Source organism: Alnus glutinosa, chromosome 12 (assembly GCF_958979055.1).
Source record: "Alnus glutinosa chromosome 12, dhAlnGlut1.1, whole genome shotgun sequence".
NCBI lineage: Eukaryota > Viridiplantae > Streptophyta > Magnoliopsida > Fagales > Betulaceae > Alnus > Alnus glutinosa.
Genome location: NC_084897.1, coordinates 12,098,759 through 12,170,847, shown reverse-complemented (window position 1 = coordinate 12,170,847; position 72,089 = coordinate 12,098,759). Strand labels below are relative to the sequence as shown.

Here is a 72,089-nt window from a genome sequence, read left to right as displayed (position 1 = left end):
CATTGGAATTGATCAAATAATGAGACGTGCCAAAAAAGACGATATATTCTTGTTTTGTAATTTTTCATTTTTTTATTAAAAAAAAAAAAAAAATCTTCTTAAGAAAGATGCATCCAAATTATATTGCCTTACGTATGATTTTTTTTTTTTTTTATTGTTATTTTTTTATATTGGTCATAGGGTGCTTTATTGAGTCTAATGTCATTTATCATTTGCCTGGGAACAATGGCTTCCTTGGAGTTATCCTATAACATATTGGATATTTAAAAATAATAAGTTTTAATTTTTATTTGCGTTAAATAACTTTTTGACCCCTGTGGTTTGACACTTTAATTTTTTGCCCCCTTAGTTTTCCTTTTTTTCATAGGTGGTACCTGCGTTATGGGAAAAGACGGAGATGGTACCTTCGTTTATTTTTTTGTCCAAAACTAAGGGATTTTCACGTCAACGACACGTGGCACCATTAAAATTGCGACACGTGGTTGCCATATTTTTTTTTATTTTTTTTTTTTATTTTAAGGCTTTTTGAAAAAATATAAAAAAATTAGAAAGAAATATGGTAGCCACATGTCGCAATTTTAATGGTGCCACATGCCGCTGACGTGGAAATCCGTCAGTTTCAGATGGAAAAATGGACAGAGGTACCATCTCCGTCTTTTCCCATAGCACATGTACCACCTATGAAAATAATGAAAACTTAGAACGCAAAAAATAAAGGTTTTAAACCACAGGGGGGTGTAAGGTATTTAACCCTTATTTTTATAGAAAATAACGAAGTTAAATTAATAAATTTCCCTCTTTGTTCACAACTACCCACCTACAATTACAACACGCACAACTTGATAATTTATATAAAGGTTAAGTACCTTTTTTGCCCCCTGTGGTTTCAAATTTTTATTTTTTGCCCCCTCCTTCATTTTTTGTCACAAATGGTACCTGGGTTATGGGAAAAGACGGAGATGGTACCTCCATCTAAAACTAACGGTTTTCGACGTCAACGACACCTGTCCCCACTTCAGAACTGACGTGGCCGCCACATTTTTTTTTTAAGGCTTTAAAAAAAAAAAACAAAACAAAACCTGCGGCGACTCAGTTTTGGGGGTGGCCGAACCACCCACATTGGCCCTCGGGGGTGGTTCAGCCACCCCCAAGATCCTTGGGATAGCTCGACCACCCCTCTTTGGCCTGGGGGTGGCCAAACCACCCTCGTGGTCCATGGGGGTGGTTTGGCCAACCCCAAGGGTCAAACCACCCTCATGAGAAATTGGACGGAGGTACCATCTTCGTGTTTTCTTATAGCACAGGTATCATCTGTGATAAAAAATGAAGCACAGAGGGCAAAAAATAAAAATTTGAAACCACAAGGAGTTGTACCGTATTTAACCCTTTATATAAAATACCAACCATTCTATATAAAACACAGGCTTCATTATTAACACCTAGTGCCTTCCAGTTGTTTCACGCAAGCTCCCAACTTTCATCATAATTTGCCACATTTGCATCGAGACACACTTGATTTCACTCCTTTAGCCGCTTCAAATATTTCATTTCTCAACATGCTGCCAACCTCTCATTACTCCCTTGACTGCCACACTCCTCTTCTACATTTTCTACATTTTCATATGCTCTTTGAACTTCTCCCTTATCAAAGGTCTCTTCCTCATCATTGAACCTCTCTCTTTATGTCAAACCCAAACCTTTGTACATGCCATTCATAGTTGGCAAGCAAGGCTGCGTCGAACTCCTCCATTCCCACAATCCTCTAGTAACCTTTCCAGGTCGTCCTTTAGCTTTTGGAGCAACACTGCCTCCACCGAAGCAGGAGCAGAAGATCGTGGACGTTCATCATTGTCCATGTATTAGGATTTCTCACGGACATTGAGACCATAAGAGATGTTGGAATCGGGATCATGAAAGGAGTACTCGAGCTCGAGCTCGAACTCGAGAAAAATTCAAACAAGCTGAGCTCAAGCAAGTACTACTCACTCAAGCTCGACTCGTTTACATCCCTAGGTCCAACACAAAGAATCTATATCCTAAGAGTAGTTTATAAGATAAAAATGAAAAATAAATTTTTTTGGTCTAAGTTTTTAATCCAAATTTAGCAATCAAGCAAAGCTCCACTATTTTTGTAAGAGAACCATAAGAACAGTAAACATGACCTTGAGTTTTTAATCCAAATGTTACAGCTTGTAGAGGTTGTAGGAGATGAACGAGTAGGTACCGAAGCTTAGATAGAGTACAACCACACCTTGTTGTCCATCACTAAAATGTTTCTATTTCAACTTCCCCTTTAATTAATTGGGTAGAGTCAAGGGTGGAGCCAAGGGGGGTCGAGAGGGGGCACTTGCCCCCTCTCAACCCTCAAAATTTTCCCTTAACCCCAATAAATTTTTCTTGAATACAGTGGTTGCCCACCCTCAGCCACTCATCAAGAGGCATCTACATTACAATGGCAAAGCATTTCCAAGACTGGGACTTTCACCATTTCATATTTTTCAAGTTGCATACATTTTTAGGTTAACGTCTTCACTCTTAAGAAAGGAGGAAGATGAAAAAAACGGAGCGTTAATGTTTTTGACAAAACACTCCGTTTTAATCAAATTTTGTAATGAAACACTCTTTAGTTTTTGTTGTGTTGGTGTTTTGTGATTTAAAATTTTCAGATACCACGTGTTGCGATTTAGTTGGTGTGTTGGAGTTTTTTTTTATTCTAAGTGTGTTGGCGTGTTGCGGGCTCCAAAACTCTAATGCGCCCGTGATTATAGTGAAAAAAGAAAAAAGTAAAAAGTAAAGCCCCAAAGCAGCTCTGATGCTAATGAAGCTTGCTAAATGAAAATTAAGACAAGTATTTAAGAACTTTCACGTGTTATTATTTTAAAATTTTATTTTAGACCTTATTTCAAAATTTGGTAAATTTAATATCCGAATTTATAAAAAATTTAAATGTAATACGTCTAACTAATAATAATGATTCCATTAAGCTTCAATCAAATTCTAAACGAGTTCGCATCGAAATAAGTTTAGAAAATCTATCAGTAGACCATTGCTTAAGAAAAAAAAAATATTGATTACCATCCTAATGATAGAGACCAATCCAAAGAGAATTTGAATGTTACATTTCATGTTTGGCATGACAAAATAAATTTTAATTTGCATTTATAGTTTTAAACAGTAATTAAATTTTGTTAGATATTATTTTAAATTTTTATTAACTTTCGTTTAACTTTATTTTTTAATCTTGACCCCTCTGAACCAAAATCCTGGCTCCGCCACTGGGTAGAGTCATCCCCAAAAGACTCTTTTTGCGGCCACAACTTGATTCAATGTCCTTCAGGATCATACAACCTTCACACATGGGTTTAGGCGTTGGTTAGGATTTAATGTCTTTCGAGATTCAATGTCCTTCGGGATCACTTGTGCAAGGCCACCAAAAAAAAAAAGAAGATAAAGTTAAACAAATACGTTTTAAACAAATATTCTCGAAATTTTTTTTAAAGAGAGAGAGAAAAGTGTTTAGAAAATTCAAATTCTTTTGTTCAAATTAAAGAAAATTCTCTCAAAAATTTCTTTACACACATTTGAGAAAAATTAAATTTTTATTTGGGAAAACTTCACTTACCACCCTGATCTTTCATCACTTTTGCTATCAAACCTTTAAACTTTAAAAGTGTCAATTTAATATATCAATATTTCAATGTTTCTCAATTTCAAACCTCCATTATAATTTTTCGTTAAATCTTAACGGATGGATGTTAAAATTCCTAAAATACCCTCTCTTTTTTAGGAAAGAATAAAGAAAAAAAATTGCTAGGATTTAGGCGTTGGTCAGGATTTATTGAAATTTGTAAAAATATTAAAATGTCCATGCATGAATCTTTGAAAGCTTTTTTGAGAAAAAAAAAAAAAAAAAAAAAAAAAAAAAAAAAAAAAAAACTGGAGTATTTTGAAAATTTTGAAAGGATTTAACATAAAATCCTAACAGAATGGTGAAATTGAAAAAAGTTGAAGCTAGATACACTATATTGACACGTTTTAAAGTTTAATTGTATGATTGTAAAAATAATGAAATATTAGAGATAGTAAGTAAAATTTTTCCTTTTTATTTTCTTATTTAACTGTAGTCATTTACTAAGTTTTCAAAATTGATTCAGTGTTGGTGAACGGACAACCTTTCGAGAAGATCCTCCCCTTTCAGGGTTTGAGGCAAGGTGACCCTTTGTCACCCTACCTCTTCTTGATTGTGGCAGAGGGACTGAGCGCATTGTTGACCAAGGCAAAAGCTGAACAGCGTATATCAGGGGTTCCCATTGCATTGGGTGGTTCTCACCTAAGCCACTTATTCTTTGCAGATGACTCACTCCTTTTTTGCAGGGCGAATTTTACGATGTGGATGAATCTCTCTCAGGTGTTGCAGACCTATGAGAAAGCCTTAGGAAAACAATTGAACACTGCCAAAACAACTATATTCTTTAGCAGGAATACAGGGGCAACTTTTCGAGATTTCATCCGTGATTATGCAGGGGTATCTATTTCTACAGGCTTTGAGAGGTACCTTGGTCTCCCTACTTTGGTGGGTCGTTCAAAGAGGCAAACTTTTGCTAGCATTTGTGGGAGGGTGAGGCCTAAGCTGGATGGATGGAATGAGACTTTCTTATCCCATGCGAGGAAGGAAATTTTATTAAAAGCAGTTGTTCAAGCGCTGCCTACCTATTGCATGAGCATTTTCAGCCTCCCTCAATCCTTATGCAAGTCACTCAATTCTCTTATGAGTAGATTTTGGTGGGGGCATAACTCAAACCACGGACGGGTCCATTGGATGAGTTGGAAGAGGTTGGGTGCAACTAAAAGCAGGGGCGGTATGGGCTTCAGGGATTTGGAGGTGTTCAATATGACTTTACTTGCAAAACAAGGGTGGCAGCTTCTTTCAAACCCGAATTCGCTAGTGGCTCGTATTATAAAAGAGAAGTACTATCCGCAAGAGGGATTTCTTGATGCTCAATTGGGGAGATGACCATCCTTTGTGTGGAGAAGTATCTTAAAGGTAAAGCCACTGTTGCAGAATGGTGTGGGGCGGAGGGTTGGAAATGGGGAAAACATTAGAATCTGGGAGGATGCCTGGTTGACGCCCCCACAGAGCCGATTACTTCTCCCTAACAGATCGGGTTGGCCTACTGATTCTCGGGTAAGTAGCCTTATTGATCCTACATCTGGTTGGTGGAACCTAGACCTCATTCAGAGGATTTTTTATCCTGGGGAGGCTGCACAGATTGGCAGTGTTCTGATCAACCCCTTACAACAGTCTAATAAGCTTATATGGAGAGGAAATCCTGCGGGATTTTTTACAGTACGAAGTGCTTATCACATGGAAATGAGGAAAAGGGCCCATGAAAGAGGTGAAGGTTCAAATGCTGACAATGCTGAAGAGGTTTGGAAGGTTATTTGGAATCTTCCAGCACCTCCTGTGCTACGTAATTTCTATTGGAATTTTTGCAATAATCTACTTCCTACTAAGAGCAACCTGTATTCCAAAAAGGTTGTGGCTGACCAAACCTACCCCTTGTGCAAATGTGAACCCGAAACAATTTATCATTGTCTCTGGGGTTGTCCTGTGGCTATGGCGGTCTAGCAAGAAGGGAGGAGAAAGCTACAAAAAATGTCGTGAAGTCACAGATGGCAGGGGATTGTTTAGTTCTTTCTTGGAGAGATTAAAGACTGAAGAATTGTTAGAAGCTTTGACCATGACCAGATTTATTTGGCACAGAAGAAACACTTTTGTTTTTCAAGGGGTTTTCACACCTCCAGCATAGGTCATGGCACCAGTGCACTTGTCTTGGATGCTTTCTCCCAAGCTATGAAGGAGAAAGATAATCCCTCTAGAATAGTGCCTATGCCTCCCCCTGTATGGAACAAACCGCCACAAGGCAGTTGGAAAATTAATTGGAACGCTGCCATTTCAAAGGAGTTGGAAAGAATGGGGGTTGGTGTGGTGATCAGGGATGAAGATGGAAGGGTGGTGGTAGCATGATCGAAGGTTGTCCCCTACATCACTGATCCTGCTGCAGCCGAATCAGTTGCGGCTTGGCTTGCAGTAGTTCTTGGCAAAGAAATGGGGGGTAGTCAAATTATTTTGGAAGGTGATTCACTAGTGGTGGTTTCGGCTTTGCGTGCGAGAGACTCATGCAATCATGCTTATAGTCGGGTGCTAGATGATATCAAAGCCAGTTTCTCCTACTTCTTTTCGGTGGACGTGTTACATGTTTGTAGAGATGCGAATCGGGCGGCTCATGTATTGGCTAAATTTGCACTTTCTCAACTATTGGACAACACCTAGATCTCGGAGTGCCCCTCTCTTATCCAACGTGTTGTAGCAGCAGATTTTGAATGTAATTGATTGAGCTTTTATAATATTTTCTTATTTCTCAAAAAAATATATATATATATATTGACCCCTTTTTTCTTCCCCATTTGAGATGATATCGAGTAGGGCATAGACAGCTGGAGTAGAGATTAAGAAGGTTGGGAGAGACTCAATTGTGAAACCCCAACCCAAAAAAGGACTAATGTAGGGATCTTGGGTTCTCAAGTACTGCACAGTTAAAGACTCAAGAATTCCAGTTTAATCCATAACAATTAAAATAAAGCATACTTAATAATTAAAACAATCTTAACCATAGTTTAGTACGTAGCTAGCCGATTCCTATCAGTCCAAATAAAACTTTTGTTTTTAAACACCTACCAAAGCAAAATATAGTCTATGTGCCCTCACCACAATTGTTCTACCACGCATAACTCCCAAAGCAATCCATTTCTCCATTTTCTCTTCATTTTCTTTGAATATCAAGCCATAAAAACCTCGAATTCCTATCAATCAAGTCAGGTTTGAGGTTGGGACTGGATTAGACAAATTGTTGATGATGATTTTCATCCCGGTGACGTGGCAGCCTCAGATTCACCCCTTTGCCTGTAACCTGCAACAAAACAAAGACCCGCCGGGGGTTAGCCGGCGGTGCCTCCTCCGACGCCCAAATCAGTTGGAGTGTGAGAGGGAGAGAGTATGATGCTTAATGTTAGATTCCATCCATACCTTTTAGATGATAGGTATATATATATACTCCACTTTACTGTTGATGAATAGCAAAAAGTCTTGTTATTGTACAATGTGAACAGTGACCGGTAAGGTGTGAAGATGCTAGGCATGGTGCTACCTGCTGATTTCTGACCTGATTTGACATGTACTAAAATCCTAATAAGTTCTAAGGATCCTGATGACTCCGACCAACCATATGTTCCCGAGACCTTGGTCACTCCCGACCAAGAATATTATTCGAGTGGTCGTTACCGACATGGCACATAATCTCGACCAACCATATATCCGAGTCCTTGGTCATTCCTGACCAAGCATACATCCGACTCCTTGGTCATTCCCGACCAAGCGTATAACCCGAGTAGTCATTCCCGACAGAGCATATAATCCGACACGTGCACTACCCGAGTGGGGAATAATAATTCCCCAACAGTTACCCCCCAATTCTTTTATCTCTATTTTGAGATAAAGAGAATTAAGCAAGGGAATTGTGGAAATCGATGCTTCGAAATTCTAGAATCTCAAATTTTCGCACTTCTTGACCCTCCCGTGATAAGGTGACTTTTCTTGAGCTTTGGCCGGGTTCCAAGTTTTTTGTAATTTTCCAAGACTTCTCATAATAACTCCATAGATTCATGGATGCCAAACTTATAATGCTTATTGCAGTCTTCATGAAAACTTGAAAAGTTTATATTAACTAACTCTCATTAGACAAGGGTCGTGATGGGTCGTCAACAAAGGCTTTGGTGAGTTGAAATCCGAGGAAGGGGCTGACCCGCCTATCCGAGCTGCCCCTCATCCGAGGAGGTAAGTAGGTGGAATCAATCCCGGCTGTAGTGGTTTTGGATAGGGAGCATCATGTCATCCGTGTTGCTAAGAAACCAAAGTGTTGTCGTGTTCTTGGAACGCCATGTAGGGATTCTCCATTAGAATCATGAGGTCGGGCCATCAATTCGTCTTCGTGTCCGAGAAAGAGCTCTGCACCTAGTATGGTGGTTTCGAACTTGCTTTACCCCCCAAACTCCTGAGCACACGCCTGGTGCTGCTACGGACAATGCGGTTGTAATAAAGATCAAGGTCTCGGGGGTGATATCCCTTAAGCCTTTATATTTTAATAGGTGCGCCCATTGTCTTAAGAGTTGCAATAGAACGAGGTATCTAGTCTGATAATTCTGTCATCCCCATCCTCTGGTTAGTCGCCTATTTGAGCTATTGTTTCGGTGTCAGAGGCGCCCGGGCAATTCGCTTTAGTAAGTAGGGATGTCCAAACCCCGGTGGGGTATCTAGATGCACAACTGGGAGCCCATTTACTCAAACCAACAAGATTCATGCGGATCTCCTTTCTACCCCTCACATCCAAGGGGGGAAGGTATTAAAAATTATTTCCTTATCCAGAAGGGAATTACTATCCAAATCCAAAGTTACCCCACTTCCTATCCTTGAGGTTACCTTTCTATCCGAGAGAGGATAATCATTCAAACCCAAGGATACCCTCCTTTACCCAGAGGACGTTAGTCACCAAGGTTACCTCCCTATCTGAGAGGGGAGAACCATAGTACCAAAGTGAGGTCACCGGTTCTCAAGGACGAACAAATCCATTAGTCACCTCATTTGGTGTCTTCCGGGAATCTTGTCAATTTTCTTATCCAATAGAGATCTCCTTACCCGAGGAGGGGTTTTTGTGCTTCCCTATCTAAGGAAGACCTCCTTATCCAAGGAGGGATTTTCCATGAGTGGCTTCATCCTCTCTGTTGCATTATTCCTTAACAAAAGCCCGAATGTCAATGGTGCTATGTTTCCAAATTTTGTCCCAGAGAACGTCTTCTCATGATGATTTTTACCGAGGTTATGCTCCTCATTGATTTTTTACCTAGGTGATAATCTTCATGCCACATCCTATCCGAGGAGGACCCCCTTATCGAAGGAGGAATTTTACGACTACCCCAATGCACGGGATAGACGCTCTTTATGCCACCTCCTAGCCACATAAGATGGTGGGTGGTGCTCTCGAGTGGAGCTTTACCTCTCGAGCAAATTTGCTTCGGCACTGGAGAAGTCGAAACATCAGCACGTAAATCTTCGTAGAATCTGCATATTGCTAATAATGCACGTATAGATGTGTACCCTTTCAAAAAGGGAAATAACAAGTTAGCATGAGATAAGCAGGTCTTTAGTTAATATTTCCCCCTAAATAACTGTGGCAATTTATACAAAATTGCCTAAGTTATTTATCAAGGGTGCATCAATAAATCTGAATTACTTGTTTCAGACAACCGAATTTTGCTTCAAAGATGACTTAACACATCCTAGAGATTGCTAAGAACAAGGAAGACTATAACAAGCCTCACAAGTCTTTATCTGCAATGTTCATGCTAAACCGAGTTACCCCCCTTACCCGAAGGAGGATAATCTAAATGTAAAAACCGAGTTATCCCCCTTATCCAAAGGAGGATAACTTAAATGTAAAAACCGAGTTACCCCCCTTATCCGAAGGAGGATAACTTAGAGGAAAATATTTTATGCCGAGTTACTCCCCTATCCGAGCGAGCGTAACCGAAAAAAGTTTTATGCCGAATTACCCCCCTATCCGAGTGAGGGTAACCGAAAATGCTTTAACTTACCCCCCTTAACCGAAGGAGGATAAGAAATTTTTTGCCGAGTTACCCCCCTATCCGAGTGAGGGTAACCGAAAAAGTTTTATGCCGAGTTACCCCCCTATCCGAGTGAGGGTAACCAAAAGTGCTTTAACTTACCCCCCTTAACCAAAGGAGGATAAGAAATTTTTTGCCGAGCTACCCCCCTATCCGAGTGAGGGTAACCAAAAGTGCTTTAACTTACCCCCCTTAACCGAAGGAGGATAAGAAATTTTTTGCCGAGTTACCCCCCTATCCGAGTAAGGGTAACCGAAAAAGTTTTATGCCGAGTTAACCCCCCTATCCGAGTGAGGGTAACGGAAAATGCTTTAACTTACCCCCTTAACCGAAGGAGGATAAGAAATTTTTTGCCGAGTTACCCCCCTATCCGAGTGAGGGTAACCGAAAAAGTTTTATGCCGAGTTACCCCCCTATCCAAGTGAGGGTAACCGAAAAAGTTTTATGCCGAGTTACCCCCCTTATTCGAGTGAGGGTAACCGAAAATGCTTTCACTTACCCCCCTTAACCGAAGGAGGATAAGAAATTTTTTGCCGAGTTACCCCCCTATCCGAGTGAGGGTAACCGAAAATGCTTTAACTTACCCCCTTAACCGAAGGAGGATAAGAAATTTTTTGCTGAGTTACCCCCCTATCCGAGTGAGGGTAACCGAAAAAGTTTTATGCCGAGTTACCCCCCTATCCGAGTGAGGGTAACCAAAAGTGCTTTAACTTACCCCCTTTAACCGAAGGAGGATAAGAAATTTTTTGCCGAGTTACCCCCCTATCCGAGTGAGGGTAACCGAAAATGCTTTAACTTACCCCCCTTAACCGAAGGAGGATAAGAAATTTTTTGCCGAGTTACCCCCCTATCCGAGTGAGGGTAATCGAAAAAGTTTTATGCCGAGTTACCCCCCCTATTCGAGTGAGGGTAACCGAAAATGCTTTAACTTACCCCCCTTAACGGAAGGAGGATAAGAAATTTTTTTGCCGAGTTACCCCCCTATCCGAGTGAGGGTAACTGAAAAAGTTTTATGCCGAGTTACCCCCGTATCCGAGTGAGGGTAACCGAAAATGCTTTAACTTACCCCCCTTAACCGAAGGAGGATAAGAAATTTTTTGCCGAGTTACCCCCCTATCCGAGTGAGGGTAACCGAAAAAGTTTTATGCCGAGTTACCCCCCTATTCGAGTGAGGGTAACCGAAAATGCTTTAACTTACCCCCTTAACCGAAGGAGGATAAGAAATTTTTTGCCGAGTTACCCCTCTATCCGAGTGAGGGTAACTGAAAATGCTTTAACTTGCCCCCCTTAACCGAAGGAGGAAAAGAAATTTTTTATTGTAACCTAGAATACAAGGGCAAGTGGTAATGCACCGTCATCTTATAGAATTCAAGCATTGCAAGAAATCATTTTCCATAAATTATCATATATTGTGAATAGGCTATTCATGAAATAAAATGCCAAGAATAGACTTATCTCGTTGCTTGCTAGGAATGCTTGCTTGGTATACTTTCTCGGGATGCTTGCTCGGAGTGCTTTGCTCGGGATGCTTTGCTCGGGATGCTTGCTCGGGATGCTTTGCTCGGAGTGCTTTGCTCGGGATGCTTGCTCGGAGTGCTTTGCTCGGGATGCTTGCTCGGAGTGCTTTGCTCGGGATGCTTGCTCGGGATGCTTTGCTCAGCACATAGCCAAGTCGGCATGTGCAGCGAACTCGGCATGTAGAGCGAAGAACTCGGTACGTAGAGCCAAGAACTCGGTGAATGCCGAACTCGGGTGTGGATAAATGTAGGATGTCCAAGCGATGTGAGCATAAAAGACCGCATCATGGTCCTCGGGCCTATAACAATAAATCTCGGTTGGCTCCCAATGCCTTGACACTGACCCATATTGAAATTAAAAGAGCTTTTGCATGTACACAAAAATATTTACGCGCCGAACCCATTGTCCCAGGTGGCATTCATGTAACTAACCGAGTTATCGCAAGCTGTTCAGAAGAGTTCTTCTCTTTTAGACACAGTGGACCCTGCCGACGCTGAGCCTGTCTCAATCTGGCGGAGATGGACGCAAATTTCAGACGTACCGTCATAGGTCTGTTCCTTTTTTTGTAGGGGGTGTTCATTGTCTGGGCATCGAACGACTATCAAAATTATTCCCCTCCTAACTCCTGCCCAGATACTCTAAAGCCTCGGCTCTGAGTAACCGAAGAGGACGGTCGATTTTTTGCTGATGTTGATCTCCCGAAAGACGGAGTTATTGCCGGAAGAACTGATTGTGGGAGCTCCTTCGGTGGATTTCTAGAAGGCACGCACTTTCTTCTACCGATCAAATTCCCTTTTTCTTTTTCTCTTTTTTTTTTTTTACACTGCTTGCTCTTCTTGACAATTAAGTCTTCTTTACTAAATTTCCAACAACCCGAAATTTTTGCTTACCGAGAAGGTCAGTTTATTGAAATAGCATGGGTTGGCCGATGCTCTCGATTCAGCCCAACACGCACCTAAGGAATGACGATGGGAGCTGAGCCACCCACTCATCTTCGACAAACTTTAAGCGGGAAGTCCAGGGTCTTTTCATAGTGATCAAGGTTCAACCCTTTTTACAAATCAAGTTTTCTTGCCTCTTCTTAGAAACTTGCACCAGCTTTCTTCCAAGAGAAAGTTACAGAGTAGCGGTAATGGAGATTCAAGGGAACCAACGCGATTCATTATCCGAGTAGGAAAGCACAGGGAGATCCTAGCTCACGCTATGCGCCGAAATCCTGACTCGGCCGAAACCCACATCTACGTGCTGATACCGACTTGGCTAGTAATTTCGGGTCTGCCACTGTACTTCCCGGGAAACACGCGTTGGACTTGTGATTTGCTAAGAAATATTCCTTCTATAGGAGAGAAACACGGGTTCGACACGTGTGTCCACAGTTTTAAGACTGTCAAACAACAAAAAACCATGGTCTTCCTTTTTGCTGTGCTCGCTTCTCCTTGCAACAAAATCAAAAGTATTGGTCACCGACTCCACCGTCCTTTGATCGGTGATTCAGTGGTTAGTCAGATTAAGGCATCGTCTCTATGGGTCTTAAAGGAGTACTGAACAATTTCAGGAAAGTAAGTGCACTCTCTTCAGGGCGGAGCTCCGGAACTCACTATAGTTGAGAATAGATGGGTTGGCCTTCCTACTACTCGGCAGCTGCTGCAACAGAGGAGCTTTGTGATGTGTTAACGGTGTTGAGAGTCCAGTGTGCTTTATATTCTGACTTTTACAACTTCAATGAAAGCACCATGAGAGTCAAGGTCCCTGGACTATGCTTGAGATCGAAGGTCGAGAAAATGGCTTCACTTGGTTGGTGGCCGGTACTCGATGTGTTTTGGTACCCATGATTTGTAAGGCAATGACAACCGAGCTCTGATCTCATGGCTATCTTTGCTTGCCGGCAAGCTTCTGCGAAGTGTTTTTAAGGGAACCAGCCGGTGCAATTAGTAGAGCAAAGACGGTTTAGGCCTTAAAACCACTCTACACATGGCCGAGCGGGACATAGAGCTGGCTGGAGCTCATTGGTGCGGTTGCAAGTCGGGTATCAATCCTGGTCCCACAATTGAGCTTCTCATCCTAATAACTCCCGTTGGAGGCTTGGAGCAGTTCTGCATTCCTGCCCCATAGCTTTGCCCATTGTACTTCCTATGTGATCGCCGCTTCTTTGCCGAGCCCTTGCTCGGCTCGCTAATGAATCCTCAAGCCATTGTCATGAGATGTCAGGAAGAAGTAAGCCGTTGACATGTTGAGCCCAATAGGACAGCTATAGGTAAACGAACTGTATGCTCCAGTGTAGCCACAAACTCCATAACTTCTCTCGCATTGAGAACACGAGATCGGATATTCATTATTCATGTTGAAGTTACATTCGAATGCTATCCCATAGTTCCAGTTTTTGGGGTTTGCTTCCAACTATCGTGGACAGCCCGAGAACTTGTTCTGCATTTTAGGGTGCAAACTTCTACATGACGCTCGGGTAGGGCTCATTCGCTCGGACCCAAAAGAGTTTGAGATCTTGGCCCATTGTTTGTAAGACTTGCAAATGAAGACATAGGAAATCGAAGAGGGACGGACCAAGAGGGAGAGCCCGTGACTGAACCACTGGTCGGGTCTGTCGAGAAGCACCAAGATCGAGTCAGGAATGCAAGCTTGGTGTACAAGCTCGGGATTGAGCTTGGAATGTGAGCTTTTCCTTCTTGTCGGAGTTCCAGGAGCCTTTCATGTTCCTGCATTCCCTTTTTTTTTTACCAAAGGACCGAGATGGAAACACTACTAACCGAATACCGAGAATTTTTTGTCTACGCAGGTCTGGCGTCAAATTCGCTATCTGCACCGAGACCCCATTCCTCTGTGTCTTCATTGCGGTGGGTTACCGAATGGTGAAGAGATTAGTGACTGGATGAAAAAAAGGAAAGCAATGCTTTATGAATTGTATGCTGTCACGGGTCAGTGACTAGTACTGGGAGCGTCTTGGTATCCTTGAGTTGTAAGGAAGATAACAACTGAGTTCAAGATCTAACACAACACCTGTCCAAATGCATGATAGCTTTCTCCCTACGAAGTGAAACCCCATCTTAAAGAAGATCCGGTCATAGGCTGTAGGACCCGCTATTTCAGGGCACACTCTTGGGGATTACAGTGTGGGAGGCAGGCAGGCGCAGTCGGGATACCTCTGCTAGGCTAAGACCTTAGGCCCCTTTCACACACAGCAGTGATAGAAGCACAGGCCGCTTAATATATCGCATGCACGTGAAGACATTCGTAGGTAAAGCAATGAGTTCGTCTTCCGGCTCGGCTAACCGAACCCGTCAACTGTAGCCCCCACACCTAGGCACCATTAAATATAGCGCCAGGAAAGTGTCGTTCAAGATCCGCACAACAAAGCTATAAAATGCAAATGAACAATATTCACGCCTTCCTGAATCTTTTGCTTTTTGTTTCGTGCAAAGTCGGTCAAACCTAGTATGTCTCTTATACAAAACTTACTCAGCATCAATTACACCCTATCTCACACATGCAAAATCAAATTTTTTTTTTTATTCCGTGAGATATCCAAGGAGATAAATCTTTTATCAAGACTAGAAATACCATTTCTAACATCAAGGCTCAAAGTATGAAAATAATAAGACTAAGGGCAATTAGGGAAATTATGCCTCCCCTGCTTTTTAGGCAAGGTTGCTGGCCTTGTCAAGAAAACCTGACTTGACTGTAAGGTGCGCAGCCACATTTTCTTTAGGTTGAGACGTGGCCATCCTTTCTATCTTTCATTTACTGACAAAATCATGGCTTTTGTCAAAACTAACTTAAAGACTAAGTACTTTTCTCTTTGCACAAGCAAGGTTGAGCACCAACTGTGCTCGTAATATCCAAGAGAGCCTCTGCTCTCTTTGTCAAGGGATTATCATCTACGGAGATTACTGAAAAGCGCAGGTGTAAGAATAAGATTTTATAATATGAAAAACTCATCTCGCATGCCGAGCTCATCTTAATTACTCATTGAGGCGATTCCCAGCCTAGGCGCGACACTGGTGACTCCGGAATCCAGGATTCACAGCTGTTCATCAAGATATGCGTTATTCTCCCTCTGATGATAAGAGGTGTCTCCAACCGCCGGTCACCCTTCTAGATTTTTATTTTTGCAAGAACGATCATGCCGTTCCTACAGACGGCGCCAAACTGTTGATAATGATTTTCATCCCGGTGACGTGGCAGCCTCAGATTCACCCCTTTGCCTGTAACCTGCAACAAAACAAAGACCCGCCGGGGCTTAGCCGGCGGTTCCTCCTCCGACGCCCCAATCAGTTGGAGTGTGAGAGGGAGAGAGTATGATGCTTAATGTTAGATTCCATCCATACCTTTTAGATGATAGGTATATATATATATACTCCACTTTACTGTTGATGAATAGCAAAAAGTCTTGTTATTGTACAGTGTGAACAGTGGCCGGTAAGGTGTGAAGATGCTAGGCATGGTGCTACCTATTGATTTCAGACCTGATTTGACAAGTACTAAAATCCTAATAAGTTCTAAGGATCCTGATGACTCCCGACCAACCATATGTTCCCGAGACCTTGGTCACTCCCGACCAAGCATATTATTCGAGTGGTCGTTACCGACATGGCACATAATCCCGACCAACCATATATCCGAGTCCTTGGTCATTTCCGACCAAGCATACATCCGACTCCTTGGTCATTCCCGACCAAGCGTATAACCCGAGTAGTCATTCCCGACAGAGCATATAATCCGACACGTGCACTACCCGAGTGGGGAATAATAATTCCCCAACACAAAATGTTAACTGTCCATATTTTTATAATATTCTAAAAGTACTCTCAATACATGCTAAAATACATATATAAAAATGTGGTAAAAGACTACAAGTAGATTTTTTGTTTTTTTTCTTTTGGAAATTTTCTTGTGTTAAATGATACAAAATGAAATCATCTTTTTATTTGATGTCCCTTTCCACTCCTGTTTTTCTATTTTAATCTCTAAGACCGCTTCGTCCCACTAAGCCAATTTTCTCCAAGAAACGGGTATGTTTGGTAAACGATTTTGTATTGAAATTTTTGTTTGAAAAGTAGTAAAAAGTAATTATGTGATATAACGTAAAAAAAAAATAAAATAAAATAAAATAAAATAAAATAAAATTAATTAATTAATTAATTAATTAATTTTTTTTTTTTGTAAAGAAAAATGAAAAAAAGTTATATTTTTTAATATATTTTTTACTTAAAATTAACAATTAAAAAAAAAACACTAGAATAATTTGGAAAATAATGACTTTTTTTTTCTTTTTTTTACATGTTCACATAAAAGGAAAAATTCAAACTAATAATTTCCGTTCTATGAAACATAGTCTTCGATCGATTAAGTTAATCCTTAAATATACCAAACAATGACTTGGAAAACTAATGATGGTCAATTGTTTACTCGGTCAGGACATTTGATTTATGACTTTTTTGGATGGACATGAGAATAATAAATGATCGGTTCTATTCCCAACACATCAAAAGTTTATAATATTATTATTATAATCCTAACATTATAATAAGATTATAATTAACACAGTATGCTTCACGTGTTCAATGTCCAGGTCAATCGCTTTAAGCCGAAAGCAATAATGATTTGTTTCTACTGTTTATAGCATTTTTATAATCTCCATCATTTTCCTTTAATTGGATAATATATGTTAATAATCTCTGGTCGAATGTCTTAAGGGGTAGTTCAATCGATTAAGAATCATGCCTCATGAAGCAGAAGTCACTAATTTGAATCTCTCCTCCTCCTCTTATGTGAACATGTCAAAAAAAAAAAAAACAATCTCTAGTCAAATGGATAGTTTCTAGCCGGTAAACTCTATAAATTATTATTATTTATATACCGAGTAATGCTAGAAGCTTAGAAGTCACTCTTTTTCCTTTCTAAAAATAATGTGACTTTTAAAATTACTATTTATCTTATGATTGATCATTATTAAATTTTGATTAAGTTGTAATTTTAAAAGACATAATATTCTTGGAAGAATACAAAAAGTACACAATAGTAACTTTTAGAATTACTCATATATATATATATATATATATATATATATATATATATATATATATATATATATATATATATATATATATATATATATATATATAGGACCAGGTGGGCAACGGTGTATATGTGGAAGTTTTTTTCTTTTTTCTTGTTTTCTTCTATTTATCATAAAAGGGATTAAATTTTATTGATCAGCTAGATAGAAAGATTACAAGGACTGATACGACGAAAAAAATTCTTGGACTTCATTCAACCGAATTGTTAGAAATAATTTTGAATGGTGAAAAGAACTCTTGTTGAAATAAAATAGTACTAATTCAAAAATTAACAATAAGACAAGTAAAATACAATAAATGAAATTAGAAAATAGAAAAATCTCACAATGCTATAGAATTACATAAGAACGTTGTTCTTAAATGTTGACTCGTACCTCTTAGAGTATATAATTCAGTGCGACTAGATCCCTTGACATATAACTTCTAGAATTAGAGTATAGCATCTACATTCATTAAGGACGTATTTTTAATAACAAAAACGAATAGAACAACCCTTTAATTTACTTAATGAAAAGCCACAGGAAAAACACAAAGAATAAAAGACGCTTAGGTGAACTTTTGTTTTTTTTTTTGCGACTAGAATAAAGCAAGCCAAAAAAAATATTGGATGAAATATATATAAAATATATTTCCTTATAGAACTCTTTGGCGTGCTATACATCCAGCAAAGTTCTTTTTCTTTTTTTCTTTTTTCTTCTAAGTACATAAGAAGCAAACCAAAAAGCAAATTAAGGAACTAAAAAGGAATAAGAAGATTCTTTTCCAAAATAGGTAGGAAAAAAATGAGAGAAAAGAAATTGATTGAAAATGCAGCTAGAGAAAAAGTTAGTTGTGGCACAGTTTGTCACATGATGGGTACAAAAATTTGCATTTCAGTTAACATGACTACCTGACCAATTAGTTGTTGGTGGGATGATGGAATGAATCTAGGAGATGGTGGACAAAATTCTTCAGTCTGTGTAATTGCAGAATTTTGTAAAGTTAGAATAACAATAAGAGAATCTCATTCCAAGATAAAAGAAGATAGCTTTAATGAGGGGGTAAACGAACCGCCAATAAGGCTGCAGTGGCTTTACCATAAACTGCCATACATGGTGGATGGCTTATAAGTGTAGAGCCTTGAATAATTTTGCCTACTAAATCCCTACAAACAGCAAATTGAGCCAAGAAAGAATTCCAAATAGCTATATCATAGTTGGTCTTGAAGAAAGGCAAACATTGCTTCCTCCAAACTGCTGGTTTATGAATCAATTTTGAAGTCCAAGTCGAGTGATATCCCTTGATAGGATAAAAATATAGGAATGGTCATAGAGAAGCATTTGACAGGGAAGATGTCTAAATTATCTTCTAAAATGTGTCGGAAAGGTGCGCACACAAAAAAGAAAGAAGTATAAAAAAAAAAAAAATTGTAGCATTTCTCAAAATGAAATATAGTATACATCATTCTCTGGTCTTTTTTCTTTCGTTCTCTGCTGACGTGGCATTATCAATCCACCTTTAGATCAATCTTAATTAAAAATGGGGAAAAAAAATTAATGGTGAATTAACAATGCCACATTAACGGAGAATGATAAAAGAATGTCAAGAGAATATAAAATTACATTTCTAAAAATTGTAATATAAGCGTTGTCCTTATGTTTTTGCTGTTTTTTGTGTTTGTTCCTCACGTTTTCGTTTAAGCCCTTTGGGGTTTATTAGTACATCACTACAATATAATTCTATTGTTAGTTATACATACAAAATTTCTTTTCGTTATTAAAAGAAAAAATCTTAATTAATCACAGATAATTTTTTAATAAAATACCTCCTAATGAAGGATCATGGTTTATTACAATTTCAAAAAAAAATTGTAGATTTTAAAATTATGTGAATTCAAGCCATCCTTACATCAGACGACTTAAAAAATGTTGCTTATTAAAAGATGTGGCATGTTATTGAGGTAGTAAAGAAAAAATATTTTCAAAAAGTTTTTTCTTCACTTTTGGAGAAACACTTCTTCTTCTTTTAACGAAATATCTGAGTATTTCATTGATCAAAGATTACGAGCATAAAGTTCTTATATTACAAACTATAAAACTCTACAAAATCATAATCACACGCTATGAAGTTACGAAATCATAGATACAAACAAATTCTTACAATAAAATACTATCTATAACTTTCATATTCCACTAACTCATGTACAAAATAGTTATAGAGCAGATCTGTTTCGAGCAGACTATATCCAATACAATAGTAGCCAAATATTCTAAAAAAATTTATTTAAACCGGCCATGAGAGATAACCCTCCCACTGAACTATCAAGGTTGTGAGAGATAACCCCTCACAACGAACTATCCAAGTCGTGAGGGATAACCCTTCACACCTGACTAACCTTCATCCTATAGATCGTCTATTAAGGCAGATCTATGGAGAATAAAACTCTTATTCAAAATAAAAATACAACCAGCAAACAACAGCAACGACCATGGATGAGATGAACAGCACAACACGGATGTAGATGGACAGATGCATAGTGGAAAGGCTAAAATTGTTAATTTGGTCGGAGAACACCTGCAAACAAAAGAAAAAACCAGAAGGGGAAGGGAAGGGTGGAGCGGGGAGTAGAAAGGGTAAGGGAAAGGCTTTCAGATATGAGAGACACTTCTTTTTGAGTAAACTAAAAGACAATTTTTTGCTCAAAACTTTTTTATGACTTAAAGTGCAAGAACCTGATGAAAATATACTTAATTCTCATTGGTAACATGTCACACTTTTAATAGTTAACATTTTTTACACTATTCAATACAAAAAATAGTCTGAATTTACGAAATTTAAAAATCTACAATTTTTTGAAATTGTAAGGATCCTTATCTGCTAAAAAATTGCTTATCACACATCAAGGAAGTACATTTTTCCACCTCTTTCTCTTAAAGTCAGTTTGTAGTATATAATAAAGGGCCAATGATCAACCATTTTATTTCTTAATAACAATTAAAGTTTGAGGAAAAAAAATTGTACAATAAAAGAAAGTCTAGATTTGAAAAAGGGTTATTTGGTTTCGGTTAATTTTCATGCTATAAATGACTGCCAGTGGCCCATCATATCCAAAACTTAATCTTATATAATAAATTCGTGATACCGAAAATGGCATATATTAATTATGCTTGAACGTGTGCCGGTGAAATTCCAAATGCTTAATTTAGGATTTATCCTATCAAAGAAAGGCCATCATTTAAGCTGTATTTAATGTTTCCTATTTTATTATTTTTAATTTGAGGCCTACTTAAATACTGTGCAACCCTTTTACTAAACCATAAAGTTTTTTCCCAAATCCAATTGTTTCTCAAATTCAATTTATTAATTTTTCACATGCATTTTGTATAGAGATATGTGATTTATACATAATTTGTATGCAAATTGTACACACAACGCCTTTCAGCTTTCTTTTTTTAAAAAACAAATGCTGACTATAGAGAGGGCGGCGCTAAGAGAGCTCAGAGGTGAGTCTGAGGCGATACTGGCGGTTGAGATGGCATTGAAGTCAACGACTGAGGATTATGGTGGGGGTTGAATTGGAGGCCTTTGAGGTGAGTGGGAAATTATGAGTCATGGTCATGGGGATTGATAGGACTCAATTTTTGAGAGAGTTGCCGAAGAGCAAGCATGAGACTTTGCGTAGTGATGAGTGTGAATAATGCAAATGTGGGTTATGCTCCGTTTGTTTCAACGTAAGATGGTTTCCGTCGTAAAATGAATTCAAGGAAGTCATTTTTCTGAAAAATATTTTTCGGCGAAAGCATTTTTCGGTGTTTGGCGCATACGGAAAATCATAAATATTTTTAATATTTTTATTCAATCATATTAACCTATAAATATTAATGTAAAATAATATAAAAATTACCAAATACGAGATTCCGTTATTGACAGACAGGATTCCGATCACTTTTACCGGATTCCGCCATTCCGGCTATTATAGCCCGAATCCAAGATATAGGCCGGAATCCAAATAGTTTCGTCGGAATCTGGGATGGCCGGATTACAGCAAACGTATCGGATTCCGGCCAAAACTGCCGGATTCCTGCATACTGGCCGGAATTTGCCAGAACCGCCGGAATCCGGCCGTTCTGGCTAGATCCCGGCCAGTTAGCAGGGATCCGGCCGTTCTGGCCGAAATTTTCGAGCCGTTTTGGCCAGGAAATTCCGGCCAGTCGGCGATTCTGGCTAGATGGTCGGAATACGGTTGCCGGAATCTGGGCTAACCGGATTCCAACGAAGATGGACTGACTCCGTCGCCGAATTCCGGTGACAGTGACCGGATGCTGTCGGATTTCAGTACCGGCAAGATTTCGGTGATAGTCGACTGCTTGAAGTGAAGGTTGACTGTGTCGTTTAATAGGAGTCGAATGCGTCTAGCGTCTTCGGAAAATGATTTACGCTTTTAAAAAGCGTAAATCATTTTCCGAAATTTACTAAGCATTTTTGGTCAAACAGAAATCATTTTCCGGTTGACTATTATTTTCGCCCCTATCAAACACCAGAAAATGCCGAAATCATTTTCCAGAAATTATTTTACGTCGAAACAAATGGAGCATTAGTTTCAGAGTTAGCAATTGGTGGATCTGAATAGTTGAATTGGGGTGTTTGGTGAGAGGCCAATGCAGGATATGTGGGTGGGACTTGTTTTGAAATCAATTGTCCAATGCCTTAACCACTGTTTTTTGTTTTTGGAAATAGTTTGCCAAACAGTTTTTCTAATGATAAAACAACATAAAATAGTTTTAATTTTTTTTTTTTTCCTTCAAGAAGACAATTCTCAAAAATAAGAAACAAAAACTAATTTATCAAACGAGCTCATTGTTTATATAACGTTCTCTTTTGTAGTTTCTTCGAATTAATAATCTTATTTATTAATTTTTTGTGCTTTTAATGCAATGAGAACGGAACTCCAAGATGTCGTGTTTACAGCGGAATAGAATTCTCTTCATTTCAATTAAAATGAAAATGAGTTATTTCATTATCAAGATATTATTTTATAGATCAAATGATCATAATATCATATGGTGAATGTTGGGACAGTTTCCGGTATGGTGTTCTTCACAATCACTACAAAATAACTAAAATTAAGAAAACCTTCCAGGGATTTCACTATGATGCCTAAGTTAGTTTCTAATAGAAATATATGCTCTATGCATAAAATATTTAGTTTATCGTTTATATTTGAGATATTGGCCTATTTATAGGCAATGAGGTGAAGTCAAACCTAAATTAGGTTTTCTACTCCCACTTAAACAATAAGTGCCTAAAGTATGATTTGGACTAGGAGCAGTGGCGGACCTTCATATGGGCCAGGGGGGGGGGCCTCCCCCCCCCGCCCCCCCCAAGTCCCCAAAATTTTCTCCTAATTTTTTCTTTTTTTTTAAAAAAAAAAAAAAAAAAAAATAGTATTGTCCCCCCAAAATTTTTTTCTTCAATTTGGCCCCCCCATATTCACAAGGCTGGGTCCGCCACTGACTGGGAGTCATATCCCCATTCAACTGGGAGTTGGACTGTTAATCAAATATTTGAAGGAGTCCTTATTCGACTTGGAGTATGATTATTCTCAATAAGAGTGGGCAAATTATCTGCCTACCGAACCGAACCGAACCGCCATCGACCACCTACCGATTAATTTTCGGTTCGGTAGTCGGTATAAAATTTTATTCCGAAAACACCGAACCGAACCGAACCGAACCGAACCGAACAACCTTTTAAGCGGTAACCGAACCAAACAGCCTTTGATTCCGAACCGATTAACCGAACCGACATAAAACAAAACGACGTTGTTTTAGTAAGAACGAAATGTTTGATCCTATATTTCTCCTTTAAAAAAATCAAAACGATGTTGTTTTATTACCCATGTTAACTGAATATTAACCGGCTTAACCGACTACCTATTAACCGCTTTACCGACTTAACCGGCCACCTATTAACCGTTTTACCGACTTAATCGACTGCCTATTAACCGCTTAACCGACTTAAACCGACAGCTTATTAACCGCTTAACCGACTTAACCGAAATAAATTCACCGACTGCATTCCGACAAAAGTCGGTTAACCAACCGAATTAACCGCCTACTGAACCGATGCCCACCCCTAATTCCTTTATTCGAGACATGTTCTGATAATGGAAATCTTGTCTCGAAATATTTTGAGCCTTAGCTTATTCCAAGACTTGAACATTTTTTAACTTCCACCCTTCAAATGGCTTGGGTCTGAAGTTGCTGAGGTTGGTGCTCATTAGTGAACTTTGTAATCTTCTCTCAGTAATGAATGAAAGAGCTTCTCCTGTAATAACTTCCAAAATTGTGTGATGCCTTTGTGATTTATGCAATCAAATTTGTTAACGCGCAACATAATATATGTACCCTCATAACCTGGGTTAAACTTAAAAACCGAAGGTTTTCTCCCTGTCTTGTTTTCTCTGTAGGGTTATCTCCCTGTCTCCGAGGTAGCTCCTTTGTATCTGCAAATCTGTAACCTGAAAACTGAGGGATAAATCTTACCCCCCAAAACTTGAAAATCGAGGGTCGTCTCCCTTCCTTGTTTTCTCTGCACGGTTGTCTCCCTAAATTTGCCTTAGGGTTTTCTCACATCCTTGTTTTCTCTGCAAGGTTGTCTCCTTTGATTTGCCTTAAGGTTTCCTCTTTGTCTCCTTGTTTTTAATAGGGTTGTCTCCCTGCTTTGTTTTTGATAGGGTTGTCTCACTGTCTTGTTTTCTCTACAAGGTTGTCTCTTTAGATTTGCCTTAAGGTTTTTCTCTTATCCTTGTTTTTTGTGTAGGGTTGTCTCCTCGGATTTGCCTTAGGATTTGCCTTAGGATTTTCTCACATCCTTGTTTTCTCTGCAAGGTTGTCTCCTTTGATTTGCCTTAGGGTTTTCTCTTTGTCTCCTTGTTTTTAATAGGGTTGTCTCCCTGCCTTGTTTTTGATAGGGTTGTCTCACTGTCTTGTTTTCTCTACAAGGTTGTCTCCTAAGATTTGCCTTAGGGTTTTTTCTCATCCTTGTTTTTTGTGTAGGGTTGTCTCCTCGGATTTGCCTTAGGGTTTTCTCACATCCTTGTTTTATCTGCAAGGTTGTCTCCTTTGATTTGCCTTAGGATTTTCTCTTTGTCTCCTTGTTTTTAATAGGGTTGTCTCCCTGCCTTGTTTTTGATAGGGTTGTCTCACTGTCTTGTTTTCTCTACAAGGTTGTCTCCTTAGATTTGCCTTAGGGTTTTCTCTCATCCTTGTTTTTTGTGTAGGGTTGTCTCTTCGGATTTGCCTTAGGATTTTCTCCCTTTCTTTTTTTCTCTGTAAGGTAGTCTCCCTGGATTTGCCTTAAAGTTTTCTCTCATCCTTGTTTTCTTTGCACGGTTGTCTCCCTGGATTTACTTTAGAATTTTCTCCCTATCTCCGGGCTAGGCTCTGGTCTCCTTATTTTTAATAGGGTTGTCTCACTACCTTATTTTCTTTGCAGGGTTATCACTCTGGATTTGCCTTAGGATTTTCTCACTTTCTTGTTCTCTGCTCTTACATAGTTATGAAATGCTACATACTAACTTGTTAATAAAAGTAAGCAATTTTTTTTTTTTTTTTACAAAACCTTCCAGCACTAGTCTCATCAAAGACTAAGTTTTGGCTTCCAATAATAAAGAATTTAAAAGATAATACTTATTTTATTCAAACTTATGTCTTTTCTCTTAAAACCAATGGTTATTAATTTTTACAATACTCGGAATTACAGAAGACATGTATTTGAATGGAAAGTCGCAAAATAAGACAATAAACTGCTACCTGGGGTATGAGCATATTTATAGGCAATGAGATAGAGTCAAACCTGAATTAGATTTTTTACTCCCACTTTAAACTATAAGTACCTAAAGTTTAATTTGGTCTGAAAGTCGATCCTATCCAAATTCAATTGGGAGGTGGACTGCAGACCAGAATCTTTAAAGGGTTTTTATTAGTCATGGATTAAGATTACTACCCCGATTCGACTTTGAGTAGGATAATTTCCAACCGTGAATATGTTATTACGTTATTTAAAAGTTCTAAATAAGGTAACATTATATACATCACTAAATCTGAAACTAAAATATTAATCATGAAATGAATTTCTCGTTTGATAGCTTGAAAATAAACTAGGCCTTGTGCCTTGAAGGTCACTAACATTTAGCTTGTCTTGTATCAAGTAGTCTGATAACTTGTACTTCTTCTATTTGCATTTGGCTAAAATATTAACAAAACGAGTTTTTTTTTTTTTTTTTTTTTTAAATCAATGGATCTACCTGTTTAAAAATATCGTAATACTGTTTACTTATTTATTTATTTAATCCTTCTGTCCTAATGAAGTATGAAGTACTCCCATCACATGGATGACAAGAATGCCAGAATGAAAAAAATTGGAATTTATGTATCATTGGAAGTAGCAGGCGATGACAGTGGTATAGTCGGCCAAGTGAGATTCAGACCTTAGAAAAATGAATTATTATTTTTTAATGTAAATTAGGAAGATGAGGGATATGAACAATGTTATTTCACTCTTATTACCAATGGACTGAAAAATCATGTACATCTCATTTTACTAAATGTTTTTGTTATAAATGGAATATACATGGGTTAAATTGTTTAAATTAAAAATGTGTGCACTAAATTCACTCCCATATCAAAGTCCAATCCCAATATTTTTGTATTTTTTTAAAAAAAAATTTTAACAGCTTCTAGTATAAATCTATATTTATTTAATACAATAATTCTTATTAACCGAAGGCTCCCACATGAGGATTCATCGGTTACATGAAGCCAGGTGTAATGCCTGGTCATTTGATAGCTATTAGTTGCAATGACTAGTAACAGCCGTATGGAGTAATGCCCGGTGTTTTCTTGTCTCCCATTGAATGGGTTTGAGGCATGAGAAAATTGTAGAGCGTCTCTTTTTCGTTGTGTATATTTTTTAGTGCACTTAGATCGTAGGCTTTTGAGGGTATTACTTCTAAGGAAAATGTTAGATTTACAACACCAACATAATAAGTGCACAACACTCCCTCACATGAAGGTGGGATCCAATTTATAGGGCCCACCCTCATGTGAGAGGGTGTTATGCACTTGTTGTGACGGTGTAGTACATGAATCAAATCTCAAAAGAAAAGAAAACATTGGAGACTCAAGAGCTAGGACACGTGGAACAAGTCTAATCGGATCCTGTTTTGGTACATGAGAGGTACCATAATTTTTATTCCGTTACGTTAATATTTCTAACATTAATTCTTGTGGGTGTGAGTTAGTTCGATCAAGACTTCTCATCAAATCATAATCACATCAGCGAGGGCAATGATTCTTTTCATTTTATGGTCAAGATTTAATTTCACTGATTTAAAGGTCATGTACATGATGTAATGTGGTGAATATATTGCCCCATCATTTAATTTTTTTTTTACTAACGTGACATTATTTATATCGTTAGATGCAATAAGATAAAATTTTAACCGAGTAATGACTCATCTCCATTTTAATTAAAATGGAAAGGATCATGTTTCCTCCCAAAGTAGGAATATGATCCTCTTTATTTCAAGTGAAATAGAAATGAATCATTTTATAAGTAAGACTTTATTAATAAATTTAACAGTGTACATAATACTACATGATAATATTTAGTGTCATTTAAAATTTTAAATAGCATAATATGATATTGACCGTTAAATTTTAAAAAGAATCTTACCACAAAATAATTTCATTCCATTCAAGCATCCTTGTACTCCACCACTAGGAGAAAAGAAAAAATTGGAGACCCAATAGCTAGGACACGTAGAACAACTATAATCGTTTATTTATTTATTTATTTTTTCCTGCTTTGTCTCGTGTGGTCATTCTGATCACAAAATGATTGAAAAATCTATTACATAAGTCAAAAGATAAGATTTTTTTTTTTTTTGTTAAATACCTTACACCAACTATGGTTTAATTTTTTTTTATTTTTTGTTCCATCAATTTTTTTTTTTTTTTATAAGTCATACATGTGCTATGAGAAAAGACGGAGATGGTACCTTAGTCCAAAACTGATAGATTTTCACGCCAACGACATATGGCACTATTAAAATTGCGACACGTAACTACCATATATATATATACACGCTTTTTTTTTTAAAAAAAAAAAATTAGGGCTGTGACTCAAAGGGCCGGCTAAACCACACCTATATTTTTTTATTTATTTTTATTTTTTAAAAAAAAGCCTCAAAATAATTAAAAAAAAAAATTTTGCAGCCATGTGTCGCTGATGTGAAAATTCGTCAGTTTTGGACAGAAAAGTGGACGGAGGTACCATCTCCATCTTTTTCCATAGCATAGGTACCACATATGAAAAAAAGGAAAACTGAGGGGGTAAAAAATAAAAGTTTTAAACCGCAAGGGGCAAAAAGGTATTTAATCCTTTTTTTTTTTCATTGTTTGAACCCGTTGCCCATGGAAATGGGAGTCAAGAATTTATTTTTTTATCGAATGGTATGCTTGATGTCAATAAATAACATAACAACACATTAATCATAAAGATATGATATATTGCAACCTCAAGACACAACTCTTGACTACCTTTATCTATGTGACAACTTTTACTTTTATTTTTACATTTTTTTTTTTATTTTTTTTTTTTTAAGAAAAAAAAAATCCTAAAGCTAGGCGACCACCTTGTCACATAGAAAATGTAGTCGAGAGTTGAATTTTGGGGTGCCGAAAGATTATATCTTTTTATCATATAGCATTATACCGTTAGACTAGGACGGAGCCAGAAACTCTTATGGACAGGAGCCAAAGGCCAAAAAAAAATTATTGGTAGGGGCCAGTAGGCTAAATTTTATTTTTTTTCCTTATAATTTTTTTTAACCTAATATTTTTTTTGTTGTTTTTTGGAATTGAGGGGGGGCCATGGCCCTTGCCAGCCCCCCCTTAGATCCGTCCCTGCTGTTAGATCTCTGAAATAAAATCTTAACCAACTCATCTCCTATTTATGGTTCAGATTAGAATTCACAGTATATAACAATGAACATGTTGGATACGTTGGGAAGTCATTTAAAATTTTTAAATGATGCGGCACCATATACACCGTTAAATACTATAAAATGTAATTTGAACGATAAAATAGTTTATGAAGACTTGATGAGAGGACAATGATCCTATCCATTTCCCGATAATAATTTAAAGTTGATGTATTTAATGATATAACTGATATTACATTATTTATTATTTATTTTTTAAAAAAGTTTTAACATTAATATTATTTAAATTAATAAATATAATGCACCAACTTTAAAGAAAAGAAATCCTAGTTGCATTAATTGTCATTGAAGACACTATAACTTAGATGTCTTTGAGAAATTTTTGGCATTCCACAGAAAAAGTTTGAGTTGATGAGTGTTGTTTGGTAGGTTTTCTTTTGCACCAACTGTCATTCAAATCCCACCAAAACATCCAAAATAGAACAGGGTGTACATCAAATGTTCATAACAAGAAAAATAGTGAAAAGGAAAAAAAAAATAGTGAAAGGAAAAATAAAATACTTTCTTATGCTTTTAATTCACTTATATATTTTAACTTTATAAGAAGATCCCTAATTTCACAATTGATTGAAATGGTTTTTCATTCTACAAATTAAAAAAAAGTCACAAAAGCAAATAGCAGAATTGATTCTTCTTGAAAAAAGCAGATATCAAATGCACTCTAAAAGCTATTTTTAAAAGCAGACATTGTAGAAAGTGTTTTCATTTTTTATTTTTTTGAATTTGTATCGGTAAAAAAAAAAACTTTAGCATACGTGCTTAGTTTTTTACACGGTGCAGATTTAATTTTAAATTATTTTATGAAAAAAAAAAATTGAGACAACTAGGGTGTAATTTTTTTTACCTCATCAAAAGTAAATATATTTTTCTCAAAGTAAAGAACAAAAGGGAGTTGGTGAAAACTAATTTCTCTTGGTGAAAAACATCAAAAGCTGAGGAGAAAAAGAAGCCCAGGAATCGGAAAAAGGGAATCTCAATTCTCAACTAAGTCAACCAACTACCAATTCCAAAAGTGTTCATAATTTTTCTCATTAAAAAACAACAAAACAACAGAATAAGTAAATAAGTAAAAACATAAAATTGCTATTTCCACTCCATTATTAATTATTATTTTTTACTCTTTTACCAATTTATCCTAACCCTCTTATTTCTGAAAGTGACAGACACGGTCTCATCCCTCCTTCATGTCTCTCTAATCCATCTCTCTCTCTCTCTCTCTCTCTCTCTCAAGGACAAAGAAACTCGCTCTCTGTCTCTCTCTCTCTGAGTTTCTGAAGGTCACGTTTTGAAGAGCGGGTTTTGTGCGATCTTTCTTCTTGTGGGAGGTTGTGATTTCTTTCTTTCTTCTCTTTTTTCGTATCCTACTCTGCCTCTCTACAACTTCTCTTTCTCTCTACACTTGCTTTCTGTGAATTTCTCTCTTTACCCATTTTTTGTGCTGTGCTAACGTTCATTAAGGTAGCCTTTTTGTGCGAAGCTGTGAACTCTGTGGCTCTCTTTTTGTTGGCATTCTTTGTGGCAAGGACAATTTTGATTGGTTTTTGCTTTAAGTTCGATTGTTTTAAGCTTGATCTGACAAAGAATCACTGACTGAAGTGTTTTGGTTTCATATTGGTCAAAATTGTGGGATTCTAGTCGATGTCGTTGTGAAGATTGAAGGGGTTTGTTTTGGAGATTTGTTATTGCATGTTTTAGACATGGGAAAAAGTGGTATCTGCAATAGATCTTACTACACGCCCATTTCAACTTTTTAGTCATATTTTTGATTAAAAGATTGGTAAAAAGGTGGTGGGCAATTTTTCGTGCTTCAACCTGGAAACAGTTACAAAAAGTACCTTTTGTGAATGGTAGGTTGAAAGCTTTGAGAATTGAATTCCGATTTTGATTATTGCTGAATTCTGTTTTGTGGATTTGGGTGCACACCCGGGGAGCTTTTAAGGGTGAATTTGCGGATTGGTATGATAATTAGGCTGTGAGTTCTGAAGGGTCTGTGCCAAGACGCCGGTAGATTGTGATTCAAGAGAAAAAAAAGGGCGACTCAGCGTGTTAATCTCATCATTAGGCTGTGAATTCAAAAGGGTTGTATTCGATTTGCTGAAGAATTGTGATTTAAGAGGTTAAGCGGTGAGTCGGTGGATTTATATTCAGTCGAGGCTGTGAAATTGGAAAGGTTTGTAGGATTTCACCAAGGGGTTTCTGACGGATCCATCAATTGAGAATAGGGGGTGCGATTGTTTGGCTCCTCTGGAGTGCATATTAAGCATAGTCAGGGCCCTCAGAATGGGGTCCTGCTTGTCTGCAGAAAGCAGGAGCCCTATGCCTGGTTCGCCGCTGTCCCCCTCGGTGGGGTTCAGGAAGCGAAAGAACTCGAAGAAAAGGCATGGCTCACGGAATTCTTCCTTTGAGTATCGGAGGGATGAACCGCTGCATAGGATTCCGGGGAGGATGTTCTTGAATGGGTCAAGTGAAGCGGCGTCTTTGTTTACCCAACAAGGCAAGAAGGGGACCAACCAGGATGCCATGATTGTTTGGGAGGTGAGGTCTTCCTCATCTTCACATGCTACAGATATTTTTTTTTGGGCAAAATTTTTGTTGTTTAGGAATATTTAAATTTCTTTGTTTTGTTTCTTGACTAGCATGGCAAACAAACTATAACTAAACTGCTTCAGTTCTTGAAGAAATGAATATACTTTTCTAGCCAATTAAATTGTAGTGTAATTGTCTGTAGCTTTGATGGTATTTAGCTGATTTATTAATCTTATATCAATATATTTGTGCATCTTCTCAATTCTTATCTTATCCTCATAGTTTCCCTTTACGCTGTACAGAGATGTATTCAGCTAGTGGAATTCTGCTTTATAGTTCTAGTCTTCAAGAAAAAGCAGCACGTTTATCTGCAGTTTCTCTAGTTTTTCTTCCCGGATATTATCCAATCTTTCAGTTGCCTCACTAAACCACACTTGACACTTCTATGCTGGCGAATTGAACTCTTTTTTTTTAGTTCGCATTTGCCATCTTGAGTGTGTATGAGGAACAAAAGATTTGGCTCACCTTCATTTCATATAATTCAAGGTTGCTATAGTGAAATTTATTAGTAATGAAAAACGAAAAAAAAAGCTACTTTGCTCATTTCATGTGTCGACTTTTTAGGCGGCCCTGGGCATTAAGACTCTTTTGAGTTGAACATGTATGTATGGAGTTTGCAAATTATAAAAAAGGTAATAATAAAAAAAAATGCATGTATGAAATTTGCAATATATGTCAGAAATCAGATGATTTCATCCTTCTTTTTAGTTTTTATTTTTTATTTTTACTACTGTATCCTTTCGGCTTATTTCTTATTATCTATTGAGCTACTATTTGCCATAATGTGTCTATTAGAAAGGAAACACATTTTGGTACTTATCTGATTGGATACGTACTTGAGACTCACTTTGAAACTGGAAGCATTACAATCTGTATTTTGTTTTCTCGATTAAGCTTGCAAAAATTTTCTTAATTTATCAAACTCAATCTTTTTAAAAATTGGATGAATTGAAACATCCGCATCTTCATAATCTTCATTATTGGGCTCGTAATATTACTGCTATGGCCACTGCTGTCTATTGTCCTCTGTACCTCTTGATCTTGTTTGTTGTTATCCTACAGATTAAGAGTATCCTGTAGAACTAGCTATGTTATATTTTATGTCACGTTTCTTTCTTTGTATCGTAAATTAGTAGCAGTATTAATATCTCAATTTGCTCGCTGGATTATCTTTCACCAAATTTTCTTGAACTGTGGGTTTCAGAATTTTGGTTCTAGAACAGACACAATTTTCTGTGGTGTTTTTGATGGCCATGGTCCCTATGGTCACATGGTTGCAAAGAGAGTGAGAGATTCACTACCCCTGAGACTGAGTGCCCACTGGGAAGTAAACATAACCAGTGAGGATGTTCTCAAAGAGATCAGCCTTAATACAGCTGGAAGCATGAACTCAGAAGATACTCCCTTCATATCTGCGGATGAAGAATCCAGGGCCTCCATTGATCTTGAGGAAGCAGATAAGCATCCTGAGATCTTTCAGATTCTCAAAGAGTCATTTCTGAAGGCGTTTAGAGTCGTGGACAGGGAACTGAGATTCCATCCTGCTATTGATTGCTTCTGTAGTGGCACAACAGCAGTAACTCTGGTTAAGCAGGTTTCTCTCTCATAACCATTGGAAACTTATTTTCATATTGGTATTTTGTGACATATCCTTCATGCTCATGAACGCATTGGCTGCTTTTCAGGGTAGGGATCTTGTCATTGGAAATGTTGGGGACTCCAGAGCAGTTTTGGGTACGAGAGACAAAGATAATTACCTAATTTCAGTTCAGTTGACTGTGGATCTCAAACCAAATCTTCCAGGTCTCTCTCTCTCTCTCTCTCTCTCAATAAAGTTCTTCTCTACTACTACATTTGATCCAACACTTGTACACGATCATGTTCTTTGTGGTAATACCCTTGAAATATCTGATATATATTTTAGACACTGAAGTTTATCTTGATTTACGGTTTCTTTTTGGGTTACTCTCTCATTTATCATTGTAATCTAGAGCTATATAGATTGTAGAAGCCAGATTTTGACCCTGGATTTTCATTCTTTTTCTTGTGGAGAAAGGGAAAAAAAGAGAAGTTGGAGCGGAAGAGCGAGAGAGGGGGGGGGGGGGGGGGGGGGGGGGGGGGGCGCAGTGTTGTCAAAGGCGAGCGTAGTGCTCAGGGGAAGTGAGGTCCTACCAAGGCGCCTTTGGTGAGGCACCTGCCTTAAGGGCCTACGGGAGTGCCTTAGTAAAATTCCCTATTTTATAGATGGAACTAGCAGTCCCTGAAGAAACTATGTTTACAATTGAATAGAACACTTTTGTCCGGTTGGCTACTTTGTTTTGTGTAAGTAATAAAGAAAAAGCTCTGGGGCACTTGAATCATGGAAAGTTGGTTGAGTGAAAATCTCGTCAACTAAGCAGAAAGATAAAAATGTTAGAACTGAAAACCTTCTTCCTTTTTCCTGTTCGTGCTTTTCTTTGGACCATTCCAGGTATGTCTCTTGCCCCCATGCTCTTAACTTTCTCTTTTTTTTTTTTCTTTTTTTTTTTAAAAAAAAATCTCATTGCTCTTTTTGTTTCCTTCTCTCTCTCTCTCTCTCTCTCTCTCTCTCTCTCTCTCTCTAACATGCATCTCCCTCTGTCAAGGGATTTTTAGATTTTAGTTGTTTTTTTTTTTTTTGAAAAAAAAACCCACTTTCCTAGTTCTAATTTGAATCAATTCCCATGGTAATTGTTCTCTCTCTCTCAAAGACTTTTCCTTTTAACTCTTAATGGTAGGTTTCTCAACATGTACTTTATAGCCCAATTGTTCTTCCTTTTTACTATGTATCAAATTTAAATCAAGTGATTTAGCTCAAAAAAATTCTGTTTTCTTTTTTATTATGAAATTCTTTTATTTCAGTAAAAAACACCTCAATTATTTCTTTTACCTCTCTATAGCAATAACATGTAGCAAAATATCCAATCTTATCTTCATTTCATTTTGTAAAACAATAATCGAAATTGGAATTCAATTCTCAAAGCTTTCAACCTACCATTCACAAAAGTTACTTTTTGTAACTGTTTCGGGGTTGAAGCACGAAAAGTTCTCCACCACTTTACCAATTTTTTAATCACAAAAATACTAAAAAGCTAAAAAGGGCATGTAGCATAAAAGAGCAAATCCATATAGTAAGATCTATTGCAGATACCGCTTTTTTACCATGTCTAACATGCAATAGCAAATCCCAAATTAAACCCTTTCAATCTTCACAAACCCACAGACCCCAACCATTCACAAAGCCATAGACCATAAGCTCACAAGTTTGACCAATATGAAACCAAATCCCTTCAACCAGTGATTCTTTAGCAATTAAAGCTTATAACAATCAAACTTTACTTATAAAAAAAAACAATCAAACTTAAAACAAAAGGCAATAAGAATTGGCACAAACCAAGGCAGTCTTGCCACACAGAATGCCAAGCTTCGCACAAAAAGGATTCCTTAAATGAATGTTAGCACAATACAAAAAAAGAGAGGAATTTACAGAAAACAAGTGTAGAGAGAGAGAACTTGAAGAGAGAAAGAAAGTAAGAAAGAAATCGCAAATTTTGTAGGACAATAATAAGTTATAAATAAAGTTCACTTTTTGGGAAAACAATTGAATTATTCTGGACTTCATTACTTTTAAGTTACAATTGGAGTTCATAATTTGTGTACCATGTTTAGAAATTGGCTCCATTCAGGTGAGCACCTTTATGCTGCCTCATGCCTTGAGAAATATAAGGACTTGGTGTCTTGAGGTCACCTTTCACCCATTTGTGACGATGAAAAAGAAAATTTGAAATACTTTTTGGTGTGCAAACCCCCTGACTGCACAGTAAGATAAAGGCCTCATTTGGTAGCCTTATGGCCCTTATCATTTCGAAGAAACCTGCCGTAGAACTTGTCCAAACTTTACCAACACAGATTTGTTTATCCTTTCTTTGTTGTTTGTTGATTGATAATGCAGCCTCCGAGGAACGGTCAAGTTGCTGTCTTTAGAGTAATTTTTGGTTTTGGCAATGTAAGAGCTTTTCATGTGTGGGGCCAAAGTGCAACATGATTGAAGTGAGAACTGCCTTAGTAGCAGAAGTCAGGCCAAGATGTCCTTACATGGTTTCAAAGCTTATATTATGAGTGTCTTAGGGTTAAAACAGGTTTTTATTTGAGTTCCTCTCTTCTTGTCATCAATTTCCTCTTTTTTTTTTTTTTTTTTTTTTTCTATATAGAGAATAGCAGTGCTTTAGTAGCAGAAATATCCTGGCATAGTGGCATGTCATAAAAGTGCAAAGCATTAAACTGTTCCAAAGTAGTGGGCAAAGTAGAATGTGTTAATCATAGTTCAGGATGTTGAGGACCATGTTGTAAGATTGTGAAGGTCAAATCTGTGGAAGAGTTAGATAGAATTTAACATTTGCCCTGATGGGTGTTGACCGAAGAGACATGCATAAGACACCCATGACTGCACCAATGAGTTCTGTAATGGACCTAACGGTGTAAACTAAATATATGAATCAGACGGGAATGGCCTTAAAGGTCGGGGTTGGAACTCTGGGAGAAAATATAAAAGCTCATATTATTAGTAGGATACGCTTATTTTAGGTTGATTTGGTGCAGCGATATTGTGTGGTTGTTTGGCATGAGACAAACATTTGGCATTAGGCTTGGATGATGACATTGTGTCAATGAACTGAAGAAACTCCTTGGTAAATAGAATATGTTGGTTTTGGATATTACGATAAGTGGCTTGCATATTTATTGTTTGTCCATTAGCTTTTTTGAGATAGTTGACTTTCGTTGATATATAGGTTGACTGTTTTCATTTACCTTGAACCTTGAACAGGAAATACAGAGGAAAGAATATAGGGATCAATTTTAGTCTTTGTTGCTTCTTTTAGTTTGATGTTGGTTTATCTGCTTTTTTCTTGTTGTCAATTTCTTGCTCAAGTTTTTCTTTACTCTTATTTCCTTTCACAGCGGAAGCGGAGAGAATCCGGAAGTGTAAAGGGCGTGTTTTTGCTCTTCATGATGAACCTGAGGTTGCTCGAGTCTGGCTGCCAAACAATGACTCCCCTGGCCTTGCCATGGCACGTGCTTTTGGAGATTTCTGCCTAAAGGATTTTGGTCTGATCTCTGTTCCTGATATATCCTATCGACGCATCACAGAGAAGGATGAATTTATTGTCATGGCTACAGATGGGGTAGGAGAGCCAACTACAATCCTTTTAGCATTTTCTTTATTAAGTGGATTAGTTTTTTTTTTTTTTTTTTTCCTGCCTTCTGTTATCTATTTATAGTTTCAAATAAAAAGTCTGCTTTGATTTTTTGGCAGATTTGGGATGTGCTATCAAACAAAGAGGTGGTAGACATTGTAGTGTCAGCCCCAGCACGTTCCTCTGCAGCTCGGTTCCTGGTTGAGTCAGCAGTTCGAGCTTGGAGATATAAATATCCAACATCCAAAGTCGATGATTGTGCTGTAGTTTGCCTCTTTCTTGACACGAACAGCTCGTATACCGCATCTAATGCCACGTTAAAAGAGCAGCCTACATCAGTGGAGCAGGTGGATGCTTGCAGTGAGAAAGATCTCTCTAGCCCAACCACTTTGGACCGTTCAGGAACCGTCCGAACCGGCAATGAGAATCTGCAAGAAGGAAGCAATGGAGGTGCCTTAGGGGAGGAGGAAATGCATAGCGACGTGGGAAAAGACTGGTCTGCTCTAGAAGGAGTGTCCCGTGTAAACACGTTGTTGAATCTGCCTAGGTTTGTGCCTGGAAAGGAAGACAAGAAGGCAAGGAAATGATGAAAGGTTTGTTACCTCTTTGTCTTTGAAATACATAATTAATTTTATTCTATTTTTCTTTTTCCTTGTTTCTGTTTAGTTTTTAAATTTCTACAGAAAAGGAAAAAGATTTGCTGGGCCATCACTAATGTTAAATTCATTCGAACCGAGGAGGTGGCCCGGCTATATTAGGGATTCTGGGGAAATTGCTTTTCTCTCTCTCTAGTGGGTGGAATTGGAATTTTTGTAAAATCCAGCTCTCCGTCAATTTTTTTTTTTTTTTTTTTTTTTTTTTTTTTTTCTGAAATTTGATGTGTGATTTGTTGGTAATTGTAATGTGGATAATAATTTTGTGATAATAAAGCATCCACTTTCTTTTTTTTTTTTTTTTTTTTTGATAGATAAAAGCATCCACTTTCTAAGTGCAACTTGAGTGGTCTTGGTGTTTGATTTTCTTTGGTCGTGTTCAGATATGGACTGGATTTTTTATTTTATTTTTTTTGTGGTTTAAATTACTTGACCAAATACCCCCCACTTTTCAAGTTGCCAATTTTGAGATAGAAAAGAGATCCAAGGAGCTGGTGGCCTACCATTATGACTTTTTGAAGCTTTCTAGACCATAAGTTTGTCCATATCTTTTGTAGCCAAAAACCAGGCCTTCCTACCACATCGCCTGCCTTCTAATTTCGGCTTAGGCTTCGTTTGTTTTCTGTTGGAATACATTTTCAGCAAATTCATTTTTCAGGAAATTAATTTCAGCAGAAAACATTTTTTAGCATTTGGCTTGTACGGAAAATCAGTTCCGGCGGTCGCCGGCAACTGAGAATGAATTGTGAGAAAGAACATGTGTAAAAATGAAAAGCTCAAACTCGAAAAATAGTTTACTGTTTTAAAAAAAAAGAAAAAAAAAAAGAAAATCATTTGATAGAAATTGAAGAAGGTTTTTTTAGGTCAATTGAAAATGTTTTAAGTTTAACCACAATTTTCGGTCGTACTAAATATCGATAAATAGAGAAAACGTTTCTTAGAAACCATCTTATGTCTGAGCCTTAATCATTTCGTCTCTACACAACTCCTTTAGTCATTTCTGTTTTGTATGATTAAATGAAGGTGCCATTCATATATAAGAAATAGAAATCCAATTAATTCAAGCAATAAAGCTCTATTTATTTTACAATCAGATTGGTTTCCCTTCCAACCAACGGCTATAGAACTCCAGTGCCTCTTGTGGCTTGTATTCCGGGACCGTGTGCCCTGCACCCTACACCATACAAACTAATAAAGGTCACTAATTTTGAATGTGTTATTTATTAAATAAAAAGTAAACATTTATTTATTTTTCTTTTGATTTTATGATTCACACAAAACATAGTCCTTCTGTACAAACCTTGACTGTGAGAAAGGTGAGATCATTCTCGTAGCGTTGTAAGTATCTGCAACAAAAATGCATCCAAATTAAAACTTAAATTTTATGTCGAAACAAACAAAGTGAAAGCTGTGAATTTTACCCAGCAACTTGGGCGTTACTGATCCAAGACCTCCATTCATCCAAAATTTTATATCGGAGTGATGCAGTCCATGCTTGTGTCCCGGTAAATGGTACGCACATATCATGGTCTCCGCTGCATGCAAATTAACCAATCATAAGCGTCGCTTGCTCGGAGAAAATAAAGTATTCATGAAGCTCTATCAATTTCAAAAGTAATACAAAATTGAACCCATATTGGAAATTTATGGCATGTAATTCCATTATTCCAATTAAAGCCATTTTCTTTTGTTCAAGTAGCGGTGGATTGTATCCAAGAGTTTTTTACCTGAAAATAAGTGCTCGATATCCTTGAAGGGTTAAATTTTGATGGTAAGGGATCATACTTCCAGCATCATGACGATAGATTATTCTTTTAGTGCATAACTCCCAAGGACCCGTCACACTTTCCTGTCAATGTTTTTGTTTCATCAGTTTGGAATACTATGACCTTGTTTGGGATTGCGTTAAGGAGTTTAAAAAATGATTGTTTCTTTTCTTTTCTTAAAATAGATAAAAAGAAAAAGTGCTTTTAGTACCTAAAAAACTGGAGAGGAGCTGGTTCCTTATAACACGAGGGTAGAATTGACAATTCTACCCTCCTATTATAAGGAATCGGCTCCTCTCCGGTTTCTTTCAACTAAAGCTGTGCCAAGCAAAAATGAGTCCGTTTGGTAAAAAGCTTAAAAAACATTAAAAAAAGCCCAAAACTGTGTTTTGGAGAAGCTTGAAAACGAGATTTTTTCTATAGATAAAAGCTTTATTTGTCAACGCAATCCCGAACAGAATGGTACCAAACAATTTAATATTTAATTACGATACCGGCTTCGCATGAATTGCTTTCCTAACTGCTTCCTGGTTCAGCCATAAAGTTGCCACTTCGTCGTTCTACACTTGCAAAGATTATCCATCACTAAAGATGCATGCTTAATTCCCTAAAACAACCAAAAACGTGTAAAAAAGAAAAGAAAAAGATAACATACTACGCAAGGAACGGCGATTTTTTCAGCAATTTGAGGCCATAAAGGAACAATGCCATCTCTGACAGGTGCCCTCATAGGCCAAGCACGCCCAAACATTCTTTTTCTGACGCCTAGAGGCCTCTCAGTCGCCCCCAGTTGTTGGAAGCTTTCCGGTAAGCTACTGGTGTTTCCACCTTTGGCTGCCTTTTCCTCTGTTTCCATGCCGTGGTAGCAAGGCTCAAGGATGTCGTAAATGTTTAGCCCATCAAGAGCCTATACAGTTTACAAAACCCCCAATTATTAATCCAACTAGTATTATTTCTTTTCCGTACCATTTCAAACTTCATTATTTCACTTTTTCTATCCCTCAAAAAAAGTATATCTTCAAGAGTATTGCTACAAAATTACATTACTCAATCTTACAATGCTTACGTGGCAATTTCAACCAATAATTGGTTCTTGTAATGTCAGCATTGTCAGATAGTCTCTAGCATTACTCAATCTTAAATGGGTAGTGAATGATATGCTATATGCATTAAGAAATGGACACAGTTTTTTTTTTTTTTAAATTGGGCTGGAGAAAATTTCTCAACACAATCTATAAAATTGCATGTGTTCCTTAGCATGTGAGAAACACGCTTTTTTGATAGAGGAAATTCTAAGTTCAAGGGCCACGTGAGTCATGTGACTATATCATTTTATAAATTAGCTTGGAGAAAATTTTGCGGAACCGAGTTTGGATAGAGGAAAACTCTGTCCTTTAAAAATTTCCAAGTTAGTTTAATTAGTTGAAAACCATCTCACCTCATAAACTAGTTCAAGGCTTTGATAGCAAGCAGTCTCTTCAGAGTCATAGTAGTTTCCTTTACAAGCAACTTCGACTTTCTGCAAAAATCATTGGGTTTTAAGGAATGAGAAAGAGTACATTATATATTGTCATAATATTGGGTTTTAATAATTAGAAAAGGGGATATTTTAATAATTGTAACATTTTTAATTGGCTAAGATTCACAATGGACACAAGAACAAAGATTTAAACAACTTAATGCATGTTAATTATTTAATTATCACCCACCTCAAAGATATTGTCTGAGATAAGCCCCATTCCGTGTGCAAATGGTACAAGAGCATTACCATCAAATCTTTGATCTGTCACTCCGTTCCCCACCATGTAACCCTATATTATTTAATTTTTTTTCAAAAAAGAAAAAAGAAAAAACCCAAATTTAGCCTATTATTAGTCTTTAAAAATCGAAATGCCAAAAGTGAAGAAACACCTTGAAATTGAGAAGGGGCTTTGCGCCATTTTTAATTCCTGAAAGAAGAATTTATAATTAAAATTTTAAAATTAATACTACTCATAATTAAATATGTATTATGAGAAGAAATAATGAAGAAAAGAGCAGAGTTAATACCTTTTACTACTTGGGAAGCAAGAGTGGGCACATAAATTCCCGCGTAAGACTCCCCTGATATATAAAATGGATTGGGAAGGAACTCTGGAAATTGCCCAAACCACTGCTTGCAAAACACTAAAATCTCAATCACCCATCAATTGCCTCTCTACTCAAAAGGTGATTTAATTATTTTTCATTTTTTTATTTTTTCATTTTTTATATTTGATTCAGAAAGAAAATATTCGTCAATAAAAAATAATTTATGCGTCAACAACAAATTTATCATATAAGTTATTTTATGAAGCTATATCTCTCTCTCTCTCCCACCCTCCTCCCTAAACCGAAACACCACCACCCTCGGAGAGGAACCCAACTACTTCCCTCGTCGACACCACCCCCTCCACCTTTCGTCTGCCATCCCCCTATCCCATCCCAACCCCAACCCTGCGGCCACCGTCACCCTCAAAGAGGGAAAAACCGGCCCTCCTCTCGGCACTAGACACCTCTCCCTATCATCCGCTATCTGCTATGCTCCATCATGACCCCTTCAATAGCCCCATTTCTTCTATGTTGCAGACCCCAACAACTCCCCTTTCCCTTCTACACCAAAATGAAAACTCCAATTCCTCCTCATCACCGTCCCATCTCATAGTTTTTGTGTGTATTATTATTATTATTTTTTTTTTTAAAAAAAATAATTTTAATTTAATTTATTGGCGGCGATATTTCAAGTTATCTCACAATTTTGAGTGATTTTGGATTGACTTTGAAAAATTATTCTTTGTATCGATAGACCAAACAACAAAACATTTCCAATAATGGAAAATCACTAATTTTTCTTGAAAATATATATATTTTTAAATTATTTTATGTCAAAACAAATGAGTAACTACGGTACTACTAGAGTTCGTCACCTACTCAGGTATTACTCTTTGAATTATTTTAAACAAGATTGTCAAGTATGTTACACGTTTATATGTCTTCGTTTGAAATTACACGATTATTAATAACAAGATATATATATATCTTTCTAAAACTATTTTTTTAATTACCTTATACTAGTGGTGGCACAACTAATGTTTTCTGAAAAGGGGGATAGTACAAAAAATAGAAGAGTAAGTGCTTTCACATTTAGAAAGAAGATATATATATATATATATATATATATATATATATATATATTGGTCTCGTAAAAAATAGTTATGCAATTTAGTATACTATACGATTTTTATATAATTAGGATCATATGACAGTGAAAAAAAAACAATTATAAATACTCAATTTCTATTCTACTGGATTGATGTGGTAGTGCCCATCAATCCTTATTTTTTATTTTTTATTTTTTTATTTTTATAAAGGATGATCCAAGAGCTGATAATCATTGTCACATCAACCAAGTAAGATGAGATGAGAGTTGAGTATGTACTAGAACTGTACAAGTGGAAAGTTATTAACTGCAACTAATATAACTGTTGTCCGCATAATCACATGCGGATGCGATTAGTGGTTTGCTAACAGCATCCACATACTTTTATATTTATATAACAAATTTACTAAAACAACGTCATTTTCGTATATGGTATTATTTTTTGTTTAGGGTTTTTTTCTTTCTCTCCTCTCACACTTACCAAAACCCCTTTGTAATGTTGTTAGATTTACATTTTAACAACCCTTTGTATGTTTGTTTCAATTGGAAGTAAATTTCAAGTGCTATCTTTATTATTTAAAGGTGGATGGATCCATCATGGGGATTTTGTATTTTCTTTGTTATTTTTAAGCTAGAATATGGAATCAAGATATGGATTTCATTTAAAACACTAATAAAGTTTTAAAAAACACAAAAACAATTTCAAGATTGTTTAAAATATGCCATAAATCAAAAGAAGAATCAAAGCACTAAAATAGACAAAAATGTCTCAGTACTGTATAGGCGGTTAGTAGTGTGTTGTACCTTCAATAATTGTGTAAATAGCGGTTAGTAACCGTACGCCTAGGTGGGCGGATGTGGTTACCCAAAAGTGATAACCACATAATGCGGTTGCAGATGCAGTTATAAGTAATAATCGCATTCGCATGTACAATTCTAGTATGTAGTATTATTCTAGTAAAAATCAGCATTTGTTTTTTTTTTTCTTACAAATATGATCTAAAAGCTAATTTTTACTGTTACATCATCAAGTTGTATGACAAATGTATAATAGTCTACTAAATAGCATTATTCATAACAATATATATATATATATAGGATGAGTAATGCTATTTAGGGTAATTACCTTTTCCTCCTATCAATTACCAGCCATTGTCAAAATGCTCCTATGAACTGACACTTCGACCAAAAAAGAGCATCAAACTACAATTTTTACACACTTTGGCTCATTCCGTCAAGGAATCCCGTTAATTTGGATGGAATATGCCATTTTTGACCGTTAATTTTAGTTTAAAGACTAAAATGCTATCTAGAGTAATTAATAAAAAATATTAAAATTAATTTTTATATATATATATATATATATATATATATATATATATATATTATTTTAAAAAAAAAACCTAAGGGGGTGGTGTGCGAACCACCCCCAGAGGTGGCTCGGGCCACCTCTGGGGTGGTTCGCGGCCACCCTAGAACCTGGGGTGGCCGTGAGCCACCCCAGAGGTGGTCGGAGCCACCTTTAGGGGTGGCTCGCTGGCAGCGACCACCCCAGAGGTGGCCGGAGCCACCTTTAGGGGTGGCTCGCGGGCCACCCATGGCCTCTGGGGTGGTTGCACAGCCACCCTAGAGATAAGCTGGGGTGGCCGCACGGCCACCCCTAGTTCCGAGGTAGTTGCGAGCCACCCTATGGGTGGCCGGAAACATCTCTGGGGGTGGCTTGCAGGCCACCTGGCTACCTCAAGGGGTGGCAGCCTTTTCCTTTAGATTTTTTTTTTTTTTTTTTTTTTTTTTTTTTTTTTTTTTTTAAGCTGAGGGTATTTAGGTCATTTTTTAAATTGGGTTAGGGCATTTAAGTCTTTGCATGAATTAGACTGACGGAAGGGGCCACAATGTGAAAAGATGGTAGTTTGATGCTCTTTTTTGATCGAAGTGTTAGTTCATGGGGGCATGTTGACAATGATCGGTAGTTAATGGGGGGAAAAGGTAATTACCCCATGCTATTTAATAGATTGCTATACGACTAACATACAACTGAGATGACGTGGTAATAAAAATCAGCTAATCAAGTAATTATTTTTTTTTTTCAATTGCTGATCTAAAGGCTGATCCCATTGCCACTTCATCAAATTATATGACGATTGTATAACAGTTTACTAAATAACATTACTTATTTCGGGGCATTACAAAAAGAAAGTGAGATACATTTGAATTGGGATATAAAGAGGGAGTATTAGATTTGTCCGTACGTACGTTCTTCTTGCTTATTATTCTATTCTAATTATCGAAATTACCTGGAGAAGGAAACTGTGTGTATCAGAGGCAGTTTCCACGTCTCCAGTTATGTGTTCGCTTGAATTTTTCCAGTAAGAGAAGCCAACACCAGCAGGAGAATCCAAGTAAATTATGTTCGAAACCTGAGAAGATGATGTAAAAGAGTAAAAATAAAATAATTAATATCAGGGTCAAACAAGAAAAAAAAAAAAAAAAATTGTAAATCAAATTTATCTGGTGTTAAGACATGATCAATATTGTTGATAAACCTACATATTTATATAATATTTACTTACACAAGAGCAATATGTAATCTACACACACACACACACACACACACACATATATATATATTAATTGAGGAAGAAAAAGGGTAAATGAATGTGATAATCATGAGAGAAACTAATTTTCTAAACCTTGGACCAGCTATAAGGATTAAGATGCAATCTGGGAAGATTTCCTTTTGGCTTTCCCTCTTCAAAATTAAATGGTCCTGCACAAATAATTCAAATAAATAAGGTTTTCCTTAATAAGCGTACAAGTAATAGAAAATAGATAAATAAAATGAATTATTCTAGAATGCACAATATATATGTAACAAGGCTCAAGCAACACACTTGGTTAATGTAGATAGTGTAAGGAAAAGAGATGACTTCATATTGTGGATCAATATTTGCACATTCAATTATGTCTGTGAACCAAGCTATACTATATATAATTAGAGAGTTGAGTGAAGCTGTAACTATTTGGAAATTTCTATTAAGCAAGGGTTAGTGTAGGGAGTGAGGAACGGGAAATCTGTTAAAATATGGGAAAATAGATGGTTACAGTCTCCTATTTCATATGTTGTTCAATCTTCTGTAAGGATATATACTTGATAGAGAGGCAAAAGTGAAGGAGCTTATTGAACGAGGAGGAAGCCAATAGCATTTGTCATTTGTGACATGGCTATTTGTCCCAACAGGCAACAAGATAAATTAGTGGGCCGGAGAATGGTTTCAAGAATGGCAGTGAGTGCTTATCATCTGGACAAAGAAAGAATTTTGCAAGACAAAGGAGGTGTTGCTCAAACACTCTCACCACCACTAATATGCATGTGGAAGGAGATATAGATGATTCCGAGTCCATGGGTAGTGAAGATGTTTCTATGGAGGGCATGCAGCAATATACTCTCAACAAAAGAAAATCTCTATGAAAGGAGAATTGTTCCTGATCATCCACTCTGTCCTATATGTGGGTTGGAGGCAAAGACGGTTGGCCATATTATTTGGAGTTGTCCGTCATCTAAAGATGTCTTGGCAGAATGCAACAAGAAGATTCAGAAAAGCTCTAGTATTCATAAGGATGATTTCCTAAGTATTCTAGAGAAGTTACCGGAGAGATTACATGATGGAGATTTGGAGTTAGTGGCTACGGTCGCGATCCTTCTAGCCTAGTAAGAAGTTCAAGAGATTCAGTGGAGGAATAGCTGAAAAAAGCTTGAGGAGGAATAAAATAATAAATAATCGAGCACCTATACCAACAAGATGCGTGGGAATGACCGCCAGTAGGGAAAATCGAGATAAACTAGGATCGATGCAGCTGTCGATAAAAATAAAAAGAAGATTGGAGTGGCCGGGGATAATAGCCAGAGATCGTGATGGGGAAGTATTAGCATCAATGTGCGCCCCGCCCCATATATATATTTCTGATCATTCTGCATGTAGCAGAGGCGGTGGCAGCCTTGAAGGCGGTGAAATTTAGAAGAGATTTGGGTTTCTAAATATTATGATCGATGGAGGGGGATGCGTTGGTGATCGATCGTTCATGCATTACAGAGAGATGGGAGCTGTTTGGAGCAAATATGAGCATTTGATGAATGGTGAAAAAATTATTATGAACAGCTTTCATTTATGTTCTGTAGGACATGTACATGAAAATGAATGCAAACAAATTAAAGCGGCATGGAGGTTAGCTAAGGCGGCTATTTCTGAGTTTTTAGATCATGTTAATTGGTGACAAAGCTGAGCAAGATGTTTGTTCTTAATTAATGAAAATCTCCAAATTTCTATAAAGAAAAGAAAAGAAATGAAAAAATAAAAAACTGGATTTTGCATATACCTCATTAATTAAAATAGATCGAGCATTTGAGTATTCCGTAAGGAAATCTCATAAGCATTTCTAGTAGACTCATAAAAATAGTTTTTTTAGCTATTTTGGTGAGCCAAATCACTAAAAAATGCAAAAAAAAAAAAAAAAAAAAAAACTCTTTCCAATAGCCTTAGTAAAATAGTGATTTTTGTCTGGTGAGTGAATAGTACTCACCAACTTTGGTGATCGAGGTTTACTCACCAAGAGAATAAAAATTAGTAAAATTTCTCCTTTTTATTTTTTCACACCCAAAAAGCAAACGTTAATTTTTATTTCTCATATGACCGTTAGGAAAAAGAAAAAACAAATTTTAAAAAAATGACTGTTACGAAAAGATAAATTTTAAAAATATGATCATTAAGATAAGACATATTAAAAAAAATATGACCATTAGGGAAAGAAAAATTGTTTAAACTATGACGGTTAGAATAAGATAAATATTAAGAAATATAACCAATAGAAAAATACATACATTAATTCAAAAATATAAATGTTACTAGAGAAAGAATAAAGAAATATTTGAAAAATAATATTTAAATGGAATTGTAAAAGTAAATAGTTAAAATAATGACGGGACGGCTGTGAGTGTTTTAAAAAATTGAATAGCTAGGTACATAAAAAAAAGAAAGAAATGAAGTAATTTTTAACTACTTTTACCAGTAAAATTTAATGAGCCTACAATGAATGTATGAATGCTGGACTGCATTTAAATAAAGGGACACTTTGAATTTAAAGCAGCTAAAATTTAATTACGTGGTTGTTCCATCCCATTTCCCGTTATAGAATAATAATAATAAAAAAAAAAAGTTAAAAAAAAAAGTTAAATTTCTATTATTTGTAAGTGATCACTTTCAGTTTTGTCACATGCAAAAGATGTCCCCGCACGCACAAGTTAGACATGACTCCCCATATATACCACTAAATGCCTTTGGAATTGCACATCAATCTTAATTAAATATTACTAACATTCACCACTTATCTTTACCACTACATTATTGCCCTCCACATGAATAAATAAAATTTGGACTGAAATTTTTTACAATTTTTTTAATTAAAAAAATTAGTCTCTAAAAAAATATCTTTAACATGTGAGAAATACATATTTTTTTAATAGAATAAAATTAATAAAAAAAAATTTTGTATCCGTAAAAATATATAAAGTATATAAAAAGTTTGCCATTTCATAATTTCTAAGTTGCTTTTGGTTTTGTGGGATCAATCAGAATGCACAAAGCAGACACGACGTCGACACCCACACCCAGTGGCAAACATATACACTAATTAATTAACACTACCGATCTTAATTTCTTTTGCAAATTAATTTATTGCTTGCTAGCTCCTTAATATATTATTAGGTTTTATGAGGCAACCACTTTTCCCTGTCAATTAAGGAAGTTGGATCGAACTTGCATATTTGTGGTGCAAAATTTGCCATTCAAAAGGAGTCACTTTCAATGCCAGATATACCATCCATTCAAATGAAGATGATAACGATATAACGATATGTGTAATAGAATATTATAATTAAATAATTAAATTAAATATTTTTTACAAATTTAAATATTTGAGATAAGTAATAATTTAAAACAAATGTGTTGAGTTTGAAACACGTAATTGATATAAATTAAAATAAAAGTCTTGAATTCGAACTATGTTTTGCCATTTACTTTATATTCTTTACGTAAAGGGGTAAGTATTAAAATATTAATTAAATGGTAAAGAGTTGTTGTAAGTTAGCTTTGTCTATCTCCTCACTCCCACTTCTCCCTTGAAGCCTGAAGATCTCAAACTCTCCACAAACGAAATAACAAAAGGATTCGATCAATTCAAATTAAGCACACAAAGCATGCTTGTTATGTGTGTGTGTATATATATATATATATATATATAGAACCCACAACACCTCCATACATGCTCTTTCACGGGAGCCAAAGAAAGAAGAAGACGAAGCCCAATAACAAAATCCATATTTTGAGATAAATTCAAGTAATTAAGCGTAGAATATTGGTTAAGGAGCAAATGATGATAAGTATGATGCATATATATATATATATATATATATACCATGTTCATAGACGAAGCCATCGAAGCTAGAGCAGCCGGGTCCACCGTTGAGCCACAAAACAACCGGATCCTTCAAAGGGTTTCTTTCCGAAACAACAAAGTAGTAGAACAGATTCTTCGCAGGGCTTTCGCCTATGCTTATATATCTACAATTTCAACATCACCAAATAATATTAATATATCTTCAGATGAAGAAATTAATAATAATTAAGAGTAAATAATAGGAGACATATATAGATATATATATACCCTGAGTAGTGTTTGGATGGGAAGGTGCCATTAAAGCCGGGAAGCTGTGTGACGAGAGAGCGTTCAGGAGCAGCTTCAACAACTCCATTAGAGCTTAAAAGCAGGGAAAGTGATATGGTGAACAAGAATAACTTGGGCATGGCCATGATTACATATACAAAAATTAATTAATAGTACTCCCAAGAATATTGCTTGTTTCAACAGAATTTGTGAGCTATTTATAATGCAATGATGTGTGCAAGAGAGAGAGAGAGAGAGAGAGAGAGAGAGAGAGAGAGAGAGAAATCAATGAGGAGTAGGAACAAGGAGCACTATTGCATTTCAAACTATTTATGGTTTGGAAAGCGACGAGGGAGGGGTGAAGACAGACGAGAGAAAAGTTCGTTTTTTGGGGTCAAAGAATGAAAAAAAAGTCCCTTTTCCATTTCTGTTTTTTATTGAATATAAAACAAACAAGGAAAGGATAAAAAGTTGGCAAAGAAAAAACCAATTGGAAGAGACGAGGCTCAGGCTTTCAAACCAATTAATGTATGTATACATGCATATATATCAAACAAGAAGATGAGCATCTAATGCTTTTTCCAAGCATCACCGAATCCATCGATGATATGTCCATGCACTGTTGACTATACTATATGACTATAGGAGGAGGATCTACCAGTTTTTGGGCCTTATATATATATATATATATATATTTTGATGTAATTTTTTTCTTTTCTTTTGGGAGTTAAGTTAGAGATAGACTAAAAAGGAGTACATTTTTATTTATTTTGTAGTCTAGTCTAATAAGAAATAGATATTCCAAGTAAAGTTATAGGCTATTTGTGAGTATTGTTTTTCGTTGGGGTCTAAGTCAATGATGGTTAAACCTAACTTTGTAACATGTCGTAGCTATTATTCCTCTAGAGTTTCTGTATGATGTAAATGACGGTAAAACATAATGGTTATGTCTTATAATTTAGTTGGCCGTCTCCTATTTAAGCATAATCCTAATAAATAAAATGTCATGCTCGAATATTATCAAAATTTAAAATACCTTTTTGCTGTCTTGAAGTCAAAGCTCCCTCGAAGTAGTTCATATCATTTTTTCTTAATTTTTATGCTATTTGGTTCACATTATATATATATATATATGATTGTTGTCTTCTTTGCTATGGAGGATGGCTATGACCCACATACAAAATGGAACTTTTTCTGGAAAGAGCGAAATGAATGCAATGATTTGGTAATAATTTAAGCGTGATTTCCGATGAAAAGGAGCTGGGATCCACTTGTCTTTCAATTTGAGGGGATTTGTTTATTAATTTTGTTTCTAGTGTTGGTTGAGGGAGAACCCATTTGGTTTTACTACTGCATGCACAGTTTAGGAAAAAAGTAAATTTTTAATTTTTTATGCTCTCTTTGTTTTAACGTAAAATGATTTCCATCGTAAATTTTTTTTTTTTTTTGAAAATAATTTCGTCGAAAATATTTTTCGGTGTTTGGCTCGCACGAAAAAATTACAAAAATGCAAAAATCAGAGTTTGGCAAATGCTGCCAGAATCTGGCAACGTTCGGTCGCCGTTGCCGAATTCCGGCCAGAAAGTTTGATCGGATCTGGCCAAAATGGCCGGATTCCGGTCGGAAACTTCTGGATCCGGCCAGATCAATGGCCGGATCATGTCATATCCGGCAGGATCCCGACTGTTTTTGCTAGATCTGGCCGGAATCTTCCGGGTCTGCCCCGATAAGTGGCAGGATCTGGTCATATCTGGCCGGATCAGGCCGTTTTGGCCAGATCAGTGGCCGGATCCGGCCGGATCCTGGCCGTTTTGGCCAGATCCGGCAATATTCCGGTCGGAATCAAGTGGCCGGCATCCGGCGCCGGTAGGATACCGGCGACCGGATGTTGTTGGACTCTGGCGCCAGTGGATTCCGACGATCGACAATTGCTAAATTCTGACAATCGGATATCAAACGTGAGTGTAAGAACGAAGAGTTTAATTTCGAAAAACTATTTACGGTTTTAAAAATCGTAAATCGTTTTCCGAAAATTAAAGAAGCTTTTGAGGTCAAACTGAAAACGATTTTTGTTTACCATTATATTCACCTCCTGCCAAACACCGTAAAATGTCGAAATTATTTTTCAAAAATTATTTTACACCGAAACAAACGGAGCATTATTTTTTATTTTTTATGATCTTAAAGGTACAGTTATCCTTAACCACCAAAAGTTGGTACACTAACCCAATCAATTATACACAAGTCAAAATTATTATAAATCACAATTCCAAAGAAAACAATAATAGAAGAAAAAAGGACAAAAAAAAAAAAAAAGAAAACGAAAAAGAGAGAGAGAGATAAAGGCAGTCCTCTAACTCTCTAATGGTGTGTTTGGTTCGAATATTTTGGTGTATTCGAACCGGGTGTTTATTCGAAAACCCGACACCCGCATCCATGTTGAATAAAACCCGAACGCTTTTTTGAAATCGGTTTGTATTTCGAGGTATCCGTGATGATCAGAGGCGTGAATATTTTGGTTTGGAAGCATTTATTGCTACTCTATTACCGGCATTTTTTGTTTAATGTTGTGGGACCTGCGTCTTCAGACGATGAGGCAGAAGAAATATTGGGTGTATTTCGTTTTTTCGTTCAGCATCAGTATGAGCTTGTAAGGACCGTTGACTAAATCACGATGTCGGATGAATAAATCTTGTCCGTCAGATGCATTTGTACATTCCCGCGTGCACCCAACCACTCCCGCATTGTAACGTAATTCGGGCTTCCATTCTGTTTATTTTTTTGAACAAAATATCCCGCTTTTGTCTTGTTACGAGATATGCTCAGACTCGTCGGTGCATTGGAATTCGGCTGGGTGTAAAACATTTACACCGTTTTCCAGAATTTATGTGATTAATAGCCGTTAGATTATAAGACCAGTAAAGTTCCTATTATTTTGACCGTCCATTCGGTTCTATAAGGTGCGAGTGACCACACCCAATAACTGCCCGTTATGAGAGGCGTGTCTTTGCCATTTTCGTGGACCGATGCATCATTATGGTGGCAGCTGGGGTTTATTTTCTAAGGGTGTATTTGCTCAGAGGGTAGTTATGGTTTTAATTAATATCAACCATTAGATTCGTAATTTGTGGCTTAGTTATCATCTGAACCGTTCAATATGTGCCTTCTTCGTTCGAGTGCCACAGCATATAATTCCCCATTTTCTCGGTATATTCAATTGGAGTTAGAAAAGTGGAATTGTGTGGTGTGCGTATCGAGTTTAATTTGCGCGTCCATGTATCAACCACACGATGAAAGGGGCTTCTCATCCAACGGTTAAAAAAAGGACAATAACAATTTGAAGACCGATTCTATCATAAACTGGTTGCACCGGAATATATGGCTTGTACCTTGCATGGTCGACGCGTGTCTCTCATAATTTTGATCATCCCATTTCTGTTCAACGGCCATGAGCCTTCACCTTTCTCTCATTTTCTCTCATTTTCTTCCTCCTGCCGAACAAGAAACCCGTGAGACCATCGTGTTACTATTGCCTGAAAAGAAGCGTGTCAGGGAGCTTTTCAGGCTTCCATCACCTCCTTCTGCCCATTGTAGCAATATTCGCCGGCATTTGTAGATTGGGGTCTTTCACCCATCAGAGAGGTAGGTATTTTTGAGTTTTTTGCTTTTAATCTATTTATTATACATTAACCTAACAATTTTTGGGCTTCGTGTTGTGAGTGACGGCCTCGCACAGTGGACGGAAACTGGCTATAAGTTTGTGCATCGGAAGGTAGAACCTCAATGTCTTCAGAGAAGCCTTCTTCTTCGGATGAATATTCTTCCTCAACAGCTTCCAACACCCAACAATACTCAGCTCCTCCAGTGAAGACAGTCCACGTGGTCGGTCAAAGAACACGGTCTTGGAGGGTTAGTTTCAATTTCATACTTTGTTGTTGTTGATTATTGTTTCATTTTTTATTTGTAATTTGCACAAGAACTTTGTATTTCAGGGATTGTTAAGGGGATTTATTATGATTTTATTATTTTTTGTATATTCTTTTGTTATTGTTACAATGTTGTCCTTGTTTGTTGGTTTGGATTTTTTAGATCATTTCTCATACGAGTTCCAACATAATTTGGTAGATCTGTGTTTTTTTTTTGTTTTTTTTTTTTTATTTTTCTGTTTACGTTAAATTATTTTTTCCAACCACCTAATGGTCTCGCATGAAAACTGATCTGTTATTTTTGTAATGGACAACCTGTTTTTTAGCCAAAAAATATCTCATATCAGTAGTATTCCAGCTTCATTTTCTGTTCACTAAATCATTTCCGTGGAGGTGATTTTTGCTTAACACATCACTCCGGTAATAATTGTCAAACCTTTTCTCCTTTTTTTTTTTTTTTTTTTTTTTTTCCCGATCCTTCACGTCATAATGTCGACTAGTTTTTTTGAATGAATTTTTTTAAAACAAAGGTGCATGTTTTTTTAGTTAGGACTTACGGCCAAAGGAGTAAAAAGTTAAAAAAAGTTTGAGTTGTTTGTTAAAGTTATTGCTTTTTGCTAAAAAAATAAAAGAATTTGTCTTAAATCGATGCTTAAAAAAAAAATTGAATAAAAAAAAAACAAGACTCCAGCATCTATGCTATAATTGTTTTAACGGTTAGGGTTTGCGATTTCAAAAAGTGCGTTTTAAAATAACGATTTTAAAATGTGCGATTTGAAAAAAGTGATTTTTAAAAACGCAGTTAAGCGTTTGGCAAAATCACAGTTTAGCCTTTAAAATCGCGAATTTACCTTTTAAAATTCTGCGTTTTCAAAAAAGCACCATCTTATCTGCGATTTGAAAAAGCAGATTTTCTGCGTTTTCAAATCGCAATTTTTAAAAAAGCAATTCCCAAACGATCTATGTTTTGCGATTTGGTTTAAAATCGCACTTATTGTCTACGAAATCGCAATCCCAAACGCACCCTAAAATTTATTAATTTCACTCTCAATTCCAAAAAGTGTTGCATAAGGAAAAAAAACAAAAATATCGTAGAATATCCACCTTTATTATATTTTTTGTTGAATTTTTACAAACTGTCCCCTTTTATTTTAACTTAACTCAAAGGTTTATCAAAAGCATAGGTTTATCAAAAAGCTGTGTAGACTGGTAGAAACAGAAAAACCCAAAAAATTAAAGCAAATTAATTAGAACTTTGTCAAGAACTTAAAACAAGTTCAACTCGCATACTATACATCAAACAACTTAAAACAAGTTCAACTCGATTTTTATTTACTTCAAACAAATTTTCTCAAACCATTGTAGGAACTAATTACTTACAAAATACTACAATAAAGAAAGCATAAGCTGATCCATTGATCAACATAAAAAAGTTATTTGGTTTTTACTGTCCACAACAATAGATGCTCATATTCCTCCTTATTTGTATTTTTTTTTTCTTTTCTTCTTTGTTGGCAATACACACAGAAAATAGGAAAAAGAAAAGTTCAACAACATAAGTATATGCACAATAATACATAACCACAAATTAACCAAAACACTATCAAAATCAAAGTTCTAAACAAGACACTCATATTCGTAACAAATTTTTGTAGCTGACAAAATTTATCTTTGACACACTGTTAACTTTATAACAAAATTGGCACAAATTAAAAAAAAACTAACCACGAACTAATCAACATATTATATGAGAAGCATTTTTATGTAAAAGACACTCATATTTTTAAAATATATATATTTTTAAAATATTGTTTTTGAAACACTCAAACTGGCACAAATTGTTTCAACAAACCACAAACTAATCAATCAAAACATTACTAAAAAATGTGTTTTTTTTTTTTTTTTATAACTTTGTGGTAGATTTAAAAGCTCTCTGAAAATACTTTATGAAAATCGGTTGTCTCTTACTCAAGACTTATTTAATTATTGTAAATAATGATGTAACAGCATGACTGCATGAGTAATTATATATATCTTCTAATTTGTTTGTTTCTCTTTCTTTAATACAATTAAATTAAATAATTTAATGTTATATAAAATTAAATAGGACAACTGAAAATGTGATTTGCATTGTTATATATATATATATGTGTTGGAGAAACTTTATTCAACTTAAAAATTTTATAAAAAATATATTTGCTCTTTAATTACGAAGGCAAAGTTGGAAGAAATTTTATAAAAAATATATTTGCTCTTCCAACTTTGTCCTTGCAAATAATAAAAAGAAAACGTGTACTTCTCACATACACTGTTCACATGACATTTTTATAGATTGGATTAAATGACATTTTTATACACATATACACACCATTCCAACTTTTAAATTTTTGGAATATTTTTTTACCTTTTTTTTTTTTTTTTTTTTTTTTTTTTTTTTTTTTCTCATTTGAACTAAATTACGTAGCACTTCTCTATAAAAAGGCCTATTCAAATTGAATGTTGTCTTAAATTCATGCTACATTTTGTACAGCCATATTCGACGAGAAGCAAGAAGCAATGTTTTCTTCACGCGTTAAAAACATCTCATATTCGAAAGGTATGCCTCACAACCTGTTTCTTAATGTATGCTGTACAAATAATGCATGTCCATAACTTTTGCACTATAGGCATATATTGGAATCTTAGACTGTAATTAATTTAATTTTAAATAAGCCTGCATTACAAATTACTTGCTACTTCCACTGTTTAAGTGTAATCCTATAGTCGAATTTTGTTTAAACAATTGACTAGCAGTCCTAATAACCCAAAATATGCATAAGTACAAAATGTAATAAGGAAAATTACAATGTAGCCTCCCAAATTTTAGAATTTCTAATTAGTGACACCTAAACAGAAAAGTACACTAATCCCCCTCAATGCATCGCTGTCACTAATGGCCTTACTTTTCCACTTCATACTAGAGAAAACGAGGTGCCATGTGATAAGAACCCAAAAATTGGGAACTCAAAAGGACTTGTTATTGATAATTTTCTTGATGATGAACTCGTGGATTCAGGTTACACTTATAGGCTTAACTTATTTGGGTAAACAAGGAAAGGAAATAACATTACAAGGAAAGGAAATAAACTTATTGTCTTGCCATACTGAAAATAGGTTGAAGGGGGAAATAGCCGTTGGAGGCTGGACAGGATTGGCGCCAGCTGCTACTTCCCTTATTGGACAGCCGCCTGCCTTGGTGAAACCCTAATTGATAATCCGAAACCCTAATTGATAATCTGGAACCCTAATTGACAGTAGCCGTTACTTGCCAAATATAGTTCCTATCATTCCCGCCCTCTTAAAATCAACCTTGTCCTCAAGGTTGAAAATTAGGAAACCGCTCTTGGATGGAATGAGCCTCCTCCCACGTGGCATCTTCCGGGGGTAAACTGGTCCATTGGACTAGAATTTGAGTGATAGTATGACCACGCTTGCGGACTTGGCGTCGGTCGAGGATGCGATAGGGTGATACCTGCAGTGTCCCCTGGTCATCGAAGGTGGGCAAGGCTTGAGCTGGAACGTTAGTGCGACCTATGACTTTCTTGAGACATGAAACATGGAACACAGGGTGGACAGCCGAGTCTGCGGGAAGTTCCAGGCGATAAGCCACCTTGCCGACGCGGTTGAGGATGCGGAAAGGGCCATAAAACCGAGGGGCCAGCTTCATGGATCGGCGGGTGGTGATTGAGTTTTGGCGATATGGCTGGAGGCGAAGGAACACCATGTCACCTTCGGCAAATTCTCGTTCTGTTCGGTGTTGATCCGCTTGCTGTTTCATGCGGTTTTGAGCTTCGGTGAGGTACTACTTGAGAGCTCGAAGGATGCTGTCCCGGGATGTTAAGGCATCGTCCACTTGGGCCACCGTGGTGGTGCCGGCATCATAGCCCACCATGTTCGGAGGAGGTCACCCGAAAACAGCCTCGAATGGTGTCATCTTCGTCGTCGTGTGATAGGAGGTATTGTACCAATATTCTGCCCATGACAGCCACTGGACCCACTGCTTGGGCTGCGTACTAACAAAGCATCATAAGTAGGTTTCAAGGCAACGATTTACTACCTCCGTTTGCCCATCGGTTTGGGGGTGGTAACCGGAATTGAGTTTCAGCTTAGTACCCTGCAAGTGGAAGAGCTCCTGCCAGAATTTGCTAGTGAATATTCGGTCGCGGTCGGATACGATTGATTTTGGAAGCCCATGGAGTTTGATGATGTTATCCATGAAAGCTCGTGCCACAGATGTCGCTGTATAAGGGTGCTTAAGGGCCACAAAGTGGGCTGCCTTAAAGAGTCGATCAACGACCACCATGATCACAGTATAACCGCGGGAGTTGGGAAGAGCATCAATGAAATCCATGGATAGTTTCGACCATATGTGATCCAGCACTGGTAGCGGCTGCAGCAGCCCGGCTGGGGACAAGGTCTCGTACTTGTGTCGTTGGCATACTTCACACTCCGCAATGTATGTGCGGATGTCTGGTCGCATATAGGGCCAGTAAAAAAGTTTGTTTACCCGCTGCATTGTTTTTAAGTAGCCGGAATGGCCCGCGGCAGGGCTAGCATGGAGCTCATCGAGGATAACAGTCCGCCAAGGAGACTCCGGGCTGATGACGAGACGGTGATCATACTGCAACAGTCCATCCTGCACTGAATAGTGTTTGGCCAGAAAGTGGTCGTGCTGCAACTTACCAATCTTGGCTTGTATCCAAGGATCTTGCTTCAATTCTGCCTTCATACGGTCCAACTAGTCCAAGTGTGCGTATGAGATGGCCGATAGAGAGGCCGTTTCCTCTTGCTGTCGGGATAAGGCATTCGCTACCCGATTTTCGATCCCCCTTTTGTACGAGATGGTGTAGTCATACCCAAGGAGCTTTGTGAGCCATTTTTGTTGCGCTGGGGTAGAGGCACGGGCATCCAAAAAGTGCTTGAGACTTTGGTGATCGGTCTTGATAATGAAATGGCGGCCAACAAGATAAGTACGCCATTTAGTGACCGCATGGATGATGGCCGTCATTTCCTTCTCGTAGGTGGAGAGCCCAAGATGGCGAGGTCCCCATGCCTTGCTTGTGAAAGCAATGGGCCGGTTGGACTGCATCACACCGCCCTAATGCCGTTACCACAGGCGTCACTTTCGATCACGAACGGCTTGGAGAAATCCGGTAGGGCAAGGACGGGAGTGGTGGTCATCGCCTCCTTGAGGGCGTTGAAAGCTTCTTCGGCTCCCGAGTTCCACACAAAATTGCCCTTTTTTAGTAAGGCGTTGAGAGGCCTGCAGATTTTTCCATAATCTCGGACGAACTTCCGGTAGTAGCCCATGAGGCCAAGAAAACCTCGCAATCCCGTGATAGTTTTTGGGATGGGCCAGTCAAGCATACTACTGATTTTTGCGGGATCGGCAGCAACTCCCTCTTTGGAGATAATATGGCCGAGGTACTCCACCTGTTCTACCCCAAACGAGCATTTGGATCGTTTGACGAAGAGTTGATGTTTTTGAAGTTGTAATAGCGTGGTCTCGAGATGATGAAGATGGGCCTCCAAAGTAGGGCTGTAAACTAGTATATCATCCAGAAAAACCAAAATGAATTTACGCAAGAAAGGGCGAAATACCTCGTTCATCAGATGTTGGAAGGTGGAGGGTGCATTGGTGAGACCGAAGGGCATGACCAAGAACTCATAATGACCATCATGTGTTCGAAAGACTATTTTTGGAATATCCGTTTTGTGCACTCGAATCTGATGGTAACCGGACCGTAGGTCGAGTTTAGAAAAATAACATGCACGATGCAATTCATCTAGAAGCTCGTCGATCACCATAATGGGAAACTTATCTTTGACGGTGATTTGGTTGAGTGCCCGGTAATCGACACACATTCGCCAAGTTCCATCCTTCTTGCGCACAAGTAAGACCGGAGAAGAGTAGGGGCTGTGGCTTGGTCGGATTAGCCCGGTTTCGAGTAGTGCCTTGACTGTCCGTTCAATCTCATCTTTCTGAATTTGGGCATACCGGAAGGGACGTACGTTGGTAGGAGCACTGTCCGGTAACAATGGGATTTGATGATCATGTGAACGCTGTGGAGGCAGTGCCGTGGGCTCAGCAAACAGGTGGCTGAATTGATCTAGGAGCTGGTGCAACTGGGGTAAGATTGGCTGGTTTGAGGCGGTGATCGACACAAGTTTGGTGTCCTGGACCCATTGCGGTTGGATCAGCAGGCTGCTTACAGGGCTCTCCTTTTTCCATACTTGCTCCATACAACGAATTCCTACCCCATGGACGGGCTGGCTCCTGTTGCCCATGATTTTGTACCACTGGTTTGCCACTGTGAACACCATGCTTAGTTCCGAAAAGTCCCAGAGGATGGGACCCAAGGTACGAAGCCATTGAGCGCCCAACACCATGTCACAACCCCCGAGCGGCAAGATGTAGAAATCAGTCGAAAAAGACAACTGTTGTAATCGCACCAGCACACCTGGACAACACCCAGTGCTTCTCAATCTGCCTCCATCTGCAATCCAGACCTCCAGCACCGCATCAACATCAATTTGGCAGAGGAGGCGTCGCATCACCCGTGGGTGCAGGAAATTGTGTATGCTTCCGGAGTCGACTAGTGCCGTGAGTGGTTGTCGCTTGATGTACAGCGTGACCCGCATGGTTTGTGGGGTTGTTTCTCCCGCCAGGGCTGCAACTGATATCTCCAATACCTCGGCTAGTTCGGCATCCTCAAACACGTCGTCTGCATCCTCTGCCATCGTCTCATCACCTTCGATGAGAAATAAAGTTTTTTGTTTGCACCTGTGGCCAGCTTCCCAACGTTCATCACAATTGTAGCATAGGTTCTTGCGTCGTCTTTCGGCGGCTTCAGCAGGGGTCAGTCACTTGACCGGGGGAATTTTTGGTGTTGCTGGAACCACAGAACTGGTGATGGGCTTGATGGAATTTTTGGGTTGTGGCTTGCGGGTCTGCCTTTCCTCTTGTAATTGGGCGAGGCCGATGGTCGAGGAGAAAGACGTGGGACTAAACATTTTAACGTTCAGACGGATTTCTTCCTTTAGCCCACCGATAAAGTAGCTGATTAGGAACTGCTCGCTCAAACACGAGACCTGAGTGGCTAGCTTCTCAAACTCGGTTTGGTATTCCCAGATACTGCCTACCTGCTGCAATTTCGCCAGAGCTTCCGCGGAGTTGTCATACTCTATTGGTTCGAATCGGGTTAAAAGGTCCCGGGAGAATTCTGGCCACGTCGCCAAGGGATTGGCCGCCATCACACATCGGTACCACTGAAGGGCGTCTCCTTCCAAATGAAAGGAAGCAATCTGAATCTGTTGGGTAGCCTAGGTTTGGTGGTATTCAAAGAACTGCTCTGCCCTGTAGAGCCATCCCGACAGATCACCGCCATCGAATAGAGGGAAGTTGAGGCGTACGGCCCGAGTGTGGATGGAGTTGTCACCACGTAGCTGGTTGTGGTTATGCCTGGTACCGGAATCGTCTTCCGGTGCATGGTTGTGTGGAGGAGGCGGTGGAGCTCCACCGTGGACACCCCCGTTAGTTCGGCCGTTGCTGGATTCGGCTTCCATTCGTTGCACTCTGGTGGACAGACTATCATACTTCTGATGGAGTGCGGCCATGGCTTCCGTCATCTCCTTCATGTGCTGCTCCGATCGCTCCATGAAACGAGTGAGAAGATCTGGATCCATTCTCTGCTGTTTCTGCTTGTGTGTATGGACCATACACTGGATCAGAATTGCTTTGATACCAAAATGATAAGAACCCAAAAATTGGGAACTCAAAAGGACTTGTTATTGATAATTTTCTTGATGATGAACTCGTGGATTCAGGTTACACTTATAGGTTTAACTTATTTGGGTAAACAAGGAAAGGAAATAACATTACAAGGAAAGGAAATAAACTTATTTACTTGCCATACTGAAAATAGGTTGAAGGGGGAAATAGCCGTTGGAGGCTGGACAGGATTGGCGCTAGCTACTACTTCCCTTATTGGACAGCCGCCTTCCTTGGTGAAACCCTAATTGATAATCCGAAACCCTAATTGATAATTTGGAACCCTAATTGATAGTAGCCGTTACTTGCCAAATATAGTTCCTATCACCATGCCAAAAGGAAAGGGAATTGAGTGGACTCCTGAGGAAGCTGACATGTTGCTCGAACTTCTTCTAGAATGTGTGCATAACGGTACCATTGTCAGAGGGATTGTGACCAAAAATACATGGGTGGATCTGACCGAGAAAATGAATGCGAGGGCCACTAGGGTTTTTACCCCAAGCCAGCTATCGACGAAGTACAACAAGTTCAGTAAAGACCACACAGACTTCTCAGGCCTATTAAATCATGAAACCGGTTTCGGGTGGGACCTTGTATTAAACACCATCAGCGGGACCCCGACGCAATGGGAGCGTGCCAAGATGGTATGCTCTATCCCAAATGACCTCAGTGTGATCAATCTTTTATAGAAATCATGGAAAACATCTAAATGTAAACTGAGTGCCTTTTCCGGGTTTTTGTAGGTCGATGATAGAATCACACGCTTCAAGTCAAAGGGGTGCCGTAACTATGAGCAGCTGGGGATCCTTTTCGATCGGTCAACTGCAACGGGCATTCTCTACCGATCCTCCGCACATTCCCCGCCTACCGCCGAGGAGGAAGAACGTCTCATGCACGGTATGTAGACGGAGGGTATGCACATGCATAGTGGTGGGGCTAGTCGTACTGATTGAGCAAATGGTTATCCGTCACAGCAATTTGTTGACCTCGACAGTCCTCATGATGATGAGGCCGGTGGACCTTCATCTGGTGGAGGTAGGCGCAGGGGGAAAGAGCCGATGGTGGAGGATACACCATCTGACCTGGTGCGGGATATTGGACTGGGCGTCAATATGGGATCTACACGAAAAGGATCCTCAGGCAAAAAAGGATCCAAGCAAACGAAAAGCCAGATGGTGGCTTCGAAGAAAGCTATGTACGACGAGTTAAGGGAGATCTGGCGAAGGCAAGGAAAGACATCTTGCTTCGGTGGGATCAGTCGGATATGAGTTCCACACACCAGCACAGCACTGCCAGATCCGCACTCCCGATGGATTGGGCTCTCGACTTCCTGGACGAGTTGCAGCATGAGATTAGTGACGATGTGTACGTAGCTGCAACAGTTGGCCTGATGGATGAACAACTTCAAGCCGCGTGGATCCGCATGACAAGAGCACGCAGATTGATCTGGCTAAAAAAGCAGAAGCCCCTTGATGACTGACAGGCAGGATAAGATTGCAAATAGCTACTTGTATTTGTACTTAACTTCGAGGGATATTTATGTTTGTTTTGTATTTTAGGTATTAAGTATGAGACAATTATATTGGGATGCAATGTGTTCTTCTATTTGAGGACCAATTATGTTAGTTTAATGTACTTTGGTTTTTAGTTATTGCAGTGTGGTATGATTGGTGATATGTGTTTTACTGTGTGCATATGTGACAATAACTAAAATGAATCTGTGTTTGCTGGTATGCTTTACACATTATTTGAAGCTGTATTAAACTCAAATGTGTCTGTTGGTAGGATGGTTGGATCTAACATCCCTTTCGACGCCATGGATGAGGATAGTGAACAGGAATTTGATGACGAAATGAATTTGATATTGGCTGTGCTAGACATATCAGATTCGGATGACGATGACGATGAAAACTGCAAAATGCCGGCACGCAATTTGCCATTACGAGGGGCCATGTATATAAGGTGCATGCTGAACGGTAACCCAACGCCGTTTAAGGAAATGTTCTGTATGGAGTAACCCTAGTTTATAACGTTGTGTACTGAGTTGAAGGAGCGCCAACTCATGAGGAGTACGAGGAACGTTGAGGTTGAGGAAAGTGTGGCTATATTTCTTGTGGTTATGGACCACTGCCAGGGGCAGCGGGTCGCGTCAGATCGCTTTCAACATTCCACTGAGACAATAAACCGCCATATCCAGACGGTGCTTGGTGCAGTGGGTCATCTAGCGAGGATTTACATTAAAGTTCGTCACAGGACTGGGTGCACCCACATGTAAGTGGTGATCCCAAATATTATCCTTGGTTCAAGGTGAGTTCATGTCCTTCTGTAACACAACAATGTTATATTAATGCCACCTTTCAAATACCATACACAATGCCCCGATTTTATGACTTATTATTTATGTTATTTCTATATTTTGATAGGATTGTATTGGTGCGATCGATGGCACACACATAAAGGCTGAAATCCCAGTCGAGCACCAACGCCTCTTTCGTGGCCAGAAAAATGAGTGCACACACAACGTGATGGCAATATGCGATTTCGCTATGTTATTCACGTTCGTGTACGTTGGCTGGGAGGGAACAGCTAACGATGGTCGCGTATTTAAAGATGCTGTTACAGGTGACAATGGTTTTGAGTGGCCCACAGATGGTGTGTACCTTGTAGTCAAAATGCCTTTAAGTATACATCAGACATTTTCCTTCTATCCGTTTCTATATTGACATTTTTATTACATTATTTATGAAGGGCACTATTATGTGGCTGATTCAGCGTATCCATGTACGCGGGGTTTTTTGCCTCCATATAAAGGGGAGAGGTACCATCTCAACACTTATCGCAACAGGCCGTTGCCATGTGGGTACAAGGAACTATTTAACTTAGGCACTCATTGTTGTGAATGATCATCGAGAACTACTTCGCCAGATTGAAGAGGAGATGGCGTATATTAAATGGCATCCCTGGGTACTTATTGGTGCGTCAACCTAGCATTATATTGGCATGTTGCACGCTACACAACTTTGTCGGGGTACACAATCCGAATGATGAAATCTTCAGCGGCAATGATGCAGCAGAACCGAAAATGGACGTCGATCAGGTAGACATGAGTGAGCAGCCATATGATTATGGCAACAACGATAAGGCAGGCCCATCAAATTCAGGACATTATGACTTCTCCCAAGCAGCTTCCGTTGAAATGGCCCAATTTAGAGAAGGAATTGCACAAGCAATGTGGGATACCCGTCATGGACACTAGAATGCGGAAAATTTTAAAAATTGCAATTATATTGTACAAGTAGTGAATTTTTTTTTTGGATATCCATTACGTATGGTTGTGGTTTTACGCATGTGTTTGGTTAATTTCGAGTAAAATATACTCTTATATACGATTTTGTACCCGTATTAATTTTGTTTTACAAGTTTTTTTTTTTTTTTTTTTTTTTTATTTTTCTTAATGCATTACCAAGTAGACATGGATGTCGAGGTGAACTGTACATGTGGTGCTGGACCCATGAGACTCCTCGTTTCAAGAACAGAAAGGAACTACATGCGGCGTTTCTACAAGTGTCCCCTAGGAAAGGTATGAACTCGTAAAAAAACGCTGGCCTCAAATTGAACCAACATTTACATGTTAATGATTTTTATGTTTAAGTGTATGTAGCGTGGCAGTCTCATCCCGTTTTAATGTAATATTGTAGAATCATCCCGGAGGTTTCTACTAGGAAGATGAGTTGATGCAAAATTTTGCTGAACCGGTACACGAGGACCCCACTGTGCACATACATGCGCAGGGCAACACATCGGGCATGCCGTGGATTGTCGGGGGCATTATGCGATGTTGTGGTATTACATGGATTTGCGTCCTTTGTTTGTTAGGGTTATTGTTTTTGTTGGTTCTCATCTTTGCCTGAAGTAGTTTGGTTTGTAATGTGGGTGGTTTATCATATCATATATTTTGCTTTTACTGGTATCAGTTTATTGTATAATATATGTCGGATATTCCTAGAGATCGCTACTTGAACCTTTTTTATTTTCAGTACCGCTCATGAATGGTAATGGAGCTATGCATTTGACTGAATGCCAACCTTTCTTCATAATGTACCTATATGTTTCTTTTTCCTTTCCATAGATTTTTTGTTTGCTTTTAGTTTCTTTATTTTATGTTAGATATATCTTGCTCAAATTAATTTGTGGTAAATGAATATGTCGATAATTACGGTTTATAATTTTGAATTAAAGCAGATAAGTAATTTAATTTTAAAGAGAATGAAATAGGCATTTTTCACGAGAAATGAGAAGGAAATAATTGATATTAAACTCGAAAAAATATTCGTTACTAAATAAAATTAACTAAAATTAATCATAAAATTAAGACAAAAAAACGTGTTTATCTTAGATTTAATAAATCAAAATAAATTAAAATCATTATTCCAGAAAATGTAATACTCAATTTTTAATTAGTATACAATGAATATTTCAATCATTATCAAGATTAAAGGAAAATTACAGTTTAGTCCCCCAAATTACCACCCGTATTGTGTCTAGCCCCACAAATTGCTAACACTCCGACTCCGGTCTCTCAAAGGCTCAAACTACCAAAACCTTTGAAAAAATGCCACATTGGGCGAGATATGTTCATATTACTCATTCCACGTGTCATTATGGAATTTTTTTAAAAAAAAAGTTGAAAAAAAAAAACTAAAATCCAAAAGCAAATAAATATATATATATTTCAAAGAAAAATAGGAAAATGGGGATGGCTCGTAGGCCACCCCCCTCCCAAAGGGATGGCTGCCACCTATATTTTCTTTTCTTTCTTTCTTTCTTTTTTTTTTTTTTTTTTTTTTTTTTTTTTTTTTTAAATAAGAATGAGAATAAAAATGAAAATAAAAATATAATTTTACTTTTTTTAGTTTTTCGTTTTTAATTTTTAATTTTTTTGTTATTTTTTTTATTATTAGTTTTATTATTTTTTACCATACCAATCATTATGCACAACTTTTCATACAAACCAATCATTTTCAATCATTTCCTACTATTAAAAAACATTTTTTTTCAATTTCTAAAAATTAACACTTGTTTTCATAACACCAATCATTATACACAACTTTTCATACAATCCAATCATTTCCAACCACTTTCTACCGTTATAAAACACTTTTTTTCAATCTTCTAAATTCAACACCCAAACACATATTCGAAAAGAATCTGAATTATATTCAATATCCAAACACATTTTCGTTGCTTGAAATCCATGATCAGATTCATAATATTATTCATATTCGAAATATTCGATACCCAAACGTACCATAAGTGGTTCCAAAAGTTTGATATAATTAAAACTACGCAATATTAATTGAATTATAGTTGTAGTCGTACCGTAATTAATTAAACCGTCCTTTCCTAGAAAAGTATTACCAGCTACTCACTCCATTTTTATGTCTAGCTTGCTAGCTAAATACGAAATACCTACCAAAAAACAAAAGTCTAAATTTTGAAATGCTTCATATATAATGATTCATGATAAAGGTTGTCAATTATTAGGGCCACATCCGATCGGATTAGCAGCTATAAACCCTCTTTGCACGTAAGTTTCATATAGGAGTATATGTCTTTCTTTACTTCATGCTTGCTTATTTTCAGCATTAGCAATTAAAGATAAGATAAAAGGGGGCACCAATAATTTTGATAATCTATATTCTTTTTAAGCTATGAAAGGTCGGGTTTGGTACATGAATAATTCGCTCATATATAGAATCTTGCCTAACTCGTTTTCTGCCCACATATTGATGTCGTACATAATTAAGATTGTTTTGAGAGAGTATGATAGCAGCAAAAACTAATAATTGAAGATTGAAAAGAGAATTAAGGAAGATAAAAACTTCACAAGGCGTTTTAACATTTTTTTTCCACTTTTACCCTGCGTTTGAATTGCTAAACATGCTGAAAAATATATCATAAAGAAAAAGAAAAGAAAAAGATATCATTAAAAGCACATCTTTTTGCTCCTTCAACATTCAGATAGCATATCTAAAATGAGTCGACTTTTCTCTCAACCAAAAATGTCGTGTTCACTAAATAGCGGTGCAACATTTGGGGAGCCCATGTGTCGTTATAGAGTACCTGCATGTTTGAAGATTTTCTTTACTGAGCAAAATTTTGGACGGTTATTTTACGGTTGTGTTGATTATGATGTAAGAATTTGTTCATTATTTGTAGATTTCGGACGGTTCTCTTTTCTTTGAGTAACCCCCTTTTTTCTTTTCTTTTCTTTTTTTTTTTTTTTTTTTTTTTTTTTTTTTTTTTAAATGAACATTTAAATCTTAGATCCGGAACATACTTGGTCAATCTTTTCTTTTATTATCATTTTTTATTTTTCATGAAATTGTATATTGTAGATCTGGACCACAATGTCTGTAATTTTCTTCTTCTTCATGAATTTGTACATTGTAGATGATCATTATGGGTAATTAGGGTTCATTTTTAGATTGACTTGTACATTGTAGATCTGGAGCATAATTGGTAAACTCATTTATTTTCAAATTTCAGATGATGACTAACCCTTGTTTATATGACCTCTAATTTGAATAGGTTGGTTGGTTGTGTGGATTGTTCCAATGGAAAGATATTGACATGTGTGACAATGTTAAACGAGTGTTGGGTCATTTGCAACACAGGGATGCAAAGATAAGTTAAAGATTGAAGCGATTTGGTATGAGATGCAAGTGAAAATCTCGAAGACACATAGCCAACTTTTGTCAATTTCCTGAATTTTTTTTTGTTGTCTTTGTAGCTGTGTTTTGGGGCAACTATTATGGTGCATATAATGGACATTTGTCCTGCAAACGGCTACCATGAAAATGTGGTTTACGTTCTTAAATTTTTAATGACTAATTATCTAAAGACTAATAATGTATTAGCATAATGCAAATGTTGATGTTGTGATGGGTTAATTACCGTGTTATTTAATCATAACCTTTCATTATATGAAATTAACGAATGTATTCAAACTAAGATGTCAAAGTTTCAGCCTATTGGATTTAGTAAATCAACTGAGGACTAGATATACATAATTTGTTAACACATATATAAATGTCTCAAAGACTTGATATATAGGTAGAAGTATAAATACATGAGACAACTTGAAAGACTAAACAAACTTGTCATAAACAAACACCACAGCTACAGCGAACCAACATAAATAATAATTCCCATAAAGTTTAACAACTCCCAAAATGTTTACAACTAAAAGTTTGAGGAGATTTCCAACAACCCAAACAAAAAGTTCTTTCATAACAAAATGTGGACCAAGTGGATAACATCCCTCCCCATCAATGTTGTCATGCAGGTCTTTTCTGTTTCATCTTTGCTTCCATTTGCTGGATTCCCTTCTCCACTCTTGGTGCAATCACTCTTTTGATGTCCTTGTTGGTTCACCCCCATCACCAATAAGATCAACATCGGGAGATTTTTTGTTAGATGGGACTTCCTTAAATGCTCCTAACAACCTACTAGACCTCCTAACAGTTGTTACATTTCCAGATTTAAGTCCCAAAGTCTTCTGTCTTGCACCAACAGTTGAGGATGGCAGTGTGGATTTACTTTTCTGTGCAATAAATAGATGAGTTAATAAGTATATGATTATGATCTTTTATAGAGAAGATTAACATCAGAACGCAAATAAACTACAGTTTATATGTACTCACAGTAGCAGCATGAGAATGATGAATATCCATAGCAACGACTTTACTTAATGATGTATGCATGCCCTTACCCCTAACTGCCTTTGGAATAGACTCTTTTCTTCTTACTGATGTTGTCTTCATCCTTTTACTAAAACCAAGCAGCATATTAAGATTGTCATTAGAAAAATACCATTATTATAAGTATAACAAATGTTATTGATACCTACATCAACAGTAGTAGATGCCTGTCTCTTGTTGGGCCTTGAAATATTTTCTTATGTAGGATGCGTGCACTGATAAGGAAAGAGAATAGTCAAAATCAAGAGTAACTCATACAAACTTAAACCAAGTAGGAGAGTATTGGTGATTACATAGGCTGTGAATCACATGCACTTGGTTGGGAGGGATTCTGCAACATAAAACAAAGATTGATAATTATTAACTCAATTTGCAATGCATTTTATAAATATTTAGGGTATCTACTTACATTATTAAAGCTTAACTCAGTTACAACGCTAGTTGGTACAATTCTTCGTGAACTACTTGAAGTTAGGGGTGTAAAGGAGCTGGGCTACTCGTGAGCTTACTTAAGATCGGCTTGAATAAACTCGACTCATGCTCGAATCGATTATTAAATGAGCTACTCGTGAACACGAAATTAGGCCCGATTATTAAACGACATAAACTCGGCTCGACTCGATTAAAGCTCGTGAACCCGTTCGTATAAGGATTAACTTGTTTCTTAAGGCTCGACTTGTGTGTGTGTCTATTTATATATATATATATATAATAAGTTATAATATAGCATATTAATAAACAATATACTATATGTAAGCATAAATTAAGTAACAAAAACAATAGTCATTGGTCAGTATATGTTAATTGGTTATAATTTATTGGTTATATGTATATAAAATAGTAAAAGTGAATAATATCAATGCTTAATTGTTAGTCATATGATATAATGACAATCTAGATACTTAATTATATTATTCATGTAATATAATATGACTATGTAACCATATAATAATACAACATTGTGATATATGGGGCATGAATCACTTTATTATATGTTATATGTATTATCATTAGATATTTAGTAATCATTACATCATGTGATCCATGATCTAAAATCATACTTAGATCGTATGATCATATGATATTAGTATTATTAGTAGATAGTTTATGAATTATGATAATTATGATTTATGACTTATAATGATAATACAGATTCATGATTCATAGTCATAAATATATATATATATATATATATATATATATATATATATATATATATATATATATATATATATAATTATAATTATAAATTAAGTTATAAGTATAAATTATAGCTACATAATGTCATATAAGTATTCAAATTCATACTAATACAATGGTTAAGTATTTAGATATTTAGATACACTCATATACTAATACACTAATTAAATATGATTTGAGATTTTAAGTATTTAATAATTATTAGTAATATTAGATACAATGACTAGGTATATAGATTACATACGTAAGTTAGTAAGTATGAATTCGCATTAATTATGTAATAACACTTCTGAAACTTAATCATATTATTCATATATAATGACAATGTGATTTATATAATCATAAATTAAGTTATTAGGATTGCAATAATCAATATGTTAATTATAATCACAACTTAGGTATTAACCGTATTTATCATTAGAATTTAAATCATATGATCTAACATTGTGCTATATAACTGTTAGATATGATCTAATTAGTATTATAAATAGACTTTAAAAAAAATTATTAACATTGCATTAATATATATGAAAAATAAATATTTGGCTTATAAATACCAAGTGTGTGTTCGTGTGCAACAAAATATCTTAAATGCGGAAAATAAAAGAGACAGGATATTTGTTGACGAAGTGAAAACTCTGTGAAGAGAAAAACTACTCCGGGGCAGCCAAATCTAGGAAATCTATTATCTAAAGACAAAGCAAGTTACAAAGCACTTGTATTCACAAAACCTATTGTAGTAGTCATACCTTTAACTATAACACGAAGCCCATCGTGAACGCTTCCCAACTAAGTCTCCTACTTGAAGGGGTCTTTGATGGAATCCTTTATCTTAGGGCCCACCCCTAAGATAGACTTCACACGAACAAAGAGCACACACCGGCAACGGCTAGAAAGCTAGCGGATCTTCAATTCTCCCTAAACACCCTCTCCAAGCACTATGGAATTTTATACTGAATTCTTACAAATAACAAGCCTTGAGCCATCTATTTGTAGGCTTACAGAAAACCTAATTCTGCTCAAAATCGAACTCTGGCAAGTTGGAGTCCAGACGGAAGTTAGCCTCGTCCGGATGGTCTTCTGCGACCCCCTTTCTAGAATAGCGCTATTCTTCCCATAATAGGACCACGTTCAGACGGTCTTCACTGTCACTCATTTTCGTGTTCGTAAAGGAAACCCAGAATAATCTAAAACGCTGGGTAATGTCCGGACGTGTTGCCACGTCGTCTGGATGTCTTGCAGAAACTTCCCAAACAGTGTCGACTGAAATCTAACTCCGTGTAGAACTTGGAATAGCTTGACCTAGCGTTCGGACGGTGTTACTCTGACGTCCGCAAGTCTTCAATGCTGAAGCTTCTAGACACTATAGGGCGTCCGGACACCTTCAAAGGCCTGTTCGGATGGTTGCACAGGAACCGGTTGATCTGAATTGAAAATTGCATGGAATCTTCATGGACATCTTCTAGAAACTTGTGATCAGTCACATGGCTTGAAACGAAAACTGTCCATATAACTTGAAGACTTTGAATAAAACCGATAAACCTGTTTAAAATGCAATCGTTACTTAAAGTATTTTTGTCAACCAGAATGTTGCCACCATAAAATACTAACAAACTCCCCCTTTGGCCATTTTGGGACAAAAAACACTTGACCGGTTTGGAAATACATTCCCGGTCCCAAAAAAAAAAAGACCCCTTTTTTGTCACAAAACGACAAAGGGTAAACAAAGTATAAGAGTAAAGCCATTGGTATTTAAAAAATACACAAATTCTTCGAAAAAAAAAAGTTCTCACAATAACAACAACTAAGAACAAATAAGAGAGTAATAAAACTCAATCCTCATCATCATCAGGCTTGGGGTGATGATACTTCAGGCACTCTCGAATGTCGATCTGACTCTGCTCGACACGCTCTCCTATAAGATTGACTTCTCGTTGGAGAGCTCCCATGGAAGACATAAGCTGAGCAAAAGTAGCTTCAATATTGAAGGTAGGAGGCACTGACTGAGATGATGATGCAGCAGCTGAGGTGTTAACTTGAACTAGTGGAGGCTGAGAAACTTCACCTTGACACTTATGCCGCAACTGAGCATTAGACTTCATGAGAGTCTGTTTGCCAAGAGGATCCGATATCCTTGATCTGGGCTTAGAATCAGAAATGTCTGCCACAAATTGAAGACAGATGTGAGTGATCAAACATCCAAAGGACAGACTGGTGTTCATCTCATCACGAACCTCGAGCATAGTATGCAAAATGTGTTTGCAAAGACAGAAAGGTGTCCTTATCATAATGGCAAAGAGAAGGGTGGCCTTCTTGAGAGTAAGCTAACTCAGACGAGCTTGAAGCCAAAAGTTGGTCACAACTATCTTTGCCAAAAACCGATGCATAGTGGCAAAGGCACCAATTCTGATTTGAGAGTGGGACTTCTCCTCCTCCTGTGGTTGAGTGCCAAAGAAATCCAGGAGATAGTCAATGCTGGGTGCCTCAACACCATATGGGAAAGGAACCCCTGGAACAAGAAGCACTGGAATCCTAATCACAATTGAAAATTGAATTGACTTCTAAAATAAAGTGTGTGCACAAGTGTTAACAAAAATTAAGCACATCAGAAAATAAAAGACACACAGATTTTTGTTGACGAAGTGGAAACTCAATCAAGAGAAAAACCACTCCGGGGCAGCCAAACCCAGGAATTCTACTATTCAGAAGACGAAGCTAGATACAAGTCGTACCTTGCTCTCTGACGTGTAACCAAACATGAACGCTTCCCAACCAGGTCTCCTACCTGAAGGGGTCTTCAATGGAATCCTTTACCTTAGGGCCAACCCCTAAGATAGACTTCAGTTTATAGCTCGGTAAACAGCACACTTGTAAAGGTTTCA

At 37.3% G+C, this 72,089-nt stretch overlaps 2 protein-coding genes across 2 annotated transcripts; one reads left to right on the top strand and one right to left on the bottom strand.

Moving 5' to 3' along the window:
* The first annotated feature begins 29,574 nt into the window (after positions 1–29,574).
* Positions 29,575–37,140, top strand: LOC133851587 (probable protein phosphatase 2C 33). Its single transcript, XM_062288061.1, has 5 exons — positions 29,575–30,930; positions 32,186–32,575; positions 32,667–32,784; positions 35,959–36,182; positions 36,314–37,140. Exons 1-5 carry the CDS (start codon positions 30,676–30,678, stop codon positions 36,779–36,781), a joined length of 1,455 nt encoding a protein of 484 aa, XP_062144045.1. The 5' UTR covers positions 29,575–30,675; the 3' UTR covers positions 36,782–37,140.
* Positions 37,141–37,836: 696 nt separating this feature from the next.
* On the bottom strand, positions 37,837–48,789 carry LOC133851586 (serine carboxypeptidase-like 20). Its single transcript, XM_062288060.1, has 14 exons — positions 48,509–48,789; positions 48,260–48,405; positions 44,482–44,558; positions 44,086–44,208; positions 40,663–40,765; positions 40,525–40,562; positions 40,323–40,424; positions 40,052–40,132; positions 39,269–39,520; positions 39,108–39,173; positions 38,575–38,696; positions 38,269–38,382; positions 38,148–38,193; positions 37,837–38,021 (listed from the first exon to the last, which is right to left on the bottom strand). Exons 1-14 carry the CDS (start codon positions 48,652–48,654, stop codon positions 37,938–37,940), a joined length of 1,500 nt encoding a protein of 499 aa, XP_062144044.1. The 5' UTR covers positions 48,655–48,789; the 3' UTR covers positions 37,837–37,937.
* Positions 48,790–72,089: the final 23,300 nt, after the last annotated feature.

Excerpts from the sequence above, each read along its gene's own strand:
- LOC133851587 (XM_062288061.1), top strand. The coding sequence starts at position 30,676 with ATGGGGTCCTGCTTGTCTGCAGAAAGCAGGAGCCCTATGCCTGGTTCG. Across the intron at positions 30,931-32,185 it reads ATGCCATGATTGTTTGGGAG|AATTTTGGTTCTAGAACAGA; the intron begins GTGAGGTCTTCC and ends TGTGGGTTTCAG. Across the intron at positions 32,576-32,666 it reads CAGTAACTCTGGTTAAGCAG|GGTAGGGATCTTGTCATTGG; the intron begins GTTTCTCTCTCA and ends GCTGCTTTTCAG.
- LOC133851586 (XM_062288060.1), bottom strand. The coding sequence starts at position 48,654 with ATGGCCATGCCCAAGTTATTCTTGTTCACCATATCACTTTCCCTGCTT. Across the intron at positions 39,174-39,268 it reads AAATCGCCGTTCCTTGCGTA|AACGACGAAGTGGCAACTTT; the intron begins GTATGTTATCTT and ends TTGCAAGTGTAG. Across the intron at positions 38,383-38,574 it reads TATCGAGCACTTATTTTCAG|CGGAGACCATGATATGTGCG; the intron begins GTAAAAAACTCT and ends ATTTGCATGCAG.